The sequence below is a fragment of the Pleurodeles waltl genome, chromosome 4_1 (genome assembly GCF_031143425.1).
Source record: "Pleurodeles waltl isolate 20211129_DDA chromosome 4_1, aPleWal1.hap1.20221129, whole genome shotgun sequence".
NCBI classification, from domain to species: domain Eukaryota; kingdom Metazoa; phylum Chordata; class Amphibia; order Caudata; family Salamandridae; genus Pleurodeles; species Pleurodeles waltl.
In genome coordinates, this window is record NC_090442.1 from 111209858 (window position 1) to 111281946 (window position 72089).

Below are 72089 nucleotides of genomic sequence, written 5' to 3' on the forward strand. Positions count from 1 at the left end.
CCCCTCCTCCACCTCCCTCCCAGTCTCGTCTCCACTCACACCTGCATGCACTACATCATCAGCCACTGCCTCCATCACCAGCACGCCCATCACTACACACCGCTCACGTGCAATCACCACCCCCACCACTATTCACACGTCCCCTGTGTCCTCTCCCAGTGTGTCTGTAAGCCCTCCTCCCAAAGTACACAAATGCAGGCACACACCCACTCAACAGCCATCCACCTCACAACAGCCTCCAACCCATGCACCTTCACCCAAACTCAGCAGACGTACACCTCCTACAATCACTACCTCTTCCTCCACTCCCACACCCCCTCCATCTTCCCGTCCCAGTCTGTCTAAAAAAAAATTCCTAGCTAACATTAACCTATTCCCTACACCGCCCCCGACCTTCCACTAGGGCCAGGATGTCTTGATCCCAGCCCAGCACCTCAGCCACCAAATCTGCATCCGATCTGGTCCCTGCTAGTCTAGTACATCTAAGGGGGCACCCGTCAGAGCTGCCAGTGTGCCACTGACAGAAAAGAAGGACCACTCTATTCCACCACCTGCAAAGGTAAAAAAGGGGACAGCTTCCAGCAGGGGACAGTCACACCGCCCATCCAGCAAGGTGAAGCCCAAACACCGAGTGGGCAGTGCCAAGGTCCCTGCAGTGACTGTCAAGATGGGGAAGGGCCACAAGCCAAAGGGCACGTCACCAATGGGCACGATATCTCCTGGTGAGGGGCTGGTGACCACCATATCATCAGGGATGACAGCCAAATGCACCACAGTCACCAGCGCTGCTCTGACTGCCACCTGCACCGCCACCTGCATCGCCGCTGCCACAACGTCAGTCTGCAGCATCCTCCCTAAGGATCAGCCATCCGAGGCTGCCGGAGACGGCATGGTGTCTCCATCCACCACAACAGTCACTTGCACCACGCCCAGCACTGGCAGCATCTCCGCCGCAGACACCGCCAACTGCGCCACCATCAGCACCGCCACGTGCACAGCCGATGCCCCTCTGTCGGACGTCAGCCCCATACCTAGTGTGCAGCTGTCAGAGTCTACAGGTGATGTCCTGGACCCTGGACACGCCACTTGAGACACTACCTCCAGCACTGACACGAGCCAGCAATTGGCAGCCTAAGTCGCCGCAGGATGGCGTGTGGCTCTGCCTCCATGGAGTATCATGTTACCTGTTCCAGGTACATCGCGGGGCTAAGACACCCAGGTGAGATTAAGTCAACTGCCACACCCCAGGTGCAGCATCCCTGGGCACAAAGCCCCCTCTAGAACCAGTGGAGAAAGGCATCCACTCACCCAGTCCTTGGGATGAAGCACTCTCGGTACAAAGCCCCCTCCAGAACCAGTGGAGAAAGGCATCCATTTGAGAGACTGTGGCTTTGCACTCCCTAGGACCAAGTAGTGGGCAGTGAACCCACTTGAGAGACTTGAGAGACTGTGGCTTAACACTCCCCAAGACCAAGCAGTGGGCAAACCACCCACTTGAGAGACTTGTGAGACTGTGGCTTTGCACTCCCCAGGACCAAGCAGTGGGCAGTGAACCCACTTGAGAGACTTGTGAGACTGTGGCTTTGCACTCCCCAGGACCAAGCAGTGGGCAAACCACCCACTTGAGAGACTTGTGAGACTGTGGATTTGCACTCTCCAGGAACAGGCAGTGGGCATGGAGCCCCCTCGAGGAGTAGTGGCATCGTACCATCATCCGGCTGAGGTGCCGCCCCTCCCCTTCCCCCTGAGGTGCCTGTTTTTTTTTAGTCCTGATCCACCTGCAGTGTTCTCTCCGTTTTGAGGCAGGTGTCATGTGTGGGCTTCGCCCATGCTTTTTGGGACCACTGGTCTGCGGGCATTTCATGGGACAGTTTTCGGACTTGTGTACTTGCTGTAAATATTTGTGTATACTGATTATTTGCTGTTCTCTTGATCTCTCTGATTGTTCCAATATTACACTAGTTACACTCATTTCGTTTGGTCCTTGTGTTTTTCCAGGGGGTGATGGGGTGTATCTGTGTGATATTGGATATGTGTGTGTGTATGTTGTTGTGGGTGGGGGGTGTTGCGTGCTGCGTGTATGTGTCACTCTCTTTTCCCTCCTCCCCTCCCCTGTATGCTAGGTGCAGTACTCACCCCCGTCATCGCCGCCGCCTTCTTTCCACTTCGTGGTGTATTAATAGATACAGCAACATGGGTATGATCTGCAATTCGGGCTCCATGGCATCCTAGTTCTTCCTTGGGTGTCGAGAGGTGAGTGGTTTCCCTTCCAAGTACTGTTTCTGCTGTGCTTTTGATGACGTTGGTACCGCCCCCGAAAAGCTGGAGGATTGGTGCCTTGTAATAGTGTGGGCGGTACATTGTGTTCTGCCTATCTGTTGGCGGTTACCGCCGCGGTGTTTGTTGCTACCGCCGTGGCAGTCGGAGTGTTAAAGTGGCTGTCTGTGTTGGCGGTTTCCGCCATGGTCGTGATCCCATTTTTTTTAATACCGGCCCATTGGCGGTATTACTGCCACTTTAACACTGACCGCCAGGGTTGTAATGAGGGCCAAAGTGTCTTAAGTCTTTTTAAAGCAAACAAAGTCTCTTTCAAGCACAAAGTACTGCGTGAAAAAATACTGCAAAGGGCCGCAGAGGAGGAGAAGCGTTGAAACAAAGGGGTGTGCGTCGATTTCTCGGGCCACACACGGTGAGGCATCATTTAATTTCCACGCAGGGACGGCTGTGCGTTGATTTCCGGCGCTCGGTCGTGGATCCTCTTCGGGTTGCGGGGTTTTCAGAGGCCCCAGGGTCTGTATGTGGAATTCTGGGCTTGCGGAGCGAAGTCACAAGCGCTGCGTTGTTCCGGTGGTCGTTGCAAGGAAGTTTCTTCTGCGCTGCACGCGCTGCTTCGATTTCCCATCTGGAATCGGGCTGCGTCGTCCCAGGTCGGCTGTGTGTCGATCCGGTGGGCCGTGTGTCGAAGTTCCGGTGGCAACGCAGGTACCGCGTCGATCTTCTCCTTTCGAAGTCGCGCTGCATCATTCCGGTTCAGCGTACGGTGAATTTCTCACTGTAGTGCAGGCTGTGCATCAGTTTTAGCAAGCTGTGCATTAAATTTTCCCCGCTCAAGGAGTCCAGTTAAAAGAGAGAAGGCGTTTTGGTCCTGAGATTTCAGAGAACAGGAGGCAAGCTCTATCCAAGCCCTTGGAGAGCACGTCTTCACCATAGCCAGAGAGCAGCAAGGCAGCAGGCCAACAGCAAGGCAGCAGTCCTTCACAGAAAGCAGTCAGGTGAGTCCTTTGGGCAGCCAGGCAGTTCTTCTTGGAAGGATGCAGATTCTGGTTCCAGTTATCTTCTCCAGGAAGTGTCTGAGTGGGAAGGGGCAGAGGCCCTGTCTATATACCCAAATGTGCTTTTGAAGTGGGGGAGACTTCAAGGAGTGGATTAGAAGTGCACCATGTCCCCTTTCAGTTCAGTCCTGTCTGCCAGGGTCCCAGTAGGGGGTGTGGCAGTCCTCTGCGTGAGAGCAGGCCCTCCACCCTCCCAGCCCAGGAAGACCCATTCAAAATGCAGATGTATGCAAGTGAGGCTGAGTATCCTGTGTTTGGGGTGTGTCTGAGTGAATGCACAAGGTGCTGTCAACTAAACATAGCCAGACGTGGATTGCAAGGCACAGAAAGATTTAAGTGCAGAGAAATGCTCACTTTCTAAAAGTGGCATTTCTAAAATAGAAATATTAAATCCAACTTCACCAGTCAGCAGGATTTTATAACACAATTCTGGCCATACTAAATATGACCTTCCTACTCCTTTCAGATCAGCAGCTACCACTCAAATAATGTATGAGGGCAGCCCCAATGTTAGCCTATAAAGGGAGCAGGCCTCACAGCACTGTAAAAACTAATTTGGGATGTTTACACTACCAGGACATGTAAACTACATAGGTATATGTCCTGCCTTTTACCTACACAGCACCCTGCCCTTTGGGTTACCTAGGACATACCTTCGGGGTATCTTATATGTAGAAAAAGGGGAGTTTTAGGCTTGGCAAGTACTTCTAAATGCCAAGTCGAATTGGCAGTGAACCTGCATACACAGGCCCTGCAATGGCAGGCCTGAGACAAGGTTAAGGGGCTACTTAAGTAGGTGGCACAATCAGGCCTGCAGGCCCACTAGTAGGATTTAATCTACAGGCCCTGGGCACATATAGTGTACACTACTAGGGACTTATAAGTAAATTAAATAGTTGCCATGTTTAAAGGGAGAGAGCATATGCACTTTAGCACTTGTTGGCAGTGGTAAAGTGTGCAGAGTCTAAAAACCAGCAAAAACAGTGTCCAAAAGTGAGGGAGGCAGGCAAAAAGTTAGGGGTGACCATCCTAAGGCTGTCAGGTCTAACATGTGTCCCACCCAGCTGAAAGTGGGGAGAGCTACCCAACCTCCTGGGAGCTCTCATCGCTAAGGCAGAAGTATCTGGAGAGACCATCAGCGTTGGCATGGTCAATCCCCGGGCGATGCTCCACCATAAAGTCCATCCCCTGTAGGGAAATGGACCATCTCAAGAGTTTAGGATTCTCGCCCCTCATCTGCATGAGCCATCTGAGGGGCCTGTGGTCTGTCTGAACCCGGAAGTGAGTCCCAAACAGGTAGAGTCTTAACTTCTTCAGTGCCCAGACCACAGCAAATGCTTCTCTCTCATTAGCACTCGACCTCTGTTCCCATGGTAATATCCTTCTGCTAGTAAAGGCTACTGGTTGGTCTGAGCCCTCCTCATTTAGCTGTGCTAGAACAGCCTTATGCCATGCTCTGAAGCGTCTGTCTGCACAAAAAATTCCTGGGAGTAGTCAGGAGACTTGAGCAAGGGGGCTATGTACATGGCTTCCTTCAGAGAATCAAAGGCTTTCTGACAAGCCTCTGTCCAATTTACCAACCTGGTTGTTTCTTGGAAGTGAGTTCTTTCAAGGGTGACACAATGGCAACATAGCCCTTGACAAATCTGCGGTAGTATCCAGTAAGGCCTAAAAAGGTTCTCACTTCAGTGCCTTGTTGGAGAAACCATAACAATCCACCCAAGTTTGTGTTGAAATTTTGGTGCTGTCCCTGAACCTCTGACGGTATCTCTCAGGGGTCAGCCCAAACTTGCCCAGTAAAGCAGCTTTCATGTGTGAGTAGTCATTTCTATTCTGTGGAGCAAGTGTGAGAAGTGTGTCCCTCCCTAAGGATGGTAGATAAAACCACATGGCCGCCCCCCAGTGCTCCTCAGGTGTCCCATGGGTCGTTAGTGCAACTTCATATGCAGCCAGCCACTTATCAATGTCATCTCCCACCACAAAACTTGGCACCAAAAAGTTAGGGGTGACCACCCTAAGGCTGCCATGTCTAATACCCGTGCAACGAATTCCAGCCGACTTGTAATATCAACCTAAGTCTTAAAAGTCCCTTAGATATTCTGTCTTCCTCATTCCCTTCTACAAAAATTACTAGTAGAAATGCTATAAGTTGTCATTAGATCTGTACTCTTTACATTTCTTGTAGTTTACAGTTACCCAACTAATCAAATATAGTTTCAAATTCTTTGTTCTTGTTCACATAACTGTATTGTTGCTTAAAGTGTTCTTATTGCACACATCTCATGCAGTTTGTAATTAAGCCCATAGTGTCCTAAATATTGATTTACAAACATACCACCTCATTGAAAAACCAATGTCTATGTTTGATGTTTTTGTTTTGCATGAATGCCTTTGTCGTGTGGGCTCTCATTATCCTAATGAGGCTACTGGATTTGGGTGGCAGCATCACCTTAATTGTGCGGAACTGAGTCCAATCCCCACACCATGTGACAACTGTCGGCCTAATCCATTTCCGGCCAACTAGGAGAGCCACATATCTCTCTGAGAACAGGGATGATTGTGGCAACTGGGTGCATGACAAGTGTAGAGAATGGTTCAACAAGATTTATTGAAACAACTGAGTCTTAGATGAAATGGCATTAATTGCAATAATTAGGATGATAAAACATACTAGAAGCAAAATGGTGACAAGGAAAGTGAAACACAAGAAAAGTCCCACCATACTGTCACTATGCATAATATATGTGGTTCCTACCTAAGCTATGTTAGACCTCAGCGTGAAAAGCCCTAATACGCACTTCAGGTTTCCCCCCTGGGAAGACATCATCTCCCATACCTGAGCAAGGAAGCCTGTTGTCTAGAGAGACACCATCCCCAAGTAGGCCAGGGAACCAATAGTCTCAGGAAGCAGCTAAAGAAAAAATCAATCAGCATGCGGTTGTGGTCATCTGGCTGGAATCTCCCTCTAGCTTGCATGGGACAGAGAAGTGTTTTTATAATAAAACAACAAATGTTCTGGGAAAATGTCCCCACGTAAGGATGTGTATGTTTCTGTGAATGCTGGAGACGTAGTGTACTACTTTGCCGGCAACTCTAGCTGCAGCCTTGAGTAAAGCACAAAGTGAGAAGAATGTCTTGCTAAGAAACATAGGGGGTTATTCTAACTTTGGAGGAGTGTTAATCCGTCCCAAAAGTGACGGTAAAGTGACGGATATACTACCAGCCGTATTACGAGTTCCATAGGATATAATGGACTCGTAATACGGCTGGTGGTAAATCCGTCACTTTTCCGTCACTTTTGGGACGGATCAACACCTCCTCCAAAGTTAGAATAACCCCCATAATGCTTTCCTAGGTGAAAGAACAACTAGATAAAGAAAATAATACAGCACCATGATTGTGGCCAATGCTGAAAAAATGAAACTAAGCAGAATAAAAATGCAACCATGCTAAAGAGCACAAGCGGCCGGCCTAGTTGCTAAAATAAGGTGCCTAGAAGCAGCACTAAAATGGCTATACAACACTTTACCTTATCAAAGTTTGGTTTCACTAGCCAACCTTCCATTTATATTGGATGCAATCAAGCATATTCTATAGTTGTTACAAATTTACAAATATTTTCGAGGGAGTTATGCAATAAATATTATACAGACACACAACATTTATACAGTCTCTTCCTATAGTCTAATCTTGTTTTGTTGCAGTTTTCTGAGTGTTGCATTAAGTCTTGGGACTTGGGTTGGATGGTATCTCTTTCTCTTCTTGGAATGTTTCTTTGCTCCACTTTAATGAATGTTCCTCTGTGTCAACTGCATGCATGATCTGAATCATTCATTTCTGATTATGTTTTACATTATATGCCCCAGTTACATGCAACTAAGTATGGGAAGTGCTGCGTTAGCAAAAAAAACCTTGGTAAAAATATAGCCACAAAAAAAACATAACACAAATGCATACAAAGAGCCTACACAGAGAATGTTGCCAGTGCGCATGGCATTACAGGCCTGCATACAGAAAGCCTCTGAAATCAGAATGACAAGGACATGAAGGACACAACTGTAGGATATTTTTTGTATCTGAACAAATACAAACCAGAGGTATGTATCCCCTATCGTCAACTGCCAGGAGCACAGATACAATGAACAATTACCACCCACAGCAGAAACATTGTTCCACACACATCTTGAAATACTTAGTTACAAACATGTGGAGAAATGGGAATACATAAAACTACAAAGGAAAATAGTTGGCAAAGCAACAACACTCTAGAAGGGAAATAAATCAGGTGCAGAACTTCCCCTCACTGCAAATGAACAATCACCCAACAAACGGAGCATACAAACTGGCATTGCAGCGAAATCCATGCAGACTCTACTAACTGCTGCTCAAGCACTCCAGTCGCTACAGCACTCCGTACATGGTGACCAGCATCTGCATCAGCAAGTGGACACTCATCCTGCTGCAGCCATCCAAGGAGTGCCTCCTGCAAGATGACCTCCATGTCTCACAACACTGCAGATGTATCATCTGCCATTCTGAGGAACAGCAGAGCACCATGCACCTGTCCCAGGGGCACTGCATGTCCAACGTAATCAAATACATCCATAAGCAAGCAGAGAATAGAACATGATCCAGGCCATGGATCTTAATGCAGGTGATAGTACCTTCTAAGGAGTCTATTACATTCATGCACCAGAGAAGTGTGCCAGAGTAAAATAATCCTTAAAATTATTGGAAATCCTATTTATCTTCACCACATCGCCCTGACCATAATGCCACAACATAAAAGGGAAATATTTACTGCTCAAGATAGATATATAGCACAGAGCAAAGTGAGAACAGTATAAACCACAAGTATATGCTGACTGCACCTAACCTGATTAAAAGAGTATATGTAGGATGGCAAGTTAAAGGACTCATAGAAGTACCAACAGAGAAGTAATGGAAAGACAAGAAACAACACAAAAACTGCAGAACCCAACAGAGGAAACACCATATGCTAAAAGGGGATAGCTCCACCAGAGTACCTGCACCAGCAACCATCTTACCAGAACACCAACACCTCATAATACACAGAAGGAGGTAACATGAGAAGACACCTGAGCCAACTGTTTTACCACAGTACACCTGCAACACCACATTCAGTTTAACCAGTGACAATACAGTTGAAACAAGCACCACAAGTTCCAAAGACCAGACAACAAAAAACATGTGGGATTTTGTCAAGAGGCAGGCTCAATGGTCAAAGAATTTAGGACCTGATTTCGATTTTGGTGGATGGGTTACTCTGTCACGAATGTGACGGATATCCCGTCCGACGTATTACAATTTCTATTGGCTATGATGGAATCATAATACAGCATCTGAGATATCCATCATGTTTGTGGCAGAGTAAACCCATCCGCCAAACTCTAAACCAGGCCCTTAGGCTGGATAAGATGAAATGCTAATCAAACAGAATGATGTTAAGTTCTAGATCACTCCCTTGCGCCTTTTAATCTAAGCACAGAGACAATTATACTCAAAGCACTTACTTACCAATCATGCTACTTGTCTTAATTTTGTGGTAACACAAAGAGTAGCAATGTCATGCTCTGTGGAAGAGTACAGGACAGTAAACACATATTGTAATATATCTGGGAGCTAAAATGGCAGTATTCTGTGGACATCGGACACCATCAACATCTCACCTGGTGTATTCAGTGACTTGGAAGCACATCTTCATCTGACCAGAAGAGCAGACCAGACTCTGGATCCTAGTGAGGATAAATGTGTGGTACAACAAGGTGGGTAAATATAATCAAGTCTCAAGCAGGGCTGGCACAGACTACTGTGGAGAGGATGTGCAAGTGACAGGCTTAGAACAAACTCAATGGCCACAGAACTTCTAGGCGCCCCAATAAGGAGAGAGGCTACATAGGGAATGGTTCCCTTTCATAAGGCCAAAAGACAACAGTTGCTACAACTGTGGCCAGCAGGCCTACATGGTAAGGTAGCGCATTGTGCTGACATCAACTCCCAAGGTTTCACACCAAGGCATCCAGAAGTAGTAGTGATGTTCTCAGAGATTCTGAAGGTCTTTTAGTGGCCTCTGAAACACTGGTACATAGAGCCTCGAATTCCTTGTATATCTAACCACAGATATGAGGCATTGTCCTTCAGCATAAGGACTCACTTTTTGTCACCTTGTTGATATGATGAGTCTCCAAGTGACTGAGTGAAGGATGGCATTATTGGTGTCATAGAAAACCTCACGGAGAGTAGTTCACTCTCAGACACCTGTGTAGGTTGTCCCTGGCAGATATAAAGCGCCATGATTCAGGATTATAATCTCTGCGGTGGCTGCAGTTGCCACACCTGCTTTTAACACATGATTTGCAGGACATATATGCTGCTATACGTGATGTGACGTTACACTTAATATTAAATCATTCATCGGAAAATGCTACTGTGGTAACCTAAGTTTACCTTGGTTGATGGTTTTAGGCTCTGTGTTTTTATATTAAGCATTTCACCTTAAGTCCTAGTGATGTTCTGTTCTTTTCCCTGTTACCTCCCCGCTCCTGTCCCTTCTTTCGCACCATCTTCTAATGACACCAACACTCTTCTAATGTTGTTTACCTTCAAGTGTTTACAGTTGAGTTTACTGATGTTCCTCTTACTGGCCCCAGGCCTCACCTCCTCTGGGCTGCTGGGGACTTGCACCAATAAATCTTGTGTTTTCTCACATTTCTTGCTTTTCAACCTTAACTTCAGCTATCAAACCCCATGTGTATCATATAGACAGTCTAGGTTGAAAAGACTAGTGGTGAAGTTAAAATATTGTTACCAATTACTGTTATAAAATTTTGGGTATTTGAAATATGTGCCTGGAGAACTGATCTGAGGTGCATTTTAATGACATTTCTGTCTGAGGCTGCTTTCACTTCACACCTTCTGTTGACCCTGCTCTCCAGCCAGAGATCTCTGCAGCCAGTAAGAATTAATGTTAATACCGTGCTGATGGTAGGCCATCAGGACTACAGGGTTGCAGGAAGCTTTTGAACCATTAGAAAGTCCTTATTGAAGCATTTTCAATAACGGGTATGGAGCTAGTTACCTCTGTGTATTTATTACAGGCTAATAAAGCAAACAAAGGGCAGCGAGCCATACTGGGTCAACTGAACAAGAAGGGATATGTAGGAAACTGGACATTAACATTAGGGAAAGAGGCACAGCAGTCTTAATGTGAACTGTGACAGAACTCCCAGAAGACTCAAACAAGTAGCTCCTATTAAGTAAACCGGTGTCTGCAGGGAATACCCGACTCACCTTTGGTAACTGCCTCAAAAGCAAGCCCTCCCGGGGAAAAGTAAGTGTAGCACCCCTGTGACAACTGACTAGAACAGCAACGTAGTTAATAAAATTAAGAACTCACATGGTTCAACCCAAGCAAATTAAGGGGCACATTTATGGAAAGTGGCGCTTCACCAAGTGGCAGTGGGCATGTTTTGTAGAAGCCCCGGAGAACATTATGAGAAGTTACCCATCACCTCTTACAGTGGCCCACTCTTTGGTTGCCCTTCTCTGTGAGAAATAAGGACCTCACAGCAGACCTGAGATGTGTTGAGACCCTAATGACTATATATGATGAGCGATAAAATCACATCAAATTAAAATGTATTTAGACGGATGGACTGAAGTGGAGGGCCTGAGTGACGGTTAACCCGCCAGCCAAAATCGAAATCCAATTATGTCCTATGGGATTTAGATTTCAGTGGACAGGATATCCATCACCGTTTTGAAGAAGTAACTCATCCGCCAATATAGAAATCAGGCCCTAAGTTGGTTTGCCTTTAACCTCTCTGATTGTTCTTGCGTGCAGTGCCCTCCTCCAGCACTATCTTTCTTCTCCCCTCTCTTGGCCTTCCTGTGCATCACACAGTCTCCATCATTTTCTGATGCTAACACCTTGCCTTTATCTCCCCTGTACAATAGTTCTTACTTCCCTCTTAGTGTACGCACTGAAGTGAAGTCTTTTCCCTGATATTTTGGGTGTCTTTTTCACCTGCTAGTCAAGACTCAAGCCCGGAACTTTATTTTTAGAGTTTTTCACTTACTCTGTTCTGTGCTATTGAACCTGTTTGTTGTATGGCATGTTGCCATTTACTTTGTCTTTTTATGTGCAGTACACTTATTAGTATTTCCTCCTAAGAACATAATTGGAAGTAAGATTACTGAAGTTGCACATTTTTAAATAAGAGCAAGAAATGAATTAAGAAGGAAGAGAAAAGTAATTCTTACTTAAAGCCCATAGATTACCTCGGGTGCTACTAGACATGCAGTCAGAGATTTCCTGGGTGCAGATACGTTATCTCAGGGCTACAGCCATCATATTCCCTGGCCACATTATCATATGCCTGTTTACATTCTCACATAGCTATTTAGAGAAGCAAAATCCCAATGTCAGCTGCCAACACATAACTGGCATATACTCAGGCACAAGCTCATATGCTCAGGTGAAGTCTCAAATGTCCAGGCACAACCAGCATATGACCAGACACAGCCTCATATTCACAGTCACAACTTGATAACCCTCAAGCAGCCACACAGAGCTTCATAATGCCAGGCATAATCATTAACCACCTAAACACAGCACTTCAAAACCCTCAAATAGCCACACACAGCTTCATATTCCCAGGTATAATCATCAATCACCTAGACACAGCGCTTCAAAACCCTCACCTAAGCACAGCATCATATGCCCATGCAGCCACAAGCCTCGACCAACAGCTAGTGGAAAATAAGAGCATCTAATGTGCAAGTACATCATCATATACCAGGCAGAGAGTCCAGTGGTTAATTTGTAAATAAAAATGTGCTGGTGCCCAAAGCCACCCTCTTAAACTCGCGGCTACTGCAAATAAATGTGGGAAGATGGAATATTGAGGCGACGGAATCCTGAAGCCATCTCGGGCCTCTTCAATCCATTTACAGCCACTTCCTGGCTCTTCAGCTCACTCTTACAGCTTTCTCCCTTTGTGACGCATTTTTGTTTTTCTCTCCCTCCGACTTTCCCATATGTGTCTTTTGCACGCAGCAAATGCTTGAGGCAGAAGAATAAGCCCCAGCCCTCAAAAATAAGTGCTCAGCACCGGAAACAACAAGCACAAATTAAGCACGAGAGAGTCAAAAAATAAGCACAGCATCTAATGTCGGAAACAAAATGTAATGCAGCTTGACCTAATCACAGCACCAACGAAGCATCACTTATTACACTGTTGTTAAATTATTACATAGATAGATGGAGAGATAAGGATAGATTACCCTTCACAAAGTAATTGGGAGTGGCAGGTCCCTCCCTACTGCCCCATCCTCTGCTTTCTGTCACAATTTATAATACATATGGTCTTCAGCTCTGTCTTTATTCTTGCACTTTGCTTAAAGTTTTTTTTAAATTATATTGCTGATTGTACTGTTCTATTCTGGATACTGTTGATCCATGGAGAACACAGTAAGTGACCTTGATGAATATGTGATTCATTAAGTACATTCAATGATACATTTTGCACCATGTAAATAATTACATCAGACCCAGACTTGCATGATGCAACACAGAACTAAACCCTCTACTATGTGATGCAATTCAATGACAAAAACTTTTACAATGTATTTATAAATCACATACCACAAACCCGGCTGCCGCCAACTGGCACTGGTAATATTACCAAATATAATAGTTACATTCATGCGTATTACGTTTTTTATCCAAAAAATACACACCTCTGAAGTCTTGGGTCTCTGCAAGAGACATTCCCATATAAGGTGAAGCTTACGGCACTGTGAAACCACTTGCAAATAAACCAGAATTCCATGCTGAGATTCTGGTGGCCAGAATTGCCGCCAACAATTGGAATTAACACATGGAATTCCTGTAATTACAAGAACATGAATGCAGGCAATGCAACCCTTTCCCAAATGATTTTACTAGCTGGAACTTCTGGCTGGTAAAACTGGGTTTTGTGTTCTCGCACCCAGAAAATCTGGGTACAGGAATACCAGGGATGATGCTCTCGGCCCATGTTCCTATTTTCTTCTTCCAATTGACCTTCTTGGGGTGCTTGAGAGGTAAAGGAGGGTAAAACCAAACTTTAGATTCAAATGACAGTGTAACCTGTTTAGTCACATAATAAAATCCAGGAAGCAGTGAATAAGGTTCAAAGTTTTATTGCAAATTAAGAGCCAAACAGATGTAAGTGTATCTCGAAAACATGCTCTATATGTACAAAATCACAAAAGGTGAAGTAAAGCATCAAATGAAGTTAAATCATATAAGCCACGTGAGAAATTCAGTTGAAGTAATACAAACAATAAGAAACAGAATTTGATTATCTGTATATAAGTTGCGGTCCTCTTGCCTAATCATTGCAGAATCTAAATTAATCTAAGTACCCTAAATTAAAATAAAGGAAACCCCTAATAATTTCTTGGGGATTTGGAAAGTGTCAGTGTTAGAATGGGGTCTCTAGTTGGCAGAGGTATTCACCCTTGCCCAAGTAGGGACCACAATCCTAGTAAGGGTAAGCCACACACAATCTAAATTATACTGTGCCCCCCCTCTGGTAGCTTGGCACTGAGCAGTCAGGCTTAACTTAGAAGGTGAGGTGTAAAGTATTTGTGCAATAAATCATGCCATAACACAGTGAAAACACCACAAGAATACACCACACAGTTTTAGAAAAATATATGATATTTATCTAGTTTAATTAAGGTCAAAACGATCAAGATTCAAATAAGTATAAGTTGAGATATCACTTTTGCAAGTTTAAAAAGAGTCTTAGATCTTAAAAATCAACAGTTGTCTCTTGTTTGCACAAAGTACCTGGTTTGCGTCCAAATTACCACACACGGAGACAACTGAGGAGGAGATGCGTGGAAAAATAAGGTGTGCGTCGGATTTTCCGACATGGCATAGACAATGCGTAATTTCTTTCCATGCAGCAAGGGGCTTTGCGTCGATTTCTGGCACGCAGTCTTGGATCTTCACTGTGATGTGGGGTTATTTTGACACCCAGGGACGATGCAGTGAAATATACTGGGCATGCGGGAAGAAGTCATAGGCGTTGCGTCGATCCGGTAGGCAATGCGTCAAATTTTATGTGGCACGGCAGGCGCTGCATCGATTCTTCACTCAGGAGGTCTGGCTGCATCGTTCCAGCTTGCCTGTGCGTCGATCCGTTAGGGCCGTGCGTCAAATTTCCAGTCGCAATGCAGTCACTCTTTGCTCAGGAAGTTGGGCTGTATCGTTCTGGTTTGGCTGTGCAGCAATTTTCTCGTCACAGGGCAAGCTGTGCATCGTTTCTGGCAGGCTGTGTTTCAATTTTCAGTGCACAAGGAGTTTCCTTGAAGAGATGAAGTCTTTTTGGCCCTGAGACTTCAGAAAACAGGAGGTAAGCTCAATCCAAGCCCTTGGAGAGTACTTCTCAGCAAAGTCAGAGGGCAGCAAGGCAGCAGGGCAACAGCAAGGCAGCAGTCCATCACAGCAAAGCAGTCCAGGTGAGACGTTTGGGTAGCCAGGCAGTACCTCTTGACAGGTTGCAGGATCTGGTCCAAAAGTGTCTGATTTGGTGGGGTCAAGGACCCAGTTTATATACCCAAAGATGCATTTGAAGTGGGTGGAGACTTCAAAGAGTGGTTTTGACGTGCACAAAGTCCCCTTTCAGAACAGATCTGTCTGCCAGGGTCCCAATAGGGGTTAGGCAGTCCATTGTGTGAGGGCAGGCCACTAGCCTTTGAAATGTAAGTGTCAGGCCCTCCACCCTTCCAGTCCTGGCAGACCAATTCAGTATGGAGATGAGTGCAAATGTGACTGAGTATCCTGTGTTTGTGGTTGTCTGGGCAAAATGCACAAGCAAGCTGTCAACCAGGCCAGCCAGATGTGGATTTGACACAGGCTGTAAGGTACAGATGGATTTTAGGTGCAGGAAAAAGCTCACTTTCTAAAAATGGCATTTCTAAAATAGTATATAAAATCCAACTTCAACAATAAGCAGGATTTTCTATTACCATTCTGGCTATACTACACATGACCTATTTACCCCGTTCTGATCAGAAGCTACCACTCAAACAGTTTGTGAAGACAGACCTAATGCTAGCCTATGAAAGGAGCAGGCCTCACAGTAGTAGAAAACAAATTTAAGAGTTTTCCACTACCAGGATATATAAAACACACATGTATATGTCCTGCCTTCTACCTACATAGCACCCTGCCCCGTGGGTTACCTAGGGCCTACCTTAGGGGTGACTTACATGTAGAAAAATGAGAGTTTAAGGCACGGCAAGTACTTTTAAATGCCAAGTCGAAGTGGCAGTGAAACTGCACACACAGGCCTTCCAATGGCAGACCTGAGACATGGTTAAGGGGCAACTTATGTGGGTGGTCCACAATTAGCATTTAATTTACTGGCCCTGGGCACATGTAGTGCACTTTAATTGAGGACTTACAAGTAAATTAAATAAAGAATTGGGTATGAGCCAATGTTTAGATGTTTTTAGGGAGAGAGCACATGCACTTTAGAACTGGTTAGCAGTGATAAAGTGTCCAGAGTCCTAAAGCCAGCAAACTTTAGGTCAGAAAAAGTGGAGGAGGAAGGCAAAAAGTTTGGGGTGACCCTGCAGAGAGGCCATTTCCAACAGTCAGCATCAGAAACTGGGTCGCTAGACGGCAGAGGTATGCACCCTGTCCAAGTAGGGAACAAAACCCTTCTCAGGGTAAGTCGGATACACTCCCTAAGTTAACCTGTGCTCACCCTCTGGTGGCTTGTCAGCCTTAACTTAAGAGGCAGTGTGTAAAGCATTTGTGCAACACCTTATTACAGTAACACAGTGAAAGACACCAGAAAAAGACTCCACAGAGAATATTGATCTGAGTGAAACAAGACCAAAACAACAAAAATCCAATAAATAGAAATTGGGATTTTAATTTTTAAAGATTAAGGCCCTCATTGCGATCATGGCGGTTCGGCCCGCCATGCCGACAGTGGCGGCTGAAACCGCCAGCCGGCATGGCGGGCAGAACCGCCATATAAAGAACACCCACCGCCATGTTACCCTGCAGATAATGTTTCAAATGCCGCCAGCCTTTTCCTGGTGGGATATCCCACCAGGAAAAGGCTGGCGGAGGGGGTGCCCAGGGGCCCCTGTGCAGGCACCCGTCGCACACGCCACTGCCCGATTTACAGGCAGTGACATGTGCGACGGGTGCTGCTGCACCCACCGCACACCAACATTGGTGGCGGCTCCTCATGGAGCCGCCCTCAATGTGGCGGCCGTGTTCCCTGCCAGACCGGTGGGCGGAGACACTGCCAGGAGGCTGGCGGTCGATGGAAAGATCGCCATCGCGAATACGGCAGGAAATCCCGCCGTGTTCGAAATGACCACCTAAATCTAAAAAACAATGCTTAGAAGTCAATAGTGCTAAAAGGTTACTTGATGTCACACTAGATCACTGTTGTTAGAAATGGGATCTCTTGATGCTTTGATTTCCGGACAAGCAGCCTGCAGTGATATTGAAGTTTTGGTGCCAAGGGACAATGCGTGGCAAATCCAGACACAGGGCAAAGATTAAGCTGCACTGAGCTGGCAATGCTTTGATTTCTGCAGCGGCACGGCAGGTGATGTGTTGATTTTACAGCTGCGATGCAGGTGCTGAGTCAATTTTACAGCCGCTCTGCGGATGCTGCATTGATTTCTCTGCCGCTCGGCTCCGGTGCATGGATTTTCACTCAGGTTTTACCAGCTTCTCTTTCCAAGGGCCCAGGGACTGGATGTGGTGCCACTTGGCAAGTTGGGGTCTCAGCAAGAGAGCCCAGGTGCTGGCAGATGAAGTCTTTGATGTCCCTGAGACTTCTTAACAGGAGGCAAGCTCAGTCCAAGCCCTTAGAGAAACTTCACAATCAGGATACGCAGCAAAGTCCAGTCTTTGTCCTCTTTCAGACAGAAGCAGCAACTTCAGGTCAACCCAGCATGCACCCGCAGCAAAGGGGCAGTACTCCTCCTCACAGCTCTTCAGCTCTTCTCATTGACAGACGTTCTTGATCCAGAAGTGTTCTAAACATCTGAGGTTGTGGGTCTAACACTTATACTCATTTCTGTCTTATAATTAAGCAAATTTCAAAGGGAAGTCTTTGTTGTGCACAAGACCCTGCCTCTCCCTGTCCTGACCCCAGACACTCTCTAGGGGGTTGGAGACTGTATTGTGTAAGGACAGGCACAACCCTACTCAAGTGTAGGTGTCAACTTTTCCCCTCACTCTAGTCCAGGAAGATTCATCAGGAAATGCTCAGTTCCCTTTGTATTACTGTCTAGAGTAAATTCATGAACAGCTCAACTGTCCGTCTGTCCCAGACGTGGATTCAGCAGCCAGGCAGAGGCACAGAATGGTTAAATTGTGAGTTCAGATACCCCAAACTCCACATCTAAATCAGCTCCTAATAGAAAACTGCACATAAAAGACATTTCAAGGCCATCCCCATGTTACCCTGTAAGAGAAATAGGCCTTGCAATAGTGAAAAACTAATTTAGCAGAATTTCACTATCAGGACATTTAAAACACAGGTACATGTCCTACCTTTTAAATCCACTGCACCCTGCTTATGGGGCTCCTTTGGACATACCTTTGGGGTGACTTACGTGTAATAACATGGAATGTTTGGGCCGGGCAAATGGGTACAATTGCCAGGTCAAATTGGCACTGCAGGACTGCACTCACAGACACTGCAGTGGCAGATCTGAGACATGTTTGCAGGGCTATTCATGTGGGTGGCTCAATCACTGCCACAGGCCCACTGGTAACTTTCAGGCCCTGGGCACCTCTAGTGCTTTTTACTAGGGACTTACTAGTAAATCAAATATGGCAATCATAGATAACCAATCATACTCACAAATTACACAGGGAGTACTTGTACTTAGCACTGGTGAGCAGTGGTAAAGTTCCCAGAGTACAAAAACAAGCAAAAACAAAATTCAGCACACAGTCAAAAATACAGGAAGCAGAGACAAAAAGACAGGGGAAACCATGCAAAGCATGACAGGCCCAAAAGACGTGCTGCCCCCCTACCCAGTTAAAAGTGGGGCAAACTACCCAACCTCATGGGAGTTCTCATCACTAAGGTGGAAGAATCTGGACAGATCATCAGCACTGGCCTGTTTTGCACCAGGGTGGTGTTCCAACATAAAGTTATTTCCTGTATGGAGACGGACCAACTCAACAGTTTTGGGTTCTCACACCTCATCTGCATCAACCATCTGAGGGGCCTGTGGCTTGTCCGAACCCAGAAGTGAGTCCCAAACAAGTAGGGTTGCAGCTTTTTCAGAACGCAGACCACAGCAAAAGCTTCCCTCTCAACTGCACTCCACCTCTGTTCCCTGGGAAGTAACCTCCTGCTAATGAAGGCTACAGGCTGGTCTAGACCCTCTTCATTTAGCTATACTAGTACTGTCCCCACATCATGCTCTGAAGCGCTTGTCTGCACAATTAAATCCTTGGAGAAGTCGGGTGCCTTCAACACGGGTGCCGTGTACCTGGCCACCTTCAGGGCATCAATAGCACTCTGGCAAGCCTCAGTCCAGATCACTTTCTTGAGCTGCTTCTTGGAAGTCAGCTCTGTCAAGGGGGCAACAATGGTGCCATAGCCCTTGACCAATCTCCTGTAATACCTAGTGAGACCTAAAAAGGCTCTCACCTCTATCTTGGCCGGGGGGGGGGGGTTCCCAAGCCAGAATAGTTCCAATCTTGGATTGTGGGAGTGCCACCTGGCTACTCTCTACCTGGTAGCCCAAGTATACCACCGAACTCTGCCCTATTTGGCATTTGCTGGCTTTAATAGTGAGGCCTGCCTTCTTCAGGGCCTTCAACACTTCGCAGAAGTGATGCAGGTGATCCTCCCAACTGGTGCTGAACCCTTCAATGTCATCTAGATAGGCGACAATGAAATCATCCAGCCTAGCCAAGACCTGGTTGACCAACCTCTGAAAGGTAGAAGGGGCATTTTTCAACCTAAAGGGCATGACCCAGAACTGGTAGTGCCCTTCTGGTGATGGAAATGCTGACCTCTCTTTGGCCCCATTGGTCAAGGCAATCTGCCAGAACCCAGACATTAAGTCAAATGTACTGAGGAGCTTGACAGCTCCTAGCTGATCGATGAGCTCATCAGCTCTGGGGATAGGGTGTGCATCAGTCTAATTGACGGCGTTCAGTCCATGGTGGTCCACGGAGAACCTAAGTTCAGGAGTGGCACCTGGGGCAGCAGCCTTTATTACTAAGATGACTGGGCTGGGCCAAGGACTGCTGGAGAACTTCATCACTGATAAAGCTAGCATCTTAGAGGCCTCCTCCTTGATGCTGGCTCTGACCTCGTCAGTCACCCTGTAGATTTTATGTTTCACAGGCGGACTGCCCCAATGTCCACAATGTGGGTGCACAAATGGGTGGCTCCTGGGGTCAAGAAAAACAGGGAGGACAACTGCTCCAGCAACTGGAGAAAGTCCCTCTGCTGTTCTAGGGTCCAGAGACCCACCCTGTTTTTTTAAAGGCAGGAGGGTCAGGAAGGGGATCACTCTCCACCTCCAGTACATCTTCTGTTTCCAAGAGCGTGGTCAGCTCAGACTTCTCAAAATGTGGATCAAGGTGGTTCACATGCAGGACCCTCAAAGGTTTCCCTGGAGTCTTCAAGTTCACCACATAGGTGACATCACTCTTGCACTCCACCGCCTTGAAATTCCATGTCCACTTGTCCTGGAGAGCACGAGGCTCCACAGGAACCATGACCCACACTTTCTGGCCACGCCGAAACTCAACCAGAGTGGTATTCTGATTATACAAGTGTTTCATATCCTCCTGGCTCACTTTCAGGTTCCCCTGAGCGAGCTTCCTGAAGCATGCAGTCTAGTTTCTAAAGGCCAGCACATAGTTAAATATATCCTGGGGGCTTACTGGGAGCTGTCTATTGATGGTCACCCACTGCCTGTATTTTTTAGTGCTCTCAGACACGAGGGACCTATGCACCATCTCACTGTCCCCTAGTGAGACAAGGGTCATGTCAGCTGGCTCCCACCCTTCTCCTGGAACCAACTCCTCTCCAAGTACTACACTGGCCAACCCCCTTGACTGCACACCAACGGGTGCCGATGTCCACTTGTGACACTTGGGATCCCCCTTCATGTGACCCTCCTGATCACATGCACAGCTCTTATGGGGACACTTCTCTGCAGGTTCTCTGTAGAGTTCCAAGGCTTATTGTCACCTGGGGACAGGAATCCTTAACCTGGGAACTAAGTTGGGGCCCTTTAGAGAATTCCCCCTGTTTACCACTGCCTTCCCACTTCTAATGATGGGGACCCTGCCCACCCTTGGCGGAGTATCCCCCATACCTCTTTTGGGCCCTGGCACTCTCCTCCCTGTCCACCTCTTGGGGTCAGTCAGCTTGCTGTCAGGTGGTGGTGCAGCTCTGGAAAACAAAGACTATACAAGTGCTCCAACACAATGAAATTGTACAGCCTCTCATACGTTGTCACCTTGCAGCCCTTCACCCATCCATCCAGTGCTCTGCAAAAAGAATCAACACATTCCAACCAAGTTTGGGAATCCAACTTCTTGTAAGACCTAAACTTCCCTTTCATGTCCCTTTTACTGCTCTGGAGTAAGACCATACCTAGTGAGAAGGGCGTCCTTCATGATAGAGTAGATGAGCAGGCAGGGATTCCCTAGGGCTGTCAAGGTGTCCCTACACTCTATCTAAAAGTGCTTCCACAGACCTGCCCCCCAGTGTACCTCAGGGACCCCGTTCATGTGGAGACCTGACTCATATCCCTTGAACCACAAGTTTATGTCATCCTCCCTCTTGTAATCCTTCACTAGATCTTTAGGAATGTGCACCCTCCTCTCAGATTGCACTGTTGCGTTGCTGCCACTGTTTGTGCTGGATATGCCCTTCAAATCCAGTTACTTCTAGCTCAGCTCATGAGTTAACAAAATTGTTCTCTCTTTCATGGACATTGCCATTTTCTTTTCTTTTTTCTTAGCTTTTGCTTCCCTGTTGATTATGTCCAATTCCAGTTTGAGCTTTTCAAGCTCCACATGATGCTCTCTCTCTCCTTGTCTGCCCTTCAGCTCCTCTGTGGTCAGACCCTTGGAGGAAACACTGCTGCTTGCCCTGGAGGCTCTCCCCTCATGAAGGTCCTGGTTATCCATCACATTGTCATGCATACTTTGTGTTTCATCCTGTACAACAGCATTCTCCTCCTCTGTGTGCTCCTCAGCCTCCTTTGCTGCCAACCAGGCACTCAGCACCTTTTGCAGCTCCTCCTTTCTGGTAGACCTTTTAATTGTGACCCGAACTCCTCACAAAACTGCTTGAGCTGAGACACATTATAACCCTTTAACTTCTCCAGCTCAAACACCATATTTTTAGCAAATGCTGATGGCTCCCCATACGGAGACCTGCTTGTAGACAAGGCTCAATTAAGGTGCAAAGTTTCAGAAGGCTAGGGAAATCACAAAAAGGAGAAAAGAGAAAAAATCCAAGAGAAAAACAGTATGTGGTTGCGTAATGGTCTGCAATAGAACAGTAGTGTACACCAATCACTGTATGTGAATTACAAATACAAGTCTTATCCTCACCACTGATTGCCAGTGTTAGAAATGGGGTCTCTAGTTGCCACTCAACTTATTTCCTGTCCAAGTATGGACCCTCACTCTAGTCAGGGTAAGGGAGTCATCCACCTAAGATAACCTCTGCTCTCCCTTTTGGTAGCTTGGCACAAGCAGTCAGGCCTTGGGAATTTGGAAAGTGTCAGCATTAGAAATCGGGTTGCTAATTGGCAGAGGTATGCACACTGTCCAAGTAGGGAACAAAATCCTACTCAGGGTAAGTCAGATACACACTCTTATTACAGTAACACAGTGAAAGACACCAGAAAAAGACTCCACAGAGAATATTTACCTGAGTACAAGGCCAAAACAACAGAAATCCAATAAGTAGAAACTGAGATATGAATTTTTAAAGATTAAATCTAAAAACAGTCCTTAGATGTCAATAACATTAGAAGGTTACTTGAGGTCACACTAGATCACTGTTGTCAGAAGTGGGGTCTCTAGTAGACAATCAGTTTACACCCTCTCCAAGTAGGAACCCTAACTCTAGTAAGAGTAAGGAAGTCACCCACCTAAGATGGGATATTGATTTTTAAAGTAAAAAGGGCCAGATGTACCATCACGGCCCGTTGCGATTCGGTAATAGCGATTTTTAAGAAATCGCTATCACCAACTCGCAAAGGGCCATGTATCACATTTGTGAACCAGTAATAATGATTTCTTAAAAATCGCAAATGCTATTACCGAATCACAAATTGCGATACCGGCCCCATTCGCAGCTATGGGCCTCTTGGCCTCTTGGCCCATAGCTGCGAATATTTTGCATTTCCAAAATTGCGATTTCTTAACCAGAAATCGCAATTTTGGAAATGCAAAAGGCCAGGGTGCTGGGGGCCTAAGGCCCCTCTCCTGCACCCCAAAAAAAAAAATTTCAACATGTAAGGTACAGACATGCCAAAAGGGCATGTGTGCTTTATATGTTTCATTTAAAAATGCAGTTTAACTGCATTTTTAAATTTTGCACCAGGTTACCACCTGGTTGCAAAGCATGGTATTTTGCAGGTGCAAAATGCAGTTTTTGGAAAAATCGCAATTTGCAATTTTTTCCAGAATAGCCTTGCGACCTGGAATTTGCGAATCGCAAATTGCGACTCGCAATTTCCAGGTCGCAACGCAAGAAATCGCTATTTTAGCGATTTCTTATTTGTGGTCTGCGAATGCATTTCATGCATCGCAGACCACGGTTTTGCACTCGCAAATGGCCGAATTTACTGATTCGCACCGTTTGCAAGTGCAAAACCTTTTAATACATCTGGCCCAAAGAGTCCTAATCCATAAAAGTCAATAGTTGTGTTGTTTTAGCACAAAGTACCTGGTACGTATCAAAAATAAAGCGGCTGGGGTGAGGGTGCATCAGAAAAGCAAGCAATACATCGATTCCCTACTTGCAAGTGAGGCCGTGCGTCCATTATTTCCCTGTCGTGTAGGCGATGCGTTGATTCTTACCCTGGAGTAGAACAATGCATTGATTTGCAGACAAGCAGCCTTGGGTCCGTGTGGTGATACTGAAGTTTTAGCGCCCAGGAACGACGTGCCGAAAATCCAGATGCACTACAAAAATGAAGCCACGCTGAGCTGGGGATTGATTGATTTCTGCAGCCACAAGGCAGGTGCTGCATTGATTTTACAGCTATTCAAGCGCAGGTGTCAACTCCTCCCCTCAGTCTAGCCCAGGAAGACCCATCAAGAAATGCAGGACACACCTCAGCTCCCTTTGTGTTACTGTCTAAAGTGAATTCACAAACAGCTCAGATGTCAATCTGACCCACACGTGGATTCAGCAGCCAGGCAGAGGCACAGATTGGTTAAGCAAGAAAATGACCACTTTCTAAAAGTGGCATTTTCAAACTTACAATCTGAAAACCAACTTTACCAAAAGATGTATTTTTGAATTGTGAGTTCAGAGACCCAATTGGTTCCAAATGAGAAACTGCACTTTAAAGACATTTCAAGGCCATCCCCATGTTTCCCCATGGCAGTGATAGCCTTGCAATAATGAAAAACAAATTTAGCAGAATGTCATGTAAAACACACGGGTACATGTACTACCTTTTATATTCACAGTACCCTGTCCATGGGGCTGTTTTGGGACTACCTTAGGAGTGACTTATATTTAGTAAAATGGAAGGTTTGGGCCTGCAAGTGGGTACACTTTCCATGTCGAATTGGCAGTGCAGGACTGCACTCAATGACACAGCAGTGGCAGATCTGAGACATGTTTACAGGTCTACTCGTGGGTGGCACAATCAGTGCTGCAGGCCCACTGGTAGCATTTTATTTACAGGCTCTGGATACCTCTAATGGACCATGCTAGGGACTTACTAGTAAATCAAATTGGCAATCATGGAAAACTAATCATACCCACAAATTACAGAGGGAGCACTTGCACTTCAGTACAGGTTAGCAATGGTAAAGTGCCCAGAGTACAAAAACGAGCAAAAACAAAATCTAGCACAAAGTCAAAAATACAGGAAGCAGAGGCAAAAAGACTGGGGAAGCCACGCCAAGGATGCCAGGTCTTACACCTGTAAAGCCAAAGTTTAGGCTGACGGAGATGGAAGGCAGGCCGGCTACAAAACCCACACAAGGTCTGCTGAAAAAGTACCTTGGATGGAGCAAAAGTCGGCATCGAAGGGTTGATGCAACAGTTTTGATCCGCGCAATCAGGTAGATGCATGCTCATAGAGCCTCGCAGTCGGGTCCCACATCAGCATCGAAGTCCATGGAGATGTACGCAATGAATGCATTGTCGTTGAGCCTCACAACAGTGTCATTGGATCAGCTCTGCGTTGTCGTCCTCAAACCTCACAGTTGAGTCCCGCGTTGTTATTGAATGGCAATGTGTTGACATTGGAGGGCATTGTGTCAGTTCCGCTTGGCTCCCCTGCCTCTATGCGACACTTTTTGCAAAGAAACATCTGAAAACCCAGTTCTATGGCCCGGCACTGAATTGGCACCTCAGGCAAGGGTAGGACTCACAGATGGCAGAGTCCACCAGCAGGAGCAGGGTTGCAGGAAGTCTTTGATGGCTCCGAGACTTTAAGAACCGGGGGCAAGCCAACAAGCCCTAGGAGAACTTAAGTTCAAGGATGTAGAGAGCAGGTCCTGTCCTTCTCACTCCCTGGCAAGAAGCAGCAGGCAGGAGGGCAACACAGCAGAGCAGGAAGCAAAGTGGCAGCCAGTTCTACAGCACAACAATCAGCAAGCCAACACAGAAATGCAGTTAGCAAAGTAGCAGTCCCTCCTAGCAGCACAGCAAATCTTCATCCTAGCAGAATGGCATTGGTTCCCGTAGAGTTCAGATATGGTGGGGTTTGAGATCCAGTACTTATATCCAAATGTGCCTTTGAAGTTGGGGTCACTTCAAAAAGGCCTTTGAAGATCACAAGGTCCCTGATCTTTCTTCCTTGGATCCAGAAACTGTACAGGGGGTTCAAAATACATGGTTATAAGTGCATCTTTCAACTATAAATGAAAATAAGAATTAGTAATTAAACAGATTATATGCAATTCAATCATAGCAATATAATCGAAATACATGGGATATAAATGTGCACGAGTAGTACAGTTATGTTAAAGTCATACATTGGAATACAACATATATATGAACTTCCAGTCTTCTACTTTGAATGCACTTTCAGTAATACGATTTCACCCACTGCTTAATTTGTAAATAAAAATGTGCCAGTGCCCAAAGTCCTCCTCTTAATCATGTGGCTGCTGCAATTAAATGCGGGAACACGGATTACTGAGGTGGCAGTTTCCTGAAGCCCTCTCGGGCCTCTTCAATCCATATAAAGCCACTTCCTGCCCCTTCAGCTCAGTCTTGCAGGTTTCTTCTTTCTCCCTTTGTGACGCTTTTTCGTTTTTCCCTTCCTCCGTCTTTCCCATATGTGTCTTTTGCTCATAGCAAATGCCTGAGGCAAAAGAATAAGCCCTGGCCCTCAAAACTAAGTGAAGGTGCTCAGCACCGGAAACAACAAGCACAAATTAAGCGCTGATTTTACCACTTTACATTACTAACGTTAACACATAATATATGTATTGTCGATTATGTTGTTATGTCACTTTTGTAACACATGATGATTCAACCAAAATTATGCCTCACCACCAGCAAGGATCTAGTAATGTGGAGCAGACTCCCATACTAGAATTTCTCTACTTACATCTGGTAATTGGGCCCTTAATCTGCTATTATCTCATTGGGGTTATATATGTTCTAAATAACAGGCCAAAAGCAAAACCTGTTATGGCAAGTTGTTTCACAGCAACTTATTGCATTGTGATTTTCCGCATAGATAATAGTATTTTTTTAACACTATTATTAACAAGTGTCAATTTCAATCAGAATAAAGGTACACATGTTATCAACATCAAACAAATAAAAGGCTGGGTCAACCCCACTCGGATTATAGGCTCAAATTAGAGATTTACTTATTTATTTACAGATAGAGTACTAGACCACTGTCTATTCTGAAGAAGCATGAAGGTAGATGTTTGTGTCTATTTAACTTAAAATGTAAACTCTCGATACTGATGCTGCTAAGATAACTCTCTTAAAACGACTCTCCCAGTTAGTGGAGAGCACTTAGAGGGTTCTGATTTACCACAAGAGGTTTGGTGCAAATGTAATAGGGGAGGTGTTTCTTGACATTCATATAGCTATGAAGTAGGAGAAAAGAGAGTAACCCTATGTAGCGAAACAACAGTGGTTGGAGGTTGCCAACTGACTGCCTCTGTGACTGTATCACTTGCTGAATCACTGGTGATGTAGGCTTACAATAACAAGTCATCTGAAGATTTCGGTCCAAAGACGAACTCAGCATTAATGTAATAATCTAATATGAAACAAAGCCTCTGAAAGATGGTCCAAGCAGAGGGCTATTGCACGCGGAATAAAAGGTGCAATGAAAGGAGCTAATTTGACGGCGCGTGGCCACAATTCACCTAAGACTGACATTGTTAGCGGGCAGCAACCTGAATGTCCACCATCTTAAATAATGAAATACAAGCAATTGCAGAACTAATCTTCTTAACCTCTGGTTGCATGAGGTGCCAAGAGGAAGCACACAGAGTGCTTTGAAGAATACCTTTGTTAAGCAGCCAGGCGTACACACCCTGCAGTCAGCAGCAGGAGGAGTGCAGCAGTTGCCTCTCATAGAACAGGCAGAGATGAAAGACATTAATGCTGCACAGAGAACTAGAAGGATTAAACATTCTATAAAACTCCCAGGCATGTCCATCGAGCCAGGGCAGGCAATGAATAATCTTAGAAATACTGAAACTCCCAGATAAGGCCTAAATCTCAACCCAACAGCCAGGTTAACCAATCATCTGGGTTCCACCATCACAGGCCACCAGGTCTAGCCTTCCCACTGATACATGGCTCAGTAAGAGGACACATTCTGAACCACCAAGTGAGACTTGTAAATACTCATCCAGCAATCAAACATTTGCTAAAAAACAATACCTGCTATAAAAGGAGGTGTGCAATATTTTAGGGGTGACCGAGACTTGGTTTGCATCAGACGTCGTTACTGCCCTTGATATCAATCAATCAATCAAAAAAAATGTATGAGCGCGCTACTCACCCATGAGGGTCTCAAGGCGCTGGGGGGGGGAATCAAGGGAGGGGCAGGGAGGGTCACTGATCGAACAACCGTGTCTTGAGGTTCTTTCTGAAGAGCAGGAGAGCAGGAGGTCTTTGGTTTTGCGAAGGTTGGTGGGGAGGGAGTTCCAGGTTTTGGGGGCGAGGAAGTAGAAGGACCTGCCTCCTGTGGTGGTGCGTTGGATGCGGGGGACTGTGGCTAGGGCGAGGTCAGCTGATCGGAGGTTGCGTGTGGGGGTGTGGAAGTTCACTCTTTCGTTGCGGTAGGTTGGGCCGGTGTTGTGGAGGGATTTGTGTGCGTGGATGAGGATCTTGAATGTGATTCTCTTGTCTATGGGGAGCCAGTGAAGGGATTTGAGGTGTGGTGAGACTCGTTTGTGGCAGGGGAGGCCAAGGACGAGGCGTGCTGCTGTGTTCTGGATTCTCTGGAGTTTGCATTTGAATTTGAGTGTGGTGCCGGCGTAGAGGGCGTTACCGTAGTCCAGTCTGCTGCTGATGAGTGCGTGGGTGACTGTCTTCCTGGTTTCTGGGGGAATCCATTTGATGGATTTTTTTAGAGTGTGGAGAGTGTGGAAGCAGGAGGAGGTTAGAGCATTGATTTGCTGCGTCATGGAGAGGGAGGGGTCCAGGATGATGCCGAGGTTGCGTGCGTGGTTTGCGGGGGTTGGTGCGGGGCCTAGGGCGGTGGGCCACCAGGAGTCGTTCCATGTGGTTTTGTTGGGGCCGAAGATGATGATCTCAGTTTTGTTTGAGTTGAGCTTGAGGTGGTTAGTGGTCATCCTGTTGGCAGTGTCGAGGAGAGCAGCGTGTAGGTTGGTTTTGGCGGTGGTGGGGTTGCGGGTGAGGGAGAGGATGAGTTGGGTGTCATCTGCATAGGAAAGGATAGTGATTCCGTGTGCTCGGAGGATGTTGGCTAGGGGGATCATGTAGATGGTGAAGAGTGTGGGGCTGAGGGAGGACCCTTGGGGGACTCCGCAGGTGGTCTTGGTAGTGTTGGAGTGGAAGGGTGGAAGGCGGACCCTCTGGGTCCGGTCAGTGAGGAAGGAGGTGAGCCAGTCTAAGGCTTTGTGGCGAATTCCTATGTTGTGGAGGTGTGTGCAGAGTGTGTGGTGGCAGATGGTGTCAAAGGCTGTGGAGAGGTCTAGGAGGATGAGTGCGACGGTCTCGCCTTTGTCGACTTTGGTCCTGATGTCGTCGGTGCATGCGATGAGGGCGGTTTCCGTGCTGTGGTTCTTGCGGAACCCGGATTGTGAGGGGTCAAGAGTGTTGTTTGCTTCGAGGAAGTGGGATAGGTGGGCGTTGACTAATTTCTCTGCAACCTTGGCGGGGAAAGGGAGGAGGGAGATGGGGCGGTAGTTGGAGAGGATCTCCGGGTCGTTTTTTTTTTTTTTTTAGGAGAGTGGTGATTTCCGCGTGCTTCCAGGGGTCTGGGTAGGTGGCGGAGTTGAAAGAGGAGTTAATTATGTTGTAGAGTATGGGGGCGATGGTTGGGCTGGCTTTGTTGTAGATGCGATGTGGGCAGGGATCGAAGGGGGATCCGGAGTGGATGGAGTTCATGGTTTTTTCAGTTTCTTCATGTGTGGTGGGGGTCCAGGTGGAGAGTGTGGTGGGGGATCAAGAGTGGGGGTTGGGTTGGGTGAGTGAGGGGTGTTTGTGGTGGGTGTGTTTGTATGAAGCATTTGTTGATGTCCAGGATTTTGTGGAGGAAGTGGTTGGAAAGGGCATCACATAGGGGGTGTGTGTGTGCGGGGTCTATGTTGCTGGCTTTGAGTTTGGCAAGTTCATTGATGCAAGATACCTTCCTGTTACAAGGAAAGCTTAGAATCCTAACCAAGAACAGACATGGCGGATGTCCCCTGATCTAATTACAAATCCTTTGAACAAATATCGGTCTACACTCCTGTTAGACTTTTCATCCTTGGCGTAGTCTCCCTTAACTTTTTGCCTCTGTTCCCCTGGTTGTTGATGTGTGCTGGACTCTGATTTGACTGTATTTGTTACTCTGGGCACTTTACCACTGCTTACCAGTGCTAAAGTGCAAGTGCTCCTGTTTAAAATGTGTATGTAATTGGTTCTCCATGATTGGCATATTTGTTGTACTGTTAAGTCCCTATTAAAGTGCACTAGAGGTGCCCAGGGCCTGTAAATCTAATGTTACTAGTGGGCCTGCAGCACTGGTTGTGCCACCCACACAAGTAACCCTGTAATCATGTCTCAGACCTGCCACTGCAGTGTCTGTGTGTGCATTTTTACACTGTAAATTCGACTTGGCAAGTGTACCCACTTGCCAGGCCTAAACCTTCCCTTTTCTTACATGTAAGGCACCCCTAAGGTAGGCCCTAGGTAGCCCCAAGGGCAGGGTGCAGTGTATGGATAAGGTAGGACATAAAGTAATGTGGTTTATATGTCCTGACAGTGAAATACTGCCAACTTCGTTTTTCACTGTTGCAAGGCCTGTCTCTCTCATAGGATAATATGTGGGCTACCATTAAATATGATTAAAGCGTAGATTCCCCTAGAGAGTAGATGGACATGTGGAGTTTGGGGTCCGTGAACTCACAATTTAAAAATACATCTTTTAGTAAAGTTGATTTTGAGATTGTGCGTTTGAAAATGCCACTTTTAGAAAGTGAGCATTTTCTTGCTTAAACCATTCTGTGACTCTGCCTTGTTTGTGGATTCCCTGTCTGGGTCAGTTTGACAGTTGGGTTGATTTTCACCTCACACTAGACAGTGACACAAAGGGAGCTGGGGTGTAACCTGCATTTCCTGATTAGCCATCTCTGCTAGGAGGGAGGGGTGGAGTGGTCACTCTCCTCTGAAAGGACTGTGCCTGCCTCTGACAATGCAGGCTCCAACCCCTTGGTGTGTGTCTGAGGCCTTGCCTGGGCAAGGCAGGATTTCACAAGTAGGTGTGAGTCCCCTTTGAAGAAAGGTGACTTCAAAGACTAAAATGGGTAAAAGAAGGGCACCCAAATCTACAGACTTTAGAAACACTTCTGGCACCAAGAGGAACCTCTGCCTGGAGAAGAGCTAATAGCTGAGGAAGAAGTGCTGCCCTGCCTATGATGTGCTTTGTGGAGCTTTCCTGCAGTGCTGCTTCTGCCAGAGTAAGAGGGCAAAGACTGGACTTTGTGTGCCTTCCATCTTGTGAAGAAATCTCCAAGGGCTTGAGTTAGAGCTTGCCTCCTGTTGTTTGAAGTCTCAGGGACAGCAAAGACTTCTCTCTGCCAGCACCTGGAGTCTCTGGAGAGACTCCTGCCCCGACAAGTGGTGCCCTATCCAGTCCCTGGGACCTTGAAAGGAAAGCTGGTGGAAATCCAAGGAAATCGACTTCGGACGACTCCGAACCGACGCCGCTGCTGAATCCGCTAATGCTGCCTGCACCTGACGCCGTGACCTTCGTTGGAACGCGACGCTCTTCGCAGGCCCGACGCCGCAGCAGCCCCGCTGAAGTCTGCAACTCCGTGGAAGTCACCGCACCACGTCGTCACCGACGCCGCTCGAGGTGCGTGGATTCAACGTTTTGCACAGACGCCGCGATCCCCGACTTTGCGCATCGGCTTGTTTTCACTCTTCACCAAAGGTACTGTACTTGGGGGTCTACACGACTCCGTGTCCATGCGCTGGTGTCGGCTTGTTGGGAGCGACTCCGTCATGACGCCGTGTTAACATCTCATCGAAGCATTTTTGTTTCTAAGCGCTATTTTTGGAGTTTAATCTCTAAAAATTCATAACTTGACTTGTGTATGTTGGATGTTTGTCGTTTTGGTCTTGTTTTGTTTACATAAATATTTCCTATTTTTCTAAACCGGTGTTGTGTCATTTTGTAGTGTTTTCATTAAGTTACTGTGTGTGTTGGTACAAATACTTTACACCTAGCACTCTGAAGTTAAGCCTACTACTCTGCCAAGCTACCAAGGGGGTAAGCAGGGGTTAGCTGAGGGTGATTCTCTTTTACCCTGACTAGAGTGAGGGTCCTTGCTTGAACAGGGGGTAACCTGACTGTCAACCAAAGACCCCATTTCTAACAACTCCCATGATGCAACTCCTCATTCTTCATTATTTGTAATCTGCTGAAAACCAGGTTACTGCTCTGTTTTCAAGCCTTTTTCAGTCACCATCAGGAAAGATCATTCTTAGGGTAGATTACAACTCCTGGGTGAAAATTCTGAGCAAATGGCAGACATCTAAAGTCATGCAATACTTGGAATCACTAAGGTACTCTCAATAGATTTAATCACCAACCTATGTAGCGACAAACAACCTAGACCTTTTCATGTGCAACGTGCCAATCTTCGAGTTAACTGATAAATCCAACTGCTGGGTAGTTCATTCTTGAAACATGATTTACAACAGATTTTATTGTAATCACAAAGATGGAGGACCTTAAGCAAATCACTACTAGTTTTTGTGTCTGTATCAGAAGGTTTAACAGACACATAATGCAAATTGCTGTGTTGCCTTACTCTGCGCTCTGGAGGAGTTCTATGGGCATTGAGGTGGGTGTTACCATGCAACACCCACGGATTTTGACGCTTCCCCGGATTTACAAAACCATGCAAATCTAGGAATGCACCAAAATCCTACGCCTCCCGATGTGATACGTAATAAGAAGATATAACTTTATTTCTCCGTGTTTTTTCATCTTTCCTTAAAGAGGAAAAAAACCTCTCAAGATTGTTTTTGTGCAGGAAGCTTCCTCCCCCTTGTACAAAAACAATCCTGCATGCAACGCAGACTCCCTTGCACCATGGTGCAAGAGTGCCTCTGTTGGCGCTAGACTGTCAAAACTGTGCCAGCGCAGGGAGAAAGGACAGGAATGCACTGTGTTGCATGAATACAGTGCATTCCTGCCGTATCACTTTGGCATAGGGCAGCGCAGCATGGTGACTTGGGCGCTTCCCTACGCCAAATCCCCGTAAATGAGGGCCTAAGTGTGAGCACTGCAGATATGCACTGCATGATATTGCAATTCCAGATGACTTAGAGTAGATGCATTTTATTTCTTCGCACCAAGCCCCTTGTTTTTGGGGGCTGCAATCACTATAAAAGGTGCTATATTTAGACAATTGCACGTTTTACCATTGTGCAGATTTAAATTACTTACACAGTGTTAGAAATGGGGTCTTTGGTTGACAGTCAGGTTACCCCCTGTTCAAGCAAGGACCCTCACTCTAGTCAGGGTAAAAGAGAATCACCCTCAGCTAACCCCTGCTTACCCCCTTGGCAGCTTGGCAGAGCAGTAGGCTTAACTTCAGATCGCTAGGTGTAAAGTATTTGTACCAACACACACAGTAACTTAATGAAAAACACTACAAAATGACACAATACCAGTTTAGATAAATAGGAAATATTTTTCTAAACAAAACAAGACCACAACGACAAAAATCCGACATACACAAGTCAAGTTATGAGTTTTTAAAGATTAAACTAAAAAATAGCGCTTAGAAACACAAAATGCTTTGATAAGGTGTTAACACGGCATCGTGGCGGACTCGTTCCCAACAAGCCGACACCAGCAACGCCGGACACGGAGTCGCGTAGACCCCCAAGTACAGTACCTTTGGTGAAGAGTGAAAACAAGTCATTGCGCAAAGTCGGGGATCACGGCGTCGTGCAAAATGTTGAATCCGGGCACTTTAAGCAGCGTCAGTCATGACGTGGTGCGGCTACTTCCACGGAGTCGTGGACTTCATCAGGGCTGCAGCGGCGTCGGGCCTGCAAAAAGAATCACACATTCCAACCATGTTTGGTATTCCTTTCTCTTGTAGGATCTAAACTTCTCCTTGTACTGCTCAGGGGTGAGACTATACCTGGTGAGTAAGGCCTCCTTCATGACAGGGTAGGTGAGACTCTAAGCATCCCCTAAGGCCGTCAGTGTGTCCCTCCCCTCTGCCTCAAAATGCTTCCACAGGGCTGCCCCCCAATGAGCTTCAGGGACCAGGTTCATGTGGAGAGCTGACTCATAACCCTTGAACCACAAGTAGATATCATCCTCCCTCTTATAATCCCTCACAAGGTCTTTTGGGATGTGTACCCTTCTCTCCGGCTGCACTGTAGGATTGCTGCCACCATCCCTACTGGACTGGCTCCTCTGATCTAACTCCTTTAAGTTAAGCTCATGAGCCAGCTACATCTTCCTTTCCTCAAGGACTGCTCTTCTCTCATCTCTTTCTTTATCCAGATTGAGCTTCTGCAGCTCCAATTGGTATGCCCTCTCTGCCTGTCTGTCCTGCAACTCCTCAGGTGTCAGACCCTTGGATGAGACACTGCTACCTGCCCTGGAGACCTTCTCCCTGGACATAACAGGCCCGCCCACAATACCATTGTGTACTGAACACTCTTCCTCATCCTCCTCATCTCCCTCATCTCTGTGTGCCCTTCAGTGCTCTTGGCTGTCACCCAGGCCCTCAGCGCCTTTTGCAGCTCCTCCTTCCTGGATGAGCTCTTAATGGGACAGTCAAAACTTTTACAGAACTGCTTCAACTGAGCTTTGGTATAACTCTCCAATTTCTCAAGGTCAAAGTCAGCTCCAACTGATGCATCTCCAAGTAGAGACATGATGAAAGGTAAAAAGAGTGCAAAGTTCCAAATGCAGAAACAAGTTCCCAAATGAAGTTCAAAGTCAATCAAGGATCAGCGAAAAAAAACAAAGTGGACGTAGGGAAAAATCCACAAAAAGAGAAAAAGCAAAAATCTCAAGACAAGCAGTATGTGGTCACGTAGTGGTCTGAACTCAAACAGTAGTGTACACTTAATTACTGTATGTCAAGTACAAATACAAGTCCAAATCCCAACCGCTGATCACCAATGTTAGAAATGGGGTCTTTGGTTGACAGTCAGGTTACCCCCCGTTCGAGCAAGGACCCTCACTCTAGTCAGGGTAAAAGAGAATCACCCTCAGCAAACCCCTTCTTACCCCCTTGGTAGCTTGACAGAGCAGTAGTCTTAACTTCAGATCGCTAGGTGTAAAGTATTTGTACCAACACACACAGTAAATTAATGAAAAACACTACAAAATGACACAACACCAGTTTAGAAAAATAGGAAATATTTATCTAAACAAAACAAGACCAAAACGACAAAAATCCGACATACACAAGTCAAGTTATGAATTTTTAAAGATTAAACTCAAAAATAGCGCTTAGAAACAAAAATGCTTCGATGAGATGTTAACACGGCGTCGTGACGGAGTTGTTCCCAACAAGCCAACACCAGCGGCGCCGGACACGGAGTCGTGTAGACCCCCAAGTACAGTACCTTTGGTGAAGAGTGAAAACAAGCCGATGCGTGAAGTCGGGGATCACGGCATCTGTGCGAAACATTGAATCCATGCACTTCGAGCGGCGTCGGTCACAACGTGGTGCGGCGACTTCCACAGAGTCGCGGACTTCAGCCGGGCTGCTGCGGCGTCGGGCCTGCGAAGAGCATTGTGTTCCAGCGAAGGTCACAGCGTCAGGTGCATGCGCCATTACCGGATTCAGCAGCGGCGTTGATCCGAAGTCATCCGAAGTCGATTTCCTCAGAATCTACCAGCTTTCCTTTCAAGGGCCCAAGGACTGGATAGGGCACCACTTGTCGGGGCAGGAGTCTCTACAGAGACTCCAGGTGCTGGCAGAGAGAAGTCTTTGCTGTCCCTGAGACTTCAAACAACAGGAGGCAAGCTCTAACTCAAGCCCTTGGAGATTTCTTCACAAGATGGAAGGCACACAAAGTCCAGTCTTTGCCCTCTTACTCTGGCAGAAGCAGCACTGCAGGAAAGCTCCACAGAGCACAGTCACAGGCAGGGCAGCACTTCTTCCTCAGCTATCAGCTCTTCTCCAGGCAGAGGTTCCTCTTGGTTCCAGAAGTGTTTCTAAAGTCTGTAGATTTGGGTGCCCTTCTTATACCCATTTTAGTCTTTGAAGTCACCTTTCTTCAAAGGGGACTCACACCTACTTGTGAAATCCTGCCTTGCCCAGGCAAGGCATCAGACACACAGCAGGGGGTTGGAGCCGGCATTGTCAGAGGCAGGCACAGTCCTTTCAGATGAGAGTGACCACTCCACCCCTCCCTCCTAGCAGAGATGGCTAATCAGGAAATGCAGGTTACACCCCAGCCCCCTTTGTGTCACTGTCTAGTGCGAGGTGAAAAACGACCCAACTGTCAAACTGACCCAGACAGGGAATCCACAAACAAGGCAGAGTCACAGAATGGTTTAAGCAAGAAAATGCTCACTTTCTAAAAGTGGCATTTTCAAACGCACAATCTTAAAATCAACTTTACTAAAAGATGTATTTTTTAATTGTGAGTTCAGGGACCCCAAACTCCACATGTGTGAGAAAGTAGCCTCTTTCTAGTCTTGTTACCCCCACTTTTGGCCTGTTTGTGAGTGTATGTCAGGGTGTTTTCACTGTCTCACTGGGATCCTGCCAGCCAGGGCCCAGTGCTCATAGTGAAAACCCTATGTGTTCAGTGTGTTTGTTATGTGTCACTGGGACCCTGCTAGCCAGGACCCCAGTGCTCATAAGGGTGTGACCTATATGTATGTGTTCCCTGTGTGATGCCTAACTGTCTCACTGAGGCTCTGCTAACCAGAACCTCAGTGGTTATGCTCTCTCATTTCTTTCCAAACTGTCACTAACAGGCTAGTGACCAATTTCACCAATTTACATTGGCACACTGGAACACCCTTATAATTCCCTAGTATATGGTACTGAGGTACCCAGGGTATTGGGGTTCCAGGAGATCCCTATGGGCTGCAGCATTTCTTTTGCCACCCATAGGGAGCTCTGACAATTCTTACACAGGCCTGCCACTGCAGCCTGAGTGAAATAACGTCCACGTTATTTCACAGCCATTTACCACTGCACTTAAGGAACTTATAAGTCACCTATATGTCTAACCTTTACCTGGTAAAAGTTAGGTTCAAAGTTACTTAGTGTGTGGGCACCCTGGCACTAGCCAAGGTGCCCCCACATTGTTCAGGGCAAATTCCCCGGACTTTGTGAGTGCGGGGACACAATTACAACCGTGCACTACACATAGGTCACTACCTATGTGTAGCTTCACAATGGTACCTCCGAATATGGCCATGTAACATGTCTATGATCATGGAATTGCCCCCTCTATGCCATCCTGGCATAGTTGGCACAATCCCGTGATCCCACGGGTCTGTAGCACAGACCCTGGTACTGCCAAACTGCCTTTTCAGGGGTTTCACTGCAGCTGCTGCTGCTGCCAACCCCTCAGACAGGTTTCTGCCCTCCTGGGGTCCAGCCAGGCTTGGCCCAGGATGGCAGAACAAAGGACTTCCTCAGAGAGAGGGTGTTACACCCTCTCCCTTTGGAAAAAGGTGTTAAGGCAGGGGAGGAGTAGCTTCCCCCAGCCTCTGGAAATGCTTTCATGGGCATAGATGGTGCCCATTTCTGCATAAGCCAGTCTACACCGGTTCAGGGACCCCTCAGCCCTGCTCTGGCGCGAAACTGGACAAAGGAAAGGGGAGTGACTACTCCCCTAACCTGCACCTCCCCTGGGAGGTGCCCAGAGCTCCTCCAGTGTGCTCCAGACCTCTGCCATCTTGGAAACAGAGGTGCTGCTGGCACACTGGACTGCTCTGAGTGGCCAGGGCCAGCAGGTGACGTCAGAGACTCCTTCTGATAGGCTCCTTCAGGTGTTGCTAGCCTATCCTCTCTCCTAAGTAGCCAAACCCTCTTTTCTGGCTATTTAGGGTCTCTGCTTTGGGGAATTCCTTACATAACGAATGCAAGAGCTCATCAGAGTTCCTCTGCATCTCTCTCTTCACCTTCTGCCAAGGAATCGACTGCTGACCACGCTGGAAGCCTGCAAAACTGCAACAAAGTAGCGAAGACGACTACTGCAACTCTGTAACGCTGATCTTGCCGCCTTCTCGACTGTTTTCCTGGTGGTGCATACTGTGGAGGTAGTCTGCCTCCTCTCTGCACTAGAAGCTCCAAAGAAATCTCCCGTGGGTCGACGGAATCTTCCCCCTGCTACAGCAGGCACCAAAGAACTGCATCACCGGTCCCCTGGGTCTCTTCTCAGCACGACGAGCGAGGTCCCTTGAATCCAGCAACTCTGTCCAAGTGACTCCCACAGTCCAGTGACTCTTCAGTCCAAGTTTGGTGGAGGTAAGTCCTTGCCTCCCCACGCCAGACTGCATTGCTGGGAACCGCGTCTTTTGCAGCTACTCCGGCCTCTGTGCACTTCCGGCGGAAATCCTTTGTGCACAGCCAAGCCTGGGTCCACGGCACTCTAACCTGCATTGCACGACTTTCTAAGTTGTCCTCCAGCGGCGTGGGACTCCTTTGTGCAACTTCGGGTGAGCACCGTTTCACTCCTCTTCGTAGTGCCTGTTCCGGCAGTTCTGCGGGTTCTGCCTGTTTCTGAGAGGGCTCCTTGTCTCGCTGGGCACCCCCTCTGTCCCCTGACGCAATTGGCGACATCCTGGTCCCTCCTGGGCTACAGCAGCATCCAAAAACCCTAACCGCACGATTTGCAGCTAGCAAGGCTTGTTGGCAGTCTTTCGGTGGGAAAACACTTCTGCACGACTCTTCACGACGTGGGACATCCATCCTCCAAAGGGGAAGTTTCTAGCCCTTGTCGTTCCTGCAGAATCCTCAGCTTCTACTGCCTAGTAGCAACTTCTTTGCACCCACAGCTGGCATTTCCTGGGCATCTGCCCAGCTCCGACTTGCTTGTGACTTTTGGACTTGGTCCCCTTGTTCCACAGGTACCCTCGTTTGGAAATCCATCGTTGTTGCATTGCTGGTTTGTGTCTTTCCTGCAGAATTCCCCTATCACGACTTCTGTGTCCTTTAGGGAACTTTAGTGCACTTTGCACTCACTTTTCAGGGTCTTGGGGTGGGCTATTTTTCTAACCCTCACCGTTTTCTTACAGTTCCAGCGACCCTCTACAAGGTCACATAGGTTTGGGGTCCATTTGTGGTTCGCATTCCACTTTTGGAGTATATGGTTTGTGTTGCCCCTATCCCTATGTGTCCCCATTGCATCCTATTGTAACTATACATTGTTTGCACTGTTTTCTAATACTATACTGCATATTTTTGGTATTGTGTACATATATCTTGTGTATATTTGCTATCCTCATACTGAGGGTACTCACTGAGATACTTTGGCATATTGTCATAAAAATAAAGTACCTTTATTTTTAGTATATCTGTGTATTGTGTTTTCTTATGATATTGTGCATATGACACTAGTGGTACTGTAGGAGCTTCATTTGTCTACTAGTTCAGCCTAAGCTGCTCTGCTAAGCTACCATTATCTATCAGCCTAAGCTGCTAGACACCCTATACACTAATAAGGGATACCTGGGCCTGGTGCAAGGTGTAAGTACCCCTTGGTACTCACTACAAGCCAGTCCAGCCTCCTACAACATGTCCATCTACTCTCTAGGGGAATCTACACTTTAATCATATTTAAAGGTAGCCCCATGTTATCCTATGAGAGAGACAGGCCTTGCAACAGTGAAAAACGAAATTGGCAGTATTTCACTGTCAGGACATATAAACCACATTACTATATGTCCTACCTTATCCATACACTGCACCCTGCCCTTGGGGCTACCTAGGGCCTACCTTAGGGGTGCCTTACATGTAAGAAAAGGGAAGGTTTAGGCCTGGCAAGTGTGTACACTTGCCAAGTCGAATTTACAGTGTAAAAATACACTTACAGACACTGCAGCGGCAGGTCTGAGACATGATTACAGGGTTACTTGTGTGAGTGGCACAACCAGTGCTGCAGGCCCACTAGTAACATTCGATTTACAGGCCCTGGGCACCTCTAGTGCACTTTACTAGGGACTTAACAGTAAAACAAATATGCCAATCATGGAGAACCAATTACGTACACATTTTAAACAGGAGCAATTGCACTTTAGCACTGGTTAGCAGTGGTAAAGTGCCCAGAGTAACAAAAACAGTAAAATCAGAGTCCAGCACACATCAACAACCTGGGGAACAGAGGCAAAAAGTTAAGGGAGACCACGCCAAGGATGAAAAGTCTAACACACAGTATTGTCAAATCTCTTCAACTACTTCAAACCTGAGCTATCGACAGCAAAAGGGTGACTTTAAGGTATTGAAAAACATGAAGAATTTACTAGGTGTTTACTTGTTATTACAAATTACGCCATACATTGTCTGCTGAAAGAATAAATTCAGTGGTAGGAATCAAGCCTTCATTTCGAGTTCTTTCGAAGATTTAAACAAATGTGCTGTGCATTTAACATGTTTTTAATAAAGAGAAAAGTAATACTATTGCTTCAAAAGGTAGGATAATACACCTCTACCCTCGAAAACCAAGCTCACTTTCCCTAGAAAAACCTGGTTTTGTTTTCCCGTTTTAACGAAGAAGCATTGGTTATGCAAACTATTCATCACTCACATTTAATGTTGTTGTAGTGTCACGATCACTGGCTGCACAATTTAGGCACATTGTAGAGTAACTGCCATAGCTACCTTTTGGAGCTGGGGAACCAGGATCCAGTCTTGGCATCAGTTCAACATCCTGTGCTTCTGGGCAAATCATTTAATCTCCCCCTGTCTACAAAAAAATAATGTAACTGGTGCTCATGTAAAGCGCCCCAATACCTTCGGGTTACGTTAGCGCTACATAAAAACTGCAACAACAAAAAATGCACAGCTTTGTATAAGGACTTGATTGGGCACAAAGAGTGAACCCGATTCCGAGTTGCAGGACTCAGCACGCACAAGAACTTCCTCATTCTGAGTGGCACAAACTGTAGGGACTGCTATTTGCACACCTGATTGGCAAACGATGCTAATTTCCTCACACTGGAAGGAAAACACCAGTGGTGGGTGCAATGTACACCCCCCTCGTAATCCTATTTCAGGGCAGTCGCGCAACTTGGATGTCATTGGCCCTGGTGCAAGCAAGGGAAATGCCCCCTTTGACTGCTGTTGTGGTAGTAAAATACGGCAATTATCAGAATTCAATGGGCCCCTAACGGCTCTGGGCCCTGGTGCCACTGCCCCTGCTGCGTTTATGGTAGAGGGGAAAACAGGAGTAAAATACAGCATATATCCGAGCTCAATGGGTCTGGGCCCTGGTGCCACTGCACCTACTGCACCAATGGTGGAGGGGAAAATAAAAGTTCATATCAGAAATGGAGCTCAGGGTCACAGGGCCTCAGGGGAAACATAATCATAGCTACGAGATGGCTCGTCATCTGGTGTAAATTAGAGAGAGCATCTGCGGAACTGCAGACCTTACTCTGGCCTTTACCCTTTTAGGGCAGCATCCCTTACGATTGTCCTTCTGCAGTATTGAGAGACACTCTAGTTCATCCAGGCACATATCCCTATTGTCCTTCGATGACTGCGTGTTTTTGGATGCCTGACATTCAAGGAGTAGCTTGTGAGTCACTAGAAATTTCCCGGGGTGCGAAATTTCACATTATTTCCTGGAAGCTGCTGCGTCCCATTGTTCGGACTTCTGATGCCGGAGTATTAAAGCGCAGGTCTCAAATCTTGTCAACTACATTTTTGGGAGGAGTTTAACCTGGAAGAAGGCGCCCGGCACTGCAGCACCGAGCCGCGGAGTAAAGTGGGAGAATCCTGCCTCTCTCCAAGGTGCGACGGCTATGAGCATCAGTGTGGACGGTTGACCGTGTTACTCTACCCCGAAGAGCGGGACATTTTGTAGAAATCAGACCTGTGGGCCCCACGCGCCACTCCACACCACACAGAGGTATGGTACACCCCCTTCAGACGGTGTTCAGTCACTTCTCCGGGCCTCAGGATAGCGGTATTCCTGCATGCGCCTCATTTTATGTGGCACGTGTTTTGTTGCCAGTGTTGCTGTGTTGATGCGTCGTTGTGTTCTTTGGCTGTGCGTCAGTGGGTTTACCACATTGTGGTTCTATGCGCGTGTATTCACGACGTCAAGACTATTTTAGCAGCTGGTAAGTGTGTAGTTTTGTGCCTTTATGCTTGTGTAGGTATTTTTGGGATCGGTAACTGTCTGGCAGTTTGTGTGTCTGTGTTCCTAGTTGTTCCTGGTTTCTAGTAGGTCATGTTTTGTCCTATTTTTAATAAGTGTGTGACAAAGCATAGGTTTCAGGGTGTGTTTGTGTGTTAAAAATGAAGGACAGACATCGATGTAATCTACAAAAGAATGCAGTAGCACAGTGTGTTTTACGCAATCTTATGAACTAATAACTGGCAGGACAGGTATGGCAAGGAGGATGAGTCAGTTGGATAATGCAAAGCTGCTTCTGTAGGCGCTGGTTCGAATCCAGGCGGGATCTGCGTGTCCCTTCTGGAGATAAATACGTACCACTTTTGCTTGAGTAACACAAACACTGGCAGTTCTTAGGGGGCGTAAAAAACGTTGCATGCGCAGGTCAGGTTGCAAAGTCTTTGACTCAGTCTGGATAGAACTTTCCTAATATCAACCCACCAATGTTTATGGATTTGCTTTGGAAAATTCAGGTGATTCAAGGATCTTCACAAGTCATTCCACATCATTCCATGCCCTCTACTCAGGAACCAGGGCCAAACTCCGACTCCGACATCCCCCGCCACCGCCACATCACAGACCACCTGAAAAACCTGCACTGGCTCCCAGTCAACAAGAGAATCACATCCAAACTCCTAACCCACGCTCACAAAGCACTGCACAACACCGGAACAGAATACCTCAACAGACAACTCTCCTTCTACACCCGACCCGGCATCTGCACTCTGCTCCGCCGACCTCGCATCTGTCCCACATGTCTGCAGAACTACAACCGGTGGTAGATCATTCTTGCACCTCGCCGCCAAAACGTGCAACACTCTTCCCACCCACCTGCGCCAGACCAAAGACCTCATTACCTTCAGGAAACTTCTCAAGACCTGGTTGTTCGGGCAGTAGCAGCACTCCTCCCCCCCTTCTCCCCCCTCCCCTCCTCAGCGCCGTGAGACCCTCATGGGTGATTAGTGCGCTTTACAAATCCCTGATTGATTGATTGATTCCACCACCTGATGGGCTCCTGAGTTACTTAGGCCTCAGGTGTCCATCTGATCTTGAGCATTATTTTATTTTTCAAGCTCATATGAAAGAGCAAACTTGAGGGGCATCCTGTGTGTTTTTATTTCCATTTTACAAGGCCTGCAGAGGACAGCAGGTCCTCTTGGCCTCTTGAGGAGAAGATCCTGACAATTCCATCAAGAACCTGCCCCACAGATAGTTCAGGATGTCAAATGGATCACATTTCTACCAGATAGTACCCCGGAGGAACAGACAGAGAGAAATGTGACTCATGGCTCAGGAACATTGCCAATGTCACCTGAAACCCTGATAGTGGAATTTCTCTGCAAAATGTTTTTTCTTTTACAGGTCTATAGTCTAAATGTATAATCCACCAACTCCAGAAATAATAGAAACAGAGGTGATAAAAGTGTCTGGAGAAGACATCCAAGTCACCAGCAGCACCCAATGGGGCTTCTCAGTCAAATGGTGAAGGGGCATGAACCGAAGTCAGCCTGGGTAAAAACAAGACATCAACCCTCTCTGCCCTGCCTTACTGAGAACCCTGGACAGCAACAGACTTGTAGAGAAGGACTAGGATCCCTTTGGCCAAAAAAAGTTAGAGCCTCTACTTCCTATGGAGAAAGATCTATCCTAAGGAAGTTCTACATCCAGGGAATAAGATAGAACATTTTATTGATACAAAACCAGAGGGAGCAGGATAACCAGCAGAGACAACCCACTAAACCATTAGTCGTCCCTGGAGAATGGCTGAATGGAGGTTCATGCTAAATAAGACTGCCTGACCCAGGAGGCATGTGGAAAAAAATGGAAATGCATGGATGACCTAAAGAGACCTTTACGTTTAGGACTGTGCTACACCTACCTTGATTTGCCCTCCCTAGGTAATCAGAATTAAGTAGGATTGAACCCTACCTCATCTTGATTGCATGAGTAGGAACAACACCTACAAGGGAACTCCCCCCTTCAGTCAATGAGAGGGGTATGCCACCATATGAGAGCCACTGTTGTCACCCAGGATTATAGGATAAGGGAGTTTACAGAAGGTATTCTTGAGACCAGCGGGACACTGTGCCAGTTGATGCAAACATGTACCTCTGCAGCTATTGCTAATTCCATACGAATGCTTGTTGCCATTCAATCAGAGATGAGATGCTCCTGTGTTACAGGTTTGTTGTGTTAATGGAGAGAAGCACAGTCCCCACAGGTGCCCCAAAGTGAGCCTTTGTCTTGCACCTGTGGGATTAACAACATTTTTCTCAGATGAAGAAGAATATGTGTATCCGAAGCAGCCAGCGGACCTGTTGTTGTACATCTTAGACTGTCTTGAAGAGAGAGGAAGTAGAAATTGGCCTGTTGTTTAGGTGTGGAGAGACTGTAACATCTACTTTATGTTGTACCAAATCAATTGAACTAGTACCTTTGTGAAAACATGAAGCAAATATGCAGGGCCAAAGGGAAGAACCACAAACTGGTGGTGGAATTGACTCCCGGAGAACTGTGCAGTTAAATAAATGAAGGATACTCTTCAGAGTCACCAATGTTATAAGTAAATCACCCCATGTGTAAAATTGATCTTATCAGGTCGGCATCCTTCCTCCTTCCCCAAGGCTGTTTCTGCTCTCTCTGCTTTGGAAATTCTTACCAGTTATAAATGTTTCACTCAAACCACAAAACTGACAAACATCTGACCATTCCATTATCCTAACAAATGGAGACAGCATTGAAACTGCTACTTTATAGCTTTTAGCATGCTGGATAGGACACGGCTGCGTCTTCAGGGTCTCTATGCTGCCTTGGACACAATTAGCATGCACAACATCTCACTATTCTGCAAACCGTCTTTGGGTTTGAGGTGATCCATTTCAGTAGAGGATCAACTATGACCATGCCACTACAAGACATATTTAAGAGTAAAGACATCTCAAAGAGGTCAGTCATTTATTGAGACAATTGATGGAATGCAAGAGGTGTCTAACGGGCGACATGGACTACCTGCAAAACTATCAGCTCACCCAACAACCAAGTTTAATATTGTTAATGGTTTCTGCTGCATGACCATGAGTATTGATGACACTTGCTTTCTTGGCAAATGACAGCCCTTTTTTTAAGTGCACAGCTTCACACATTCTCAGGTATAAAAAAGAAAAAAACAATTACTTCTACAATATCATAGCACAATTAAATTTACAACTAGGCATCGCAAAGACCTGTTTGCCTACACCAAATGAAGATACAGTGCAATAGGTATTTTTATTTCTAATGTTTTAAGGGGTCATTATGACCCTGGCAGTCAGACCACTGCGGTCGTGGCTGTCCAACGTGGTCCAAACGACGATACCGCCAGGCTGCCACCAGCCTGCAGCCTGGCAGTCCCAGTGGTTGTCTTTCACCAGGGAAGCCTGGGGATTACAAGTCCCCATCCACCATCTCGTCAATGGTGGTTTACACTGCCATGGAAAGGCTGGGGGAATGGGGGACTCGGAGGGCCCTGGGGGCACCTGCACTGCCCATGCACTTGGCATGGCAGTGCAAGGGCAGTGCAGGGCCCCCATGCACAGCCCTCCGCGCATTCCACTGCCTGAATTATGGGCAGTGAAATGTAAAACGGGTGCTGCTGCACCCGCTGCACCGCCACATTGCCGCCGGCTCCATTAGGAGTCGGCTGCAATGTTAAGGCCCTGTCCCGCTGGGCCAGAGGACGGAAACACTGTTTCTGCTGTCGGCCCAGCCAAGAATTCAAATTCGGGTCCACGGGGTTCAGCCCACCCCTGTGGCCTGATAGCGGGATGACTTTAGCGGGCGGCCTCCACCACCTGCCAAAGTCATAATTGGGGTCTTAGGGCCATATTTATACTTTTTGACGCAAAACTGCGCTAACGCAGTTTTGCGTCAAAATTTTTTGCGCCGTCTAACGCCATTCTGAAGCGCCATGCGGGCGCCGTATTTATTGAATGGCGTTAGCCGACCGGCGCTGCCTGGTGTGCGTGAAAAAAAACGACGTACACCAGGCAGCGCCGGCGTAGGGGGAAAATGGAGTATGGGCGTCCAAAAATGGGGCAAGTCAGGCTGAGGCAAAAAAATCGCCTTAACCCGATTTGCGCCATTTTTTTACGACGCCCAACCCCCATTAACATGACTCCTGTCTAAGCAAAGACAGGAGTCATGCCCCCTTGCCCAATGGCCATGCCCAGGGGACTTATGTCCCCTGGGCATGGTCATTGGGCATAGTGGCATGTAGGGGGGCACAATTCAGGCCCCCCTATGCCACAAAAAAATAAAAATAAAATACTTACCTGAACTTACCTTAATGTCCCTGGGGTGGGTCCCTCCATCCTTGGGTGTCCTCCTGGGGTGGGCAAGGGTGGCAGGGGGTGTCCCTGGGGGCAGGGGAGGGCACCTCTGGGCTCATTCTGAGCCCACAGGTCCCTTAACGCCTGCCCTGACCCAGGCATTAAAATCCGGCGCAAATGCAGGGTTTTTTGCCCCGCCCACTCCCGGGCGTCATTTTTGCCCGGGAGTATAAATACCACGCACATGCCTGGGAGTCATTTTTTTAGACGGGAACGCCTACCTTGCATCTCATTAACGCAAGGAAGGTGTTCACGCCAAAAAATGACGCTAACTTCATGAACTTTGGCGCTAGACGCGTCTAACGCCAAAGTATAAATATGGAGTTAGTTTTGCGGCGAATTTGCGTCGAAAAAAACGATGCAAATTTGGCGCAAATGGAGTATAAATATGCCCCTTAGTGTCTAGTTATCAATTCTAGTTTTAAAATAGTTACATGTCAATCAGGGGTACAATGTAATTGCAATCAAGAATTATCAGGGAGAGGCATGTCTTAGAGGCATCAAATCACATTAAGAGGTCAAACATTCAAAACATGCTAAAGCAAAAAACAACTTGTGCAACACTTTGAGAGCAGGTAGATTATCTAACAAATTAACATGATTTTTTCCTGGAAAAGAGGAAGCATTTTTTAAATGTCTTTATAGATCATCTCCATTGTTAAATAAGTTGAGGTATGTAGTCAAACTGGATTAGAATGATATATTGGCTTAAAGGACCTTCAACAACTGGGATAAACAAATGTAAAACATTGATGACAGAGACTAGAGAACACATGTAGAGAGCTTTGAAAACCAATTTGAAACATATTGATCTGTGTTCAAGGATTGTTGATTGACAAAAGCAGTAGATAAAGCTGCATAATCAAGAGGAAAGTAAGAATGATATGCAAACACTAGAGGACATAGTATGAGCACCTCATCAGTCTCTTGGAGGGATCAGTAATCACTGTGAGTCCTACTGAGTTTGCCAATTGGACACAAAAATATTTCCCGAGTTGTCTTTGTGACAGCTAGGGTTCGTATATCAACACTGCTGGATGCTTTGCTGCTTAAATTCCACATTAGTGTAACCAAGAGTGAGACAAAGTGGACCTGAGAGGGAAGGACCCATGAACACATGTACGTATTGGAGGGTCGACCCTCATCTACTGCTCCCAACAATTTAACTGATCAATTTGCCAATGCATATGCTAAGCAGCTTTAGTATGTCTCTGACGCTCCCAAGTCACAGAGCTCGCATTTCATCTCTGCTTACGCTGTGGGCAACTTGCTACTTTGGAGGCCTTCATACCCAGGGCTCCAATGAGGAATGGATAACCCCACAGTATGTAGGCTTCAGCCGGTCAGCTAACTCTATATGCCTCACCTTTCACTTCCTCAACACCCTTTCAATGACTTGAGAAGGATCATTGAGGAATGGGTCCTTAGGGACTGTCACATGCAGATGTCTGGCCTCTGCCATGTATTTTCATTTTTATGACTCTTTGAAGGCCATGTCACAGTGATTATTTGAGCAAAACCCCTCAGGGAAAGGCAGACACTTGTTAGAAATGGGGTCTTTGGTTGACAGTCAGGTTACCCCCTGTTCAAGCAAGGACCCTCACTCTAGTCAGGGTAAAAGAGAATCACCCTCAGCTAACACCTGCTTAACCCCTTGGTAACTTGGCAGAGCAGTAGGCTTAACTTCAGAGTGCAAGGTGTAACGTATTTGTACCAACACACACAGTAACTCAATGAAAACACTACAAAATGACACAACACCAGTTTAGAAAAATAGGAAATATTTATCTAAACAAAACAAGACCAAACAACAAACATCCGACATACACAAGTCAAGTTATGAGTTTTTAAAGATTAAACTCAAAAATAGCGCTTAGAAACACAAAATGCCTTGATAAGGTGTTAACACGGCGTCGTGACGGACTCGTTCCCAACAAGCCGACACCAGCGGGGCAGGACAAGGAGTCGCGTAGACCCCCAAGTACAGTACCTTTGGTGAAGAGTGAAAACAAGTCATTGCGCAAAGTCGGGGATCGCGGCGTCGTGCAAAATGTTGAATCCGCGCACTTTGAGCGGCGTCAGTCATGGCGTGGTGCGGCTACTTCCACGGAGTCGTGAACTTCATCAGGGCTGCAGCGGTGTCGGGCCTGCGAAGGTCGCCGCGTTCCAGCGAAGATCACGGAGTCGGTTGCAGGCGGCATCACCGGATTCAGCAGCGGCGTCGGTCCGAAGTCGTCCAAAGTCAATTTCCACCAGCTTTCCTTTCAAGGGCCCAGGGACTGGATAGGGCACCACTTGTCAGAGCAGGAGTCTCTCCAGAAACTCCAGGTGCTGGCAGAGAGAAGTCTTTGCTGTCCCTAAGACTTCAAACAACAGGAGGCAAGCTATAAATCAAGCCCTTGGAGATTTATTCACAAGATGGAAGGCACACAAAGTCCAGTCTTTGCCCTCTTACTCTGGCAGAAGCAGCAACTGCAGGATAGCTCCACAAAGTACAGTCACAAGCAGGGCAGCACTTCTCATCAGCTTTTCAGCTCTTCTCCAGGCAGAGGTTCCTCTTGTTTCCAGAAGTGTTCTAAAGTCTGTTGTTTTGGGTGCCCTTCTTATACCCAATTTATCTTTTGAAGTAGGCCTACTTCAAAGCAAAGTCTCTTTTGAATGTGAAATCCTGCCTTGCCCAGGCCAGGCCCCAGACACTCACCAGGGGGTCAGAGACTGCATTGTGTGAGGACAGGCACAACCCTTTCAGGTGTAATTGACCACTCCTCCCCTCCCTCCTAGCACAGATGGCTCATCAAGAAATGCAGACTACACCCCAGCTCCTTTTGTGTCACTGTCTAGTGTGAGGTGCAACCAGCCCAACTGTCAAACTGACCCAGGCAGGGAATCCACAAACAGACAGAGTCACAGAAATGGTATAAGCAAGAAAATGCTCACTTTCTAAAAGTGGAATTTTCAAACGCACAATCTTAAAATCAACTTTACTAAAAGATGTATTTTTAAATTGTGAGCTCAGAGACTCCAAACTCCAAATGTCCATCCGCTCCCAAAGGGAATCTACACTTTAATCAGATGTAAAGGTAGCCCCTATGTTAACCTATGAGAGGGACAAGCCTTGAAACAGCGAAAAACGAATTTAGCAATATTTCACTGTCAGGACATATAAAACGCATTACCATATGTCCTACCTTAACCATACACTGCACCCTGCCACTGGGGCTACCTAGGGCCGACCTTAGGGGTGTCTGACATGTAAGAAAATGGGAGGTTTAGGCCTGGCAAGTGGGTACACTTGCCAAGTCGAATTTACAGTTAAAACTGCACACACTGACACTGCAGTGGCAGGTCTGAGACATGATTACAGAGCTACTCATTTGGGTGGCAAAACCAGTGCTGCAGGCCCACTAGTAGCATTTGATTTACAGGCCCTGGTCACCTCTGGAGCACATTACTAGGGACTTACTAGTAAATCAAATATGCCAATCATGGATAAACCAATCAACCATACAATTTACACAGAGAGCATATGCACTTTAGCACCGGTTAGCAGTGGTAAAGTGTTCAGAGTTCAACAGCCAACAGCAACAGGTCAGAAAAAGTAGGAGGCAAGAGGCAAAAAGATTGGAGAAGACCCTGCATAAGCAAAAAAGTCCAACAACACTGAAATCTCTGAACTTCCTTTGCCATAACTAGCAGAGACGGTTTAGTTATTATAATGATGTCATGTGTTTAATTCTTTAAAATGTTTCAATGTTTATCATTCTATATTATCTGGTAAAATGTATTTTGTCCAGAGTCTGTTACATAACAGTGACCCATTTTCTCCTTGGTTTTCTTTTACATCATATCCATCATGATAAGTTAACAACCTTTCCTAAATCATCTGGATAGGCACATTTTACACTGCACTGAGGGATGTCACAGGGATCGAGGATCATATTCTGTGGATCTGTATAAACTGACCATCTACAGCAGGGTGGAGCTTAATTGTTTTCAGATGTATGTATCTCTTACTAAATATACTTGTATAAACTCAGGGCGCCATTTACAAGAAGCCTGGGCCACTGCAGCGTCAGTTTTTATAACACTCCGGTGGCACAGGCCTCCCAAGCATATCTAGGAGGCCATGCAAAGCCACTCTGTGTGGCTTTGCATGGCCTCATAGATATGGAGTAAGACAAGGCAGTGCAAAGCTCTGTGGTGTCTTACTCTACGTCATGGAGGCGTTCCACGGGTGTTGCAATGAGTTTTCTCATGCAAAACCCATGGGTTTTGACACATTCCCAGATTTACAAGGATCTGTAAACATGGGAATGCGTGAGAACTGTGCACCTCCCAGGAGAGGTGTAATGAGGAGAAATAACAATATTTCTTCTTGTTTTTCCTCTTTCTATATGTGCTCCATTCTGCAGCACATATTCAAAGAGGAAAACACCTCCATTGATTGTTCCTTCCTGCACAAAAACAATTGTGCCAACAATGCAGACACCCTTGCACCATGGTGCAAGAGTGCCTGCCTTGGTCTGGACCAGGCAGAAGGGACAGGGACAGGAATGCACTGTATTTCATTAATACGGGGATTCCTGCCCTTTACTTTTACTGCAGGACAGCACAGCAAAGTGACTTGCTGTGCTGTCCTGTGGCACAAACTAGTAAATGAGGCCCTCTGTATTCAAACTGCTACTAAAAGATAACTTCTTGGAACTAAACATATGTTCTTTCTTCTGACAGCTGTCCTTCTGAAGGCATCACCATGGCAGGAATAGAAAACGTGTCCCTCAATGGCACAGATCTTGGGAAGTTTAATCAGACAGCGCTGGACAATTCTACAACCAGTTTTATTGTTGCGGCTAGTTTCATTTTGCTCATCTCTCTTCTCGGGATAATTGGGAACGGTGTGATCTTCTGGTACTTGAGCTTCAAGATTAGGCGCACCAACAATACAATGTACATCAAAAACCTTGCCATTGCTGACCTGATCTATCTCATCTTTGTGTCCATTGTGATGTGTATTACAATTGCTCTTTTTGTGGAGAAAAGAGTAATAGCCAACCCAATGCAAGTTTTATTTGTACTGGAGATTATACTGGGATTGGCAAACTATGCAGATATGTTTATCAGAACAGCCATTAGCCTGGAGAGGTGTATATCAGTTCATTATCCCATCAGATATAGTTACAAAAGACAGAAGTTCATATCCATCCTTGTATGTGCCTTGATTTGGGTTTTTTCTTTTCTGGTGACTCTGGTGGACAACCTGGGATGCCCTCCTGAGCGTTTTAGCAGAATAACAGAGCGGTGTACTGCTGTTCAGATATTTCTATCAGTCTTGGTCTTTTTGGTGTGTATACCCATTATGGTTATATCTAGCTTGATCCTGCTCCTCAGGACCTGGAGCACCTCAACGAAAGGCCAGTCATCTAGGCTAATAATTGTCATTGTGGCAACAATCATCGTCTTCCTCTTTTCAGTGGCACCCATGAGGCTTCTATGGCTTTTGCTTTACCTACAGGTGGTCCCTTCAGACTTCTCTGCTGGTGCTTTCTTCTTCACGGTATACATTTTTATCTCCATCAACAGCAGTGCCAATCCCTTCATCTACTACCTCGTGGGTAGGCACAACATGAAAGGCATTAAAAAATGCCTTGAGAAAGCCCTGAAGAAGGTTTTTAGAGAAGAAGATGGTGAAGATCAGGGAGAAGAAAGATCAAAAGACCATGAAATGGAAAATACAACATATTCTGAAGTTAGCTAAGCCTCATTTTCAAATCATGATGATTGATGGACAGAAAATAATGGAGCAAGGAACTACATCTGGCACCGTTTTAAACTGGCAGACAAGAGCTTTGCTTCTGAATCTCCATTTTACTATCACACCATGGGTCATGCTTCTGTTGTTGTGAAGAAGTATGGAAACTTCAATGGGCTCTCTTCTTGTTGGAGCCTTCCATTGAGGTATATTCGACAGGCCTGTGTTGCAGCACTGTCAGAAAGACTATGTTTTTAGCTCTAGGCATCCAGAACTTAAAATGATATTACATGCACATGAATGGAAAAGGGGAAGGAACACAAGCACATAACAAAATTATTTGTTATCTTAAACAAGCTTGAAGAAACATCAACGTGGTGGAAATAGGAGAAAGTATGTCTCTAGATAAAGACAATGTGTGACGTGCCTTGATCAGGATAAAACATCTCCTACATTGGTTAAAACATGTCTATAGAAGTGCACCAGAGTTCCAGACTAAAGAGGTGGTGACACTGCTAAAATCATAGCATTGCTGTTGATAGCTCCATAGGGGAATACAGAATCATATTGAAGATTGTTTATCCTAACTCTACTATTTAATATTTATGAAGTTCCTATGCAAATGTTAACTCCCCTCTGACATAAATACTCTAAAAGTATGACAGTCCGCCTACAGTAATTGAACCTGATGTGAAGGCCCATGCAGGAAATTATCTGTGGACCGATACTGATGACTGTTGCCCTACGCACAATAGGGCACTGCTGTGAAGTCCCTAGTGTGTGTGCTGTTTGACATGACAGAATTGGCTAAATCTTAATTAGCACATCTAACTTCCCACTAAGGCCATAGTACATGGCGCAGGAAAATAAAACTGTGTCATGAAAAGTTAATATCTTGTGTTGGAGGCAGCACATATTGGGACATCTACTAGAATGAAAAAGAAATCATGGCTTCAGGCATACATGAGTTGCCTGACTTCTGCAGCTTTTAAACGTGGGAGTACCTTGCAAAATAATCCTTGACAGGAGGAAAACTTTGCCTTTAAATGCTAATTATGTTTCCAAGGGAAGGCCCTCAAGGTAGGATGCCTTACATTTAAAAGTGTAACGTATGAATTTCATGGAGGCATGTTCCTACAGTGACTATTCCTTAAATGCTATTTCCCCTTTACAGGGAAGTCACTGATCCTATGAGGAAAACAAGAACTATTGAAATACTATTTTTGCTCACTTTGATTTGGGATAAGCTACAGAGATGATTCAAAACTGGTTTAGTTTTAATATTTATTAGAAATCCAATTAATTGGTGAATATAACTTTTAAATAGGTATACTATGACTGCCTGAAGCTCCAGTAGACTAATTATCATTAGCCAGCCTGCATCTGTGCCCCTATCAGTTTTTCCCCTAGATTAGTTGTGAAAACTGCTGACAGAAAAGAGACTATGGCTGTGGATTTTTGGCAAAATACCTGGAGGTGAGGTATGTGACTCATTTCAGCTCAGGAAGGCAGTTGGGGAGAGTTCAGAAACTTAATTACCTTTAAAGGGACTTGGGTGAGGCCTGCCCATGGTATGTAGCCATTTTAGTTATAGCTCCATGCATGTTATTTTAGCGAACTAGGCCTGCTGCTGTGCACTTTAACCTAGATATATTTTATTCAGCTTTGTTTAGTATTTTAACAATAGCCATATTTGTAGTCTTGTTTTATTTCTCTCTATCTAGCTGTTCTTTGCCTAGGTCAGCACTGCATTCTTAAACAAGACATTTCTTTCACTCTGTGTTTTTTCCAAGGCTGCAGTAAGATAGGTTGCCAGTAAACGTGGTAACGCTTTGTCTCTGGTATTCATAGAGACATACATATCCTTACACAGGGACATTTTCTCAGAACATCAGCTGTTTCGTTATAAAAACACTTCTCTGTCCCATACACGTTAGAGGGAGATTCCAGCCAGATGACCACAACTGTGTGGTGATTGCTGAACGCTTCGCTACAGCTGCTTCTGTAGACTACAGACCTCTTGCTCAGGTATGGGGGATGATGTCTTCCCAGGGGAACCTGAAGGGCAGAACTAGAGCTTAAGATGCTGTGCTCTAATATAGCCTATGCAGGAATTATATTAATGACTCTAGTGACAATATGGTAGCATTATGTTTATGCTTCACTCTCCTTGTCACAATTTTAATCCTGTCATGCTTCATTATCCTGGTTATTGCAGTACATGCTTTTTTATCTAAGATGCAGTTGCTTCATTACAATCTTATTGAAACATACGCTGCCTCTGATTGTCCTTGTATATGTGAGACTAATGTAACTGAGAGAAACGGATGCGATCTGAGTGATCATGATTTCCCTGAGGAGTCAATTGTGTCATGCTCTCGTCTGCCCAGTCATCCCTGCTCTTGGGTAGAGATGAGGCACTGATAGTTAGCCGGAGAAAAACCCAGATTAGGCAGACAGGTGTCCCCTGTAGTGTATTAGACTCAATCCCCCACACCGCAGGTGATTCTGCAACTCAATTCCAGTAGTCTCATTAGAATAATAAGAGCCTACTCGACACCCATTTATAGTTAACTATAAATTAGAACTTAAAAAATAAGGAATGTTTGATCCCAAGGCCTTGCCTATTAGTGCTTTCCCGAATGCTTGCTAGTCTTGTGAAAGACCAAGAGGAAATGCTCCTGAAATCTAATAAATTGGGACTTAAAATGTTGTGACTTTCCATACTACCAGAGCTTCAATGGGACACTGTGACAAAAAAAGGTGATTTTGAGAGGACTTCATTAAATACAGCTTCAGGTGGGCCACTCTGAAGGATTCTGAGACCCCAAAAAGAGGCCAAGTCCAAAGGTACAAGTCTTGACAAGGCAAAGGCACAAAAAGTATCTGACCAAGGAGAGGACATCAGAGAGTGCTAAATCTGTATTTTCCTGTCAAAACCCAGGTCCATAGTAAAACCTCATCCAACAGCTATCTGACATTGAAAAGACTTCACCAGATACAACCTTCAATATACCCAGCTGGAAGACTTCCACTTCCATAAAAAATACTAAGTCAAAAAGTAAAAAGATTAACTGGGATGACACCCTTGGTGTATCCAACCCTCACTCCATGAAATTGCACCTAAGCCCCCTGTCTGCGAATAGTCCCTTCATATATATTACTTTTTCTCAGCACGTTTGGTCATCAAACTTCAAAAATTCACATCTCTGTCTCCCCTTATTGTTTTTCAATACTTTTAGTGTCATTTTCTAATTAAAATTTCTCTCTTTTTAGAAGTCAGCTGTGGGATTTTTCTTGCGTGGTGTTTTGACTTTATAATTGTTTTAATACTGCTAAATACTTTACACATTTCGCTTAAACCTTTTTGTGCAGCTAATCTAGCCATGTTATAGACACATTATTTTAGCAGACTAGGCCTGCCATTGTGCACTTTAGCCTAGTTCCATTTTATTCAGCATCGCTTTGTTTTTCAAGCATTAGCCACATTTGCGGTGTTGTTTTATTTTCTCTATCTGGCTGTTCTTTCACCTAGAAAAGCATTATGTTCTTAGCATAGGATTCATTTCACTTTGTGCTTTCCACAAGGCTGCAGTCAGGTAGGGTTTCCGGCAAAAGTAGTACGGTGTGTTTCTGACATTCACAGAAATATACATATCCTTACGTGGGGACCTTTCCCTAGAACATCAACTCTTTTATTATAAAAACAGGCCTCTGTCCCATACACGTTAGAGGGAGATTCCAGCCAGATGACCATGACTGCATGCTGACTGCTGAACGTCTTCGCTACAGCTGCTTGCTTAGACTGCCCAATCCATGGCCTATATGGGGACGGTGTCTTTTTATACAACATGCTTCCTTGCTCAGGTATGGAGATGATGTCTTCCCAGGGGGAAAACCTGAATGGCAAATTAGGGCTTATCACGCTATGCTCTAAAATAGCTTAGTAAGGGAATATATCTATATGATTCCTAGTGACAGTATGGTGGGACTGTTTTTGTGTTTCACTCTTCTTGTCACCATTTTGCTTCTTGTGTGCTTTATCATCCTAGTTATTGCGATACATGCCATATTATCTAAGATGCAATTACTCCAATAAACCTTTTTGAACTATACTCTGCTTCTGTTTGTCTTTGCCTGTGTGAGACTAATGTAACTGAGATAAAGGAATGAGATCTGATCGACCACGAGTCCCCTGAGGAGTTCTCTCTGTCATGCACCCAGTTGGCACAATCATCTCCACTCTCGGGTGGAGATGAGGCACTGCTAGTTGGCCAGAAAACCCAGATTGGGCCGACAAGTGTCATATGGTGTGGAATTGTACTCAGTACCCCAAAATTGAGGTGATTCTGCCGCCAAATCCAGTAGCCTCATTAGGATAATGGGAATCTGAGCAACAGACTGTCTACTCTGTGAAACAGCTACCAGGTGTTCAGTCCACTAATAACTCCCTTTCTTACAAATTAGAATATGTACACTGTAGTTTATTGCTGTGATGCACACATTGTATCAGCTGTAGTAAAGTTGATACAAGACAAATTCAAATATAAAGACAGATTAATCAGGGCAATTACCAGTAATGCATGTATGAAGTGCCAGCAACTGTGAATAAGATCTATTTGTAAATGTAGCACTCCCCCTTGTATCCAAGATTCAGAAGGCTATGGTTTCTATTGAAGTGCCATTAATTTTGATATGATCTACAATGTTTTTCACTTGGTTCTAAGTGAAAAATGACATGGAACAATAGACACCAAAGCAATTATTTGAGACTGAAAACACTCAGATGCTGCCAGAGCACCCACAAATCCCTAGCAGGCCCCCGTGCCAATTTAACTCCTAGTAACTGATACTCCAAAGGTTTATTACATCCCATTATGTCACTGTTATATTTGTGTATGGAAAGATCTTTGCCACACCAGTAACTAACAAAATGTTGTCTAGGTGAGTGTAGATTACCACCTCCACCATGACAATATTTTGGAAGTCAATATTATGGTCACACTACCTCACTAGGTAAATATTTTGACAGCAGGTTTGTGGTTTTGTGGGCTCATTACAACCAGTCTTAGGCATAATGTTGGAATAGATGCATTAATAAAGTGACCTATATTATTCAGCTTAAGGGACTGGCATTAAAGAGTAAACGCCTACCCAGGAACTGCATATAAAAGTTCAGCAGCACTCGTGAAAAATATCAAGGCGGCCAGAAGCAGTGTTTCCAAGCCGTAAGTAAAGCACACTGAGGGCCAGGTGTACAAAGCATTTGTTTGGTTGCAAATCGCCTATTCGCAGAATCAGGCCGTTTGCGATGGAAAAAATGATTTTTCATATGTACATACACCAAACTGTGATTCTAGTGAATCGCAATTTGGGCTTGTGACCACAAACAGAATCGCATGTTCAGGATGTCCCTTCCAAATGGGGAATCTGAATGGTTTGCATTAATGGTTTGCCAAACATTAATTCTTTATCACCAACTCAAACTTGGTGGTAACTAATTCGCAAATGGGAAGATGTCCCCTTCGAATGCCTTCTCCTTTGTGAATGTTTAAAAAATATTTTGTAAGGGCAGGCAGTGGTCCTGCAGACAACTGCCTTCTCTTAAAAAACAAGCCTTGGCAAAGCCAATAGGTTTCGCCTATGCAAATTCTATGAACTTTGTTAATGTTTTGTACATATTGCAGAGCAGTTGAGGTGCTGTGCAATATAACTTAAAGAAAAAAAAAAACGCTATGAAACAAACAATGGCAAAGCCAATAGATTTTGCCTGGGGGAACCCTACTGGCTTTGCTAAATGCTTCTTTTATCCTTCCAGTGTCAACAACAGGAGTACTAATGGTTTAGAAAATAGTAACACCTGTTATTACATCAGTTTGTTGCAATAAAGCACTATGTAGAAAATCAGTTATTAACATTTGGTGAACAGTAAGTTAAAATGTGTCGAATAGGGTGTCTCGTGAGCTAAAGTCACATGTCAGTCTCTCAACTGACTAGTACTGGGAGTGGTTTGAGATTTGGTCACAGAGGATATCTACTCCATCACCATAAACATGAAGATAAGGGCCTGCGCAGGAAGGAAGGACACTCTTTAGAAGGAAGATTGTCACATATAAAAAAGGCATACTGGCAAAGCTGTTCTCGACAACCACATGCTCCCCAATACCTCTTGTGCACAGGTGCTTGCCACTTACAGTTTGTGTTGTAAGAGAAGCTCTGACCCCTGACCTGCATGACACCCGCTATGGTACACTCATTGCTTTCACCTCAGAGGTTCGTGTCGTCAGCTCAGGCCCCCGAAGGCTCTCAGCAGAGTACCGATGCTGCTGGAGAGCAGGGAGCCATTACAACCCCCTGTTTATGCCCTATAAGCAGCTCCCTAAACACACTCTGCTGCCAGAGCAGAGGTCTGAATGCAGTTCTAAAGCATGCTGGAGAAAAGTCAAAGCACAAAGCATGTGGGCACAGCTGCATAAATGTCTGTTCAGCACATGTGCTGAGAAAAATAAGTTTTATCTTTTGGCTACAACTGTTGTTCCGACTTTGGCACTGGGGAACCAGGTTGGGGCATCAGCTATACAGCCTGTTTTTCTTGGCAAATTACTTTATCTCCCAGTGTCTAGAAAATGAATATGACCTATGGAGTGCTGGTCATAATTGAAAAAAAAGTACCTGCAAAATGCCGAATAACTAGTGGAAGGACACTGGTAAGTAGCCACTGGCAGTGACCGGAAGCTTTACTTCGTCCAGACTCCACAAGGCATGGACGACAAAGCAGAGGAAGAAGTCAAAGCAGACAATGTTCTGTCCACTCAGAAGCCGGTACATTAGAACGACTTTGGAATAAGCCAATGGTAAGTTCAGGTAAATAAGGAGCAGGTTCTAAGCCACTTTTAACCCCTTCGATGCCAGGCCTTTTCTGCTCAGGTGCCAGACTTTTTTTGGCTATTTTGGCACTTAGGCCCTCATAATGTTTTGCCCATAAAAGCTACCCTCGCCAAATTTGTGTCCTTTTTTTATAACATCTTAGTGAATCTAGAGGTTCCCAGAGTTTGTGGGTTCTCCTGGAGGAGACCAAGAAATTTGCCAAACTACAGCAAAAATGTTGTTTTTTAAAAACAAAAATGGGGAAAAAAGGCTGCAGAAGAAAGCTTGTGTTTTTTCCCCTGAAAATGGCATCAACAAATGGTTTGCAGTGCTAAAATCACATTCTTCCCAGCCTTCAGGAACAGGCAGGCTTGAATCAGAGAACCACATTTTCAACACAATATTGGCATTTTACTGGGACATACCCCATTTTTACTATTGTTTTGTGCCAGAAATAGGTGTGAAAGCAGTGCTTGATCTTGGACAGCTAAACATGTCTAAAAAGTAAACATAATTCTGAATTTAGCAATGGGTAATTTGTGTAGATCCATCAAGGTTTTCCTACAGAAAGTAACAGCTAAACTAAATAAATATTGACATTGAGGTGAAAAAACAGCCATTTCTGTCCACAATGTATTCTATAACTTTTTCCAACTATGGCAGATTTTTAAAAGCAATATACTGCTAGGTCTGCTGGACTCTTCTGGTTGTGGGGATATATGGGGCTTGTAGGGTCATCAAGAACCCTAGGTAACCAGAGCCAGTAAATGAGCTGCACCTTGCAATGGGTTTTCATTGTATACTGGGTATACAGCAATTCATTTGGTAAAACATAAAGAGTGAAAAATAGGTATCAAGGAAACCTTTGTATTTCCACAATTAGCACAAGATAAGGTGTTGAGAAGCAATGGCTATTTGCACATCTTTGCATTCTTGGGTCCCCATACTAGTATGTGAATTACAGGGCATTTCTCAAATAGATGTCTTTTTTAAACACTGTCTTACATTTGGAAGGAAAAAATGTAGAGAAAGACAAGGGGCAATAACACTTGTTCTTCGATTCTGTGTTCCCCCAAGTCTCCTGATAAAAATGATACCTCACTTGTGTCTGTAGGCCTAATGCCCGCAACAGGAAACGCAGCATGGACACATCACATTTTTGCATTGACATCTGAAGTGTTTTTTGGAAAGTGCCTAGCTGTGGATTTTGGCCTCTAGCTCAGCCGGCACCTATGGAAACCTACCAAACCTGTGCGTTTTTTGTATGTTTGAAAACGAGGCACCTAGAGAAATCCAGGATGGGGTGACTTGTGGGGCTCTCACCACGTTCTGTTACCCAGAATCCTTTGCAAACCTCAAAATTTGGCATAAAAACTATTTTTCATCACATTTCGGTGATAGAAAGTTCTGGAATCTGAGAGGAGCAACACATTTCCTTCCACCCAGCATTCCCCCAGGTCTCCCGATAAAAAATGGTACCTCACGTGTGTGGGTCTGCCTAGTGCCCGCAACAGGAAATACCCCAAAACACAATGTGGACACATCACATTTTCCCAAAGAAAACTGACCTGTTTTTTGCAAAGTGCATAGCTGTGGATTTTGACCTCTAGCTCATCCAGCACCTAGGAAAACCTAGCAAACCTGGACATTTCTGAAAACTAGACACCTACGGGAGTCCAGGATCGGGTAACGTGTGGTGCTCTCACCATGTTCTGTTACCCAGAATCCTTCGGAAACCTGACATTTTGACAAAAAGCGTTTTTGGTCCTGAGCTCAGCAGCCGTTTTGGGAAACCTAGAAAACCCAGACATTTCTGAAAACTAGACCCCTGAGGGAGTTCAGGGAGGTATGACTTGTGTGAATCCCCCAGGTTTTCTTAGCCACAATCCTCAGCAAACCTCAAATTTAGCTAAAAAATCTAATTTTTCCCACATTTCTTTCTGGGCTCACTGTACCAGCACAAATTTCCTACCACCCAACGTTCCACTCAGTCTCCCGATAAAAATGATACCTCCACTTGTGCCGGTGGGCCAAGTGCCTGTGACAGGGAAGAGCCAAAAACCAAATGCCAAATGTCGAAATTGAGGGGGAGCCAAAGAGGGTCCAAAAGGGCAGTTTAAAAAACAAAACGTTTTTAGGCTGACAAGTGGGGCAGAATTGTTATTGGCATAGATGCAACAATGCTGGGTTGTAGGAATATTGTGGATTCCTGCAGATTCCGGAAGGTTCCATCACAAAAATGTGGGAAAAATGTGGGATTTCAAACAAAGTTGGACGTTTGCAGGTCATTGTGGGTAAGAAAATGGTGTGGGGTTCATGTGAAGCACACCACCCTGGACTCATCCAGATGTTTAGGTTTCAGATGTGTATAGGTTTTGTAGATTTTTCTACATGGCAGCATCCCAAAGTCCAAAAAGTACAGCCCTCACCATTCCAAGTGGGACGATTTTGAGAGTTAGCCAGGCTCTCATGGCCCAAACGTAAAACCAAAACCCAAAATAATCAAATGTCCTCTTGCTTGCCATTGAGATAAGATCTTTTAGTGTGTAGGGAGAGAGCTGAAAGAATGTTACCCCTTTCAGTTGGATGGGGGCATAACCATGCCCATACTGGTTGGTAGCCAACACCCTACTATTTTATATATTTATTTAATTCCCTGGCATCTAGTAGGCTTTCTGCCCCCCCCGGGGAGGGGATCTGGGGTAATTGCCCCATCTGCCCACCAGTGGGCTGAACAACTTTGTCCCCATTTATTTGAGGTGGGGGTATGGCCATAACCCCACCCTCTTTTTTTGAAAAAAAAAATCTTCCCTGGTGTCTGGTGGGCTTTATGCGCCCCTTGGGGGAAAATGGGCCTTACAAAAATAGGCCGGTCTGCCCCCATGGAGGGCAGAAATGGCCTAAAATAAATGTGCCCCCAGGGGAGCAACTCTTGCCTAAGGGATCCCTCCCCATTTGTAAAAAATAAAAAATATAAATTAAAAAATCCCTGGTGTCTAGTGGTTTCTGCAACCCTTGGGGGGCAGATCAGCCTACGAAAAATAGGCCGATCTTTCCCCAAGAGGGGTAGAAATGGGCTAAAAACTATTTGTCCACAGCGGAGCGACCCTTGCCTAAGAGGTCGCTCCCCATACGTAAAAAAAAATTAGTCGGTTCTGTCCCCCCTGAGGGCAGATCGGTGTAATTAAAATAGGCCGATCTGCCTTCAGAGGGGCAGAAAAGGCCTAATAGAAAAATGCCCCCATTGGAGAACGGCCCTTGCCGAAGCGATTCCCCTTCCATCCCTGCCCGGCCCATAGGGGGAGCTGTGCTGCCAAGGTCGTAACCGTTACGTCCCCGGCACCGAGGGGTTAAGATTATTTATTAACAAAAGACTTAGCAAGCACAGCACGCAAGCGCGCGCAGTGCAGGCGAAACCTAATGAAATTAAACATCCCGTTTTTCTTTAAGGCCACCATCTTTATGATCGCAGTGAATCCCAGTGAGTCAAAAATTGCAACCTACCTCATAAATATTCATAAGATGTGGTCTCTTTGCAACCCACAATGAATCGCTAATTTGTAAATAAGGGCCAGATATAACTTAAGTATATTACTAATAGTGATTACAAAATAGTGATACACAAATAACAGTATTTAGTAATCGCTATTTCTAATGTTAATACAGCTGCCCTCAGTGCTTTCCTGTTTTACATGGCTCAGTGACAAAGAGGCTATTGAGTCCCATGCTACAGTCACCTGACGAACAATGAAGGAGTGATCATTAGAAGTACCCGTACCCAGAATGAGGCAGTGCGGGAGGTCTGCCTCAGCACCCCATGTAGCTAATTGAGTCTTCTCCATGTTGGGGCCATCACCATACCTCTGAGCAGCATACTGCAGAAGGCTTGTGAAGTAATACAGGCTGAGGTCCTGTAATCCAAGACCCCCCAGGTCAGTGTCCAACTTCAGTGAGCTTGACTCTCCTGCGTTTGCCTGCCCACACTAAGGACACTAGACATTGAGTTGAGCAAAGGTGGACGGAGGAATTTTGTACATGGCATTTTTCAGGGCATATGAACAATGGGATAGAAAAAACATTTTGCACATTGCGCCTCAGCCCATCACTGACAATGGCCAGCGTACCCAGAAACTAATAGATTCCTCCAGTCCTTGAAGGACTCTGTACAAGTTAAGGTGGTAGCAAGTCATCGGGTCAGTTGCTATCTGGATCCCTAGATACCAAAATTAATCATTTTCCCAAGGAAGCCCAGCCGCTGCGGTTCAGCAGAGCATTTCCTTGCAAAAACAGCCAGTGGAAATAGTACTGTCTTCTGTTTATAAGCCCAAAGGCATGACGCCACCTCGAATTCACACATGATGTGCAACAGGCTACAAACCGACTGTTGGGGGCGAGTAACATAAATTAGTGCATTGTCCGTGTAGAGTGAGACAACGTGGTTGCTGTCCCCAACCTCGAACCCCCACTTGGCCATGTCCCGCTGGAGGCATATTGCCAATGGCTCCATCGCTAAAGCGAAAAGAAGTGGCGATACAGGGCATACCTGTCTGGTACCCCTATCAATGGGGAACCGTTCCGACACTACGGAGCCTGTCCGAACCCTTGCAACTGGACTTCAATAAAGCAACTTCACCAAGGACAAATATATCGGTCCAAGGCACATTCTCTGAGGAGCCTCTCGGAGGTACTCCGGGTCGAGAGTGTTGAATGCTTTTTTTGACATCTAAAGCAACCACTGCAGCTTCCATCTCACTGTCAGTGACCAAGTGTAGGATGTGTGACAACCGCCACAAATTCATGTGGTCTGTGGTAGTACCTCATGCTCTGGTGCCTCTAGGAGCACTTCTCGCAGGTAAAGGAGGAGTAGCTCTGAATATGTTTTGTAATATTCTACTGGCAGCCCATCCGGGCCTGGCGCCTTCCATCATGCCATCCCCTGCATTGCCTCTCCACACTCTTTTAGTGAGAGCTCACTCTCTAGACATTCAGTCTGTGCTGCCATCAGATGAGGGAGTGGCAGCTGGACCAGAAAGTTGTGTGCTTTCTTTAATCTATTAACTCGTTGTGCAAGATGGTCCTGCAGAAGGAGGAGAACTGCGGCCTGGGACCCTGCAAGGATGTCATCATGGTACCTTAGAGAAAGGACCACTGGGGTGGTCATTCCCAATTAAGTAGCCACACCAGTAGGCATCCCGATTTATCACCCTCATGACTGCAGTGTCTGGCAATAAGTCTTACCAAACTAATCAGTCCAGCATATCTCATGTTCCCTCCACAGCTCTATGGGCTGCCAGTAGTGGTACACTCTGGGCCCCCAACATTGGAGTGTTCCACTGAAGGTCTGTCAGAAGTCTTTCCTCCTCCAGCAGTTGTGCCTCCAAGCGTCGTCTTAGTCCAGTGGCAGTGCCTCATGATCCGAAAGAAATCTACCGAGTATCTAGGGCCACACTACCTGGGTGGCTATATCCACTGTGGCTTGGTATCTGTCTAGGCGGCTGTATATGTTATGTGTTGGGACATAGCATATATATTCCTTGTCGTCTGGGTGTCTAGATAGCCCATGTGACCCATCACCTCAAGCAGGACAGCCAGCATACCGGGCTTCATACCCAACCTGGGCGGATGACGATCCCAATCACCGTCCAGTACACAGTTAAAGTCCCCAGCCCAGAGTAAGAGGGTCTCCAAGTAAGGGAGGAGTTTAAGTTTTAGCTTGAGATAGAATGACCCATCAGCTGTGTTGGTAGCATACACATTCAGGAAACAAACTTTGCGTCCGTGCCGTACACCACATAGCAAAAGGTATCTACCCTCTACATCCGCCTTAAAGCATTGCATCTGGAATGGGACCTCAGGTGTGACCCAAGTGGATACACTCTGGACATAGTTGGAGTATGTAGCAGAGTAGAATTGCCCCCTCAATTTCCTCTGTATCATCTGGGCCTCACTGTCCAGGAGGTGAGTTTCTTGCAGTAGTGCAATTTGTATACCCCGTCGCCTGAGGTATGTGTGGACCCTATATCTCTAAATGTAGGAGTTAAGACCCTGCACATTCCAAATTCACCACTTTATAGTGTGTAGCCATTTAGCCCCGTATAACTCAATGTCTTTCCCTGTCTACCCCACCACTTGTCCACTGCTGTAAGCCGTCTACAACAGAAAAAACAATTCAAACAGAAATAACCCATCCCACCCACTAGGTAAACACTCCAGAACAACCTGTGTTTTCCCAATCTCCCCAAACCCTTTACACCCACCGATCACTAGTTCACCCCACTGTAATAATCCTAGCTCTCCAACAATTCTCACACAGACTCAAAACAACTCTCAACCACAGTAATATAAATGGGGAGTCAGAGTCCGGCAATGATGTTGGCCAACGATGCCAAACCCCGTAGGCCCCATACACACAACTATAGCACACCTAACACGCTCTCACACAATACTATGTACAATCACTCACCCCACCTCCAATGCACAATCTCAGAAGAGTCCAGAACCAAAATGGAAGAAGTGAAGGGGGAGGTGCGTGGGTCCAGCCAGCCCCATGCAGCCCAGCACAGTCTCCCACAGACCATCATCAAATGTCAATTCTATGAACTCGTCCCTGTTGTCAGCAACTGGTCTCTAGGTCCTCTTCCACCACACACCTCACTCCAGCCTCCAAACTTATATTCCCCCCAGCAGAAGGGGGGAGAGTCCTCCACCCAGTATGATCCGAAGAAGGGTAGTCACACAGCCAAGGCAATCACTACGAGCTCAACTCTTCCATATCCGGCATCTCCTCCATCACATCTGCATCGCTGGAGTCTGAGCCAGAGGCTCTTACTGCCTCCACCAGCACCACTGCCTTCTCCCTTTCCGACCTCTGCTGCCCCCAGTCCAGTGCGCCACCACACCTAACCACCACTTCTCCTTTTCCCTGATCACCTGGGTTTATGAGGGTGCTCTACATGGCCGTCAGAGTCCCAGGGGGTCGGTGAAGGGAGTCTACTGTCACAGTGGATCTCCAGCCAATCCCACACCGCCTCAGGGCTAGTGAAGGAGTGCGAGTGGTCATTGTGCAGCACCTTACATTTTGCCAGGTGAATGAACATTTAGTGGAGTCCTGTAGCCCTCAGTTTTTGTTTAACTCCCCCAAAAGTCTGACACAACTGTTGCACCTGTCGGGTACAATCCGAAAAGATACAGATTACATGATTCTCAAATTTGGGGTCTCCACCCTGGCGGACTGCTCAAAGGATAGCACCTCTGTGTGTGACTGTGCAGAGTGAGGCCCCCACAGGGGACCTAGGCACCAGTGCACGGTGAGCTCTCTTGACTACAAAACATGTGGGTAATTGACCTGAGGGGACCATTGTTGTTATCCAGCGTTCAAGTTCCGGACTATGGTCTTCCACGCCCTCAGGGAAGCCTATGAAGCAAAGGTTGCAACGACTTGAGTGGCCTTCCGAGTCCTCAGCTCTGGTCTCCAGTGTATTCATTCTGGTTGATAAGGACGCCAGTTCAGCCCATAGGGAGTCAACCTGCTTGGTAGGTAAGGCGCGTTCTGCCCCTCTGCGGAAATCCGCACGCAGAAGGCTTCCATCCTGGGAGACAGCCTCAATTTTTGCCTCAACAACCACACTTGAGGCCTCTATTGCGGCTAGTAGCTGAGCACAAAATCGGACCTTGTAGGAAGTTGGCTCGGTATATACTATCTCAAAGTAAGAGATAGTGTGCACAGAGTACAAGGGTTCCCCTTAGAGGTAAGATAGTGGCAAAATTAGATAATTCTAATGCTCTATTTTGTGGTAGTATGGTCGAGCAGTAGGTTTATCAGAGGCTAATGTCAAGCATTTGTTGTACATACACAGACAAAAAATGAGGAACACACACTCAAAGACTTAACTCCAGGCCAATAGTATTTATATAGAAAAATATATTTTCTTAATTTATTTTAGAACCACAAGATTCAAGATTTGAAGTAAATACATAAGATGCAAGGTACTCCGAATTAGAGTAGTAACATACACAGTTTTAGTTAAAATGGCAATAAGCTATTTTAAAAGTGGACACAGTGCAAAAATCAACAGTTCCTGGGGGAGGTAAGTATTGGTTAGTTTCTCAGGTAAGTAAGGCATTGACAAGTTTAGGTTCCTGGGCATAGGCAGTCCAACGTTGGGGTTCAAGGTAACCCCAAAGTCACCTCACCAGCAACACAGTGCCGGGCAGGTGCAGAGGTCAAAAGGGGGCCCAAAACACATAGGCGCCTATAGAGCACAGGGGTGCTCCGGTTCCAGTCTGCCAATAGGTGAGTACCTGCGTCATCGGAGGGCAGACCAGGGGGGTTTTGTAGAGCACAGGGGTTGGGGGGTACACAAGTAGGCACACAAAACACACCCACACCGGCACAGGGGCGGCCGGGTGCAGTGTGCTTAGCAGGCGTCGGGTTTTCATTAGGAATCAATGGAGGGACCCAGGGTTCACTCTAGCGGTGCAGGCAGGGCACAGGGGCCTTCCCTGGCCAGCCACCGACTGGGCTAGGCAGAGGGTCGTATGATGGTCACTCTTGCACTGGAGTTCGGTTCCTTCTGGTCCTGGGGGCTGCGGGTGCAGTGCTTGGTCCAGGCGTTGGGTTCTTTGTTCCAGGCAGTTGCGGTCAGGGGGAGCCTCTGGATCATCTCTGCATGCGTCACTGTGAGGGTGCAGGGGCAGGTCGTCTCAGGTTACTCCCGAGGTCGCAGTCACCTGGGAGTCCTCTCTGCAGTGTTGGTTCTCTGGAGCTCGAGCCGGGGGCGTCGGGTGGAGAGTGTGAAGTCTCACGCTTCCGGCGGGCAGAGTGAGTTCTTTGGAAGTTGTTAGAAAGTTGCAAAGTTGTTGCTGTTTTTGAACAGTGCCGCTGTTCTCTGGAGTTTCTTGGTCCTTCGGGTTCAGGGCAGTCCTCTGAGGCTTCAGAGGTCGCTGGTCCCTGTCGGATGCGTCGCTGTGCAGGTTCTTTGAGTCTGGAAACAGGCTGATAGGGCTGCAGCCAAAGCAGTTGTCGTCTCCGTCGTCTCTGCAGGGCTTTCAGATCAGCAGTCCTTCTTCTTTGTGTAGGTTGCAGGAATCTGATTTCCTGGGTTCTGGGTAGCCCCTAAATACTATATTTAGGGAAGTGTTTAGGTCATGAGGGCAGTAGCCAATGGCTACTGTCCTGGAGGGTGGCCACACCCTCTTTGTGCCTTCTCCCTGAGGGGAGGGGGGCGCATCCCTAATCCTATTGGGGGAATCCTCCAATCTCAAGATGGAGGATTTCTAAAGGCAGGGGTCACCTCAGCTCAGGACACCTTAGGGGCTGTCTTGACTGGTGGGTGACTCCTTCTTGTTTTTCTCATTATGTCCTCCAGCCTTGCCGCCAAATATGGGGGCAGTGGATGGAGTGGTGGGCATCTCCACTAGCTGGGAAGCCCTTGGGTGCTGTAACAAAAGGAATGAGCCTTTGAGGCTCACCGCCAGGTGTTACAGTTCCTGCAGGGGGAGGTGAGAAGCACCTCCACCCAGTGCAGGCTTTGTTTCTGTCCTCAGAGACCACAGAGGCTTTCACCCAAGGGGGGCAGAAACTCGTCTCAGTGGCAAGCTGGCACTGACCAGTCAGTCCTGCACTGAAGGATTGGGTAAATTACAGAGGGCATCTTCTAAGATGCCCTCTGTGTGCATTTGTTATTAAATCCAACATTGGCATCAGTGGGGGTTTATTATTCTGGGAAGTTTGATACCAAACTTCCCAGTATCCAGTGTAGCCATTATGGAGCTGTGGAGTGTGTTTTGACAAACTCCCAGACCATATACTTACTATGGCCACACTGTACTTACAATGTCTAAGAATAGACTTAGACACAGTAGGGGCATATTGCTCATGCAGCTATGCCCTCACCTGTGGTATAGCGCACCTTGCCTTAAGGCCTGTTAGAGGGGTGACTTACCTATGCCACAGGCAGTATTTTGTGGGCATGGCATCCTGAGGGGGATGTCATGTCAATTTTGCCTTTTTCTCCCAACCAACACACACAATCTGCAATGGCAGTGTGCATGTGTTAGGTGAGGGGTCCCTTAGGGTGGCACAACACATGCTGCAGCCCTTAGGGTCCTTCCCTGGTCACAGGGCCCTTGGTACTACTGGTACATTTTACAAGGGACTTATCTGTGTGCCAGGGGTGTGCCAATTGTGGAAACAAGGGTACATTTTTAGTGAAAGAACACTGGTGCTGGGGCCTGGTTAGCAGGTCCCAGCACACTTCTCAGTCAAGTCAGCATCAATATCAGGGAGTCATTTTCCAACACAAGCCCCCCTCCCCCCCAGCCCACAGGCCAGGAGACTAAGAGAGTCTTCCTAGTATGTCAGGCGAGAAAGAGTTGGGAAAACAGGCTGGTTTGTTGCAGGGCCTACTCTGCCTTACATCCTCCTATTCAGGTCATTCCCTCTGGGGAACAGACTCACTTCCACAGTGATAGGACCTAGTCTGAATTGCCTCTTGCCTGAGTTTTTAATATCTTCGCCCATTCTCTCTATTTTGGGGTTAGAGGTATCCACCTCTGCTAATCTTATCTTAGCCAGGGTCACCCCTAGCTTACCCAAAGAGGTTACCCATAGCTGGAGTAACCCCACCATGACCAACAGGGTCAGGGGGCTTAACTTGCTATTTGTCATGGGGTCAGACCACCATGCCAAGGATAGTGCAGCCATAAAGGCTAACACCCAGCAGAGGCCACTAACAGCTGGCAGTGCCCAGAACCACATCTTTAGCTCTTCACCTACAGGGTAAGGGGCTAAGTTACAGGCTTCTTTGGGTTCAGGGTGCCTGTCTGCTGTGTTAGAGTGGGGGTTACTACATCTTGTAGTAAACACCCTTCTTCCACTCTTTCTTCTGTTAACTGAGGAGCCACCCACTCAGGTTTAACAGTTGCCTGACTAGCCAGGACTTCTTGTGGGCCAGGTTGGACTTTACCTGTGCCACTTTTGGATTTCTCCCCTACTGGATCAGAATCTCCTTGGCTTGCTGGAACCTTGGCTAAAGGTTGTCCACCTTTCCTACACTGTTTTCTTTTCTTTTTCTTCTGGGGCCTACTTGCAGTAACTGCAGGGGCAGCACCTCCAGAATCCTTGGGAGAGGACTGGCACTGGACCAGTTCCTCTCCTGGGCTCTGACTAACTTCTGGGTAGTCATTTCCAAGGAGACAATCAAGGGGGAGGTTTGTACTGACTACCACCCTTCTCCAGCTAAACGTCCCACCCACTTCTATGGGCACAAAAGCCACAGGCCTATCAGTGACCCTGTCTGGGCTAACTCTTACTCTGGCAGTCTCACCTGGGATGTACTGGTTTGAGAACACTAGCCTGTCATGCACAATAGTGTGACTGGCACAAGTGTCTCTCAGGGCAGTGGCTGGGATTCCATTCACCAGTAGGTGGTGGAAGTGCCTACTTCCCTCTGGAATCTCCAACTCACCTGTTGGGCCCTTTCTCCAGTTGAAGGCTATGAAGACCTCCTCATCTGAGGAGTCAACCCCAGTGGCTACACTTGTCACCCCTGGGATTTTGCTATGGGGTTTGTTTTTGGGACAAGAAGTATCCTTGGTGTGGTGCCCTGTCTGTCTACAGTTTTGGCACCATGCCTTAGTGGTATCCCAGTTCTTACCCTGGTACCCACCTTTGTTTTGGGTTGTGTCTTGGGGTCCACCCACCTGGTCTGGTTTTTGGGGGCCTACAGAGGACTCTTTGTCTTTGTTTCTAGTGTCACCCACTTTCTCCTGGGGAGGCTTTGTAACCCCTTTCTTCTGGTCCTGCCCAGTGGAAGTTTTGGTTACTCTAGTCTTGACCCAGTGATCTGCCTTCTTTCCCAATTCTTGGGGAGAAATCGGACCTAGGTCCACCAGATATTGATGCAACGTTTCATTGAAGCAGTTACTTAAAATGTATTCTTTCATAAACAAATGATAAAGCCCAACATAGTCATGCACTTCATTTCCAGTTACCCAACCATCCAGTGTTTTCACTGAGTAGCCTACAAAATCAACCCAGGTCTGGCTCGAGGATTTTTGAGCCCCCCCCTGAACCTAATTCTGTACTCCTCAGTTGAGAATCCAAAGCCCCCAATCAGGGTAGCCTTCATGAGGTCATATGATTCTGCATCTTTACCAGAGAATGTGAGGAGTCTATCCCTACACTTTCCAGTGAACATTTCCCAAAGGAGAGCTCCCCAATGAGATCTGTTTACTTTTCTGGTTGCACAAGCCCTCTCAAAAGCTATGAAACATTTGGTGATGTCATCACCATCTTCATATTGTGTTACAATTTCTTTGGGGATTTTTAGGATGTCAGTGTTTTCTCTGACTCTATTTAAGTTGCTGCCACCATTTATGGGACTTAAACCCATCTCTTTTCTTTCCCTTTTTATGTCTAGGAGCTGCTTATCCAAAGCCAATCTTTTGGCCATCCTGACTAAAAGGAGGTCATCTTCATTGAGGTTGCTCTCAATGCTTTCAGAGGTGCTGGTTTCCACTGTGGAAGGACCTGTTTCTCTGACTATGATTTGTGGAGTCAGGGTTTGAGGAACCATGTTCTCCCTACTTAGGACAGGACGGGGGAATTCATCCTCCTGTTCACTACCTTCCCCATCTGAAAGATTTACCTCAGAGGGGTGGTCCCTTTTGAAATCTGCCAAAAGCTCCTGGAGCTTTACTTTGGTAGGGTTGGGCCCAGTTTTTATCTTGTTTAGCTTACAGAGAGTCCTTAACTCTGACATCCTTAGATGCAGGTAAGGGGTGAGGTTGAGTTCCACCATCTTCTCACCTGTGCTAGACATTATCACTCTAAAAGATGGTTACCTTTTAAGAATCTAAAAACTACTTCTATAACTTAAATCCAAACTTTTACAAACTTTTAAACTCTAAAAGAAATGCTATCAGGGACTGACACATGGCCCTAGCAGGACTTTTAAAAATTGAGAAAAATAGTTTAAATTGCATAAATCAGTTTCTAATGACAATTTTTGGAATTTAGTCGTGTGATCAGGTATTGGCTGAGTAGTCCAGCAAATGCAAAGTCTTAGACCCCACCGCTGATCCACCAATGTAGGAAGTTGGCTCTGTATATACTATCTCAAAGTAAGAGATAGTGTGTACGGAGTCCAAGGGTTCCCCTTAGAGGTAAGATAGTGGCAACATTAGATAATTCTAATGCTCTATTTTGTGGTAGTAGGCTTATCAGAGGGTAGTGTTAAGCATTTGTTGTACATCCACAGCTAATAAATGAGGAACACACAGTCAAAGACTTAACTCCAGGCCAATAGTTTTTATATAGAAAAATATATTTTCTTAATTTATTTTGGAACCACAATCTTCAACATTTGAAGTAAATGCATAAAATGCAAGGTACTCCACATAGGTAAATAAGGAACTTTGAATTAGAGCAGTAACATACCAGTTTAATTAAAATGGCAGTAAGCTA

General features: G+C 46.1%; 1 protein-coding gene across 1 annotated transcript; it reads left to right on the top strand.

The window, feature by feature from the left end:
* The first annotated feature begins 41173 nt into the window (after window positions 1–41173).
* On the top strand, window positions 41174–55869 carry LOC138287434 (proto-oncogene Mas-like). Its single transcript, XM_069227857.1, has 2 exons — window positions 41174–41368; window positions 50737–55869. The coding sequence occupies exon 2, from the start codon at window positions 50759–50761 to the stop codon at window positions 51758–51760; it is 1002 nt and encodes a 333-aa protein (XP_069083958.1). The 5' UTR covers window positions 41174–41368; window positions 50737–50758; the 3' UTR covers window positions 51761–55869.
* Window positions 55870–72089: the final 16220 nt, after the last annotated feature.

Excerpts from the sequence above, each read along its gene's own strand:
- LOC138287434 (XM_069227857.1), top strand. The coding sequence starts at position 50,759 with ATGGCAGGAATAGAAAACGTGTCCCTCAATGGCACAGATCTTGGGAAG.